The sequence below is a fragment of the Lolium perenne genome, chromosome 3 (assembly GCF_019359855.2).
Source record: "Lolium perenne isolate Kyuss_39 chromosome 3, Kyuss_2.0, whole genome shotgun sequence".
Classification (NCBI taxonomy): Eukaryota; Viridiplantae; Streptophyta; class Magnoliopsida; order Poales; family Poaceae; genus Lolium; species Lolium perenne.
In genome coordinates, this window is record NC_067246.2 from 159,359,544 (window position 1) to 159,431,632 (window position 72,089).

The following is a 72,089-nucleotide window of genomic DNA, read 5'->3' on the forward strand; positions in this document are numbered from 1 at the left end:
TCTATGGCATTTTTTATTTCTTTTTTACTTTATTTGGTTTCACCTTGGATTTGGTTTGATAAGTACTAGGTAAGGTTTATTAATGTTTTCCCATCCTCTAAACAAGGTAGAAAGGCCTAGGGTAAAGTTTTGCAAAAATAGCCGTAGGCACATAGGCCCTTTTCTTATTTAAATTCTTTTTATTTTGTTTTAACTTGGATGGTCAAAAGAGGGGTGAGGTTTAGGGTTTAAGATCATTTAAAAATACTTCAACAAGCAATCATGGCAATATCACAAGAATTAAACATGGGTACTATGCATAGCACAAGTTGTAATAAAAGTTTTTGTTGGTTCCAAAATTTGGAAAATAGGGAAATTCATTTTCTTTGTTTTGAAATTTTTGGGATGTTACAAACCCTTCCCCCTTAAACAAATCTCGTCCCGAGATTTTAAGAAAAGTTAGGTTCCTAAGAGAGATTGAGCAATTTGATTAATAGGAAACATATTTGTCATGGCCTGGGGTGCTTCCTGGGCTTCAGTGGCATTCATGTGGTAGAGACGGCCGTTGTGGTTGTTCTGGTTCCTTCTGCCTGCGAAGCGGCGTTGTTGCTGGGCAGGTGCAGCAGTATTGGGGGTAGTCTTGGCAAGTTTCTTTGGGCATTCATTTGAGTAGTGGCCAACAATGCCACATTCATAGCAGGTGATTGTTGCCTTGTCCTTTGGGGTGATGGGGGTAGCATTGATCCCAGTCCTCGGGGCAGTGTTGGTGTGGTTGTTGTTCCCATTGTTGTTGTTGCTGTTGTGGTGGTTGTTGTTGTTGTTGTGGCTGTTGTTGTTGTTGCCTCCGGGCTTCGGGGGTCCTCCGTTGTTGTTGGTGTAGTTGGGGCGATAACTCTGAGCAGTTGGCTTGTTGTGTCTTGGGGTGAATCCTCCAGAGGAGTTGTTGCGGTACTTCTGGGTATGGTGGGGTCCACTCTGGTTCATCATCCTGCGCTTGCGGTTCTCATTGGCCTGATGCAGCTTTCCTTCCATCTGTATGGCTGAGTCCACTAGGGCTCCCAAGTCAGCGAACAGAATGTTCACTAACACAGTTTGCATTTCATCATGCAGTCCATTCAGGAATCTTTCCTTTCTCTTCTCATTGGTGTCGGTCTCGTCCGGGGCGTACCTTGACAGAGTGAGAAACCTGTTGCGGTATTCCACCACGGACATCCTTCCTTGTTTGAGTTCGCGGAACTCGTCTCTCATCTTCTTGATCAGTCCTTGGGGCACATGGTACTTGCTAAACTTCAGCTTGAAATCTTCCTAGGTCATCATCTGTCCCGCATTCATTGCACGGGTGCTTGTCCACCAGGCTCTGGCAGGTCCTGACAGGTAGTGGGTGGCGAATAGTACTTTTTCTGCGGCTTCAACTCCCGCAACTTCGAGGTTGTTCTCCATTGTCTGGAGCCAGTCATCAGCGTCAAGTGGCTCTTCGGTCTTGCTGAACATGGGTGGGTTGGTGTTCTAAAAATTCTTCAGCTTCGATCCAGGGTGATCGTGGTTTCCATGGCCTTGATTGTTCTGAGCTATCTGTTGCAGTGCAGAAATCTTGGCTTGTCGTTCAGCTCTCTCGGCTTCTCGGTCTGCCATCATCATCTGGAGCATCTGCATCATTGTGTCCTTGTTGGTGCTGCGGGTTGGTGGGGCCATCTGAACATTGAGGTAGATGATAAGATAAGAGGGAACTTTCTATGGTTTGTTTTGTTAAAGTTTTAAAAAGTTCATAACTTGAAAAAAAAAATGAGTAGTGCTGCGGGGGTAAAAACCAACAACACTTTTTCATTCATACCAAGCATCACACATTACAAATCTAACACACCGTTGGTTGGAAGAACCATTCATTCGTTCTACGATACAAGGGGTTCCTGATACAAACTCACACCTACGAAAGTGCTTTAACGATACTACTCTTCAGGGTGGATTCTTCGTCTTCACGGGTAATGTGCTTGGCGAAAGGCGAGGGCGTTGTCCAACTCCTTGCGGGTCTTGTACATCATGAAGTCTAGGTAGGCAACATAGTGGTTCATCTCCGGGTGCGGGGGCATAGTGATTGGTCTTCCCATGGGATCATGTCTTGGGTAGTAAATGAAGCGGGTATTCTTGAGTTTGTTCACATTCTGTCCGCACAGACGGGTAATTGCTTCTTGCATAGCTCTGACTAGTCCTTCCTTCCAAGTGTTTCCCGTTACAGAAAACCAGATGGTTTCCCACATTGGGGCTCCAAGGCTTCCTCTCAGATCTGCAGTAACTTCCCACCGAGGTTGTCCTCCCGATGGATTGTTGAGGGGTATTCCAAAGAACTCGGGATACGGGCGTCCTAAATACTCAACTAGTTGCTTCAAATCCTTCTCGAACATGAGGTTCCCTCCGTGGCCAAGCTGATAGGACTTGCAGGTGTACTCCATCTGTGAAGAATTATGATGAGTAAGTTAGAGAGGTGAGTAGTGTGTCAAAATTTTATGTAGTAGTATAAGAAGAACAGAGCATAACTTTCTTATTTTGAAGAAGATCTCAAGGATGAGAGTGAGAATAAGTTTTCATAAATAATCGCTTCATTTGTTTTGAAACTAAGTTTTTCAGACGTCCATTCTAACTAGGGTCTCCTAAGTTCAACAATGGCTCTGATACCAACTTGTCAACACCCAGATTTTTAAGTCCAGATGCCTATTATGCCATTCCTCGCAATCCCAGGAATATTGTTTTTGCGAGACATAATAGATTGATATCACAACACATCATTCATTACATACCATAATTGTCTTACAAATAAAGGATCACATGATCCAGTCTCATTACAATAATAGATGATCTATTGATCAATTACAAAACACATAGCGGAAGCGAAGTAGCGTAGTAGTAGTCCGTTTATTCCACAGGCAACTGTTGACGTTAGGAGTGATCCTAGTTGTCGTAGACGTCCTGCTGTCCTTCTTCTTGGTTCTGGTACTCCTCTTCATAGTCTGGCCATTTGAATAGCCAGGGACACAGCCATGAGTACTTTAAAGTACTCGCAAACTAATACTAAGGTAAATACTATCAACTATAGTAAGGGGGTTCTAAGCTCTAGTTTCATTTGCATCAAGCCAGTTTTATTTCATAAGCACTTTAATAATCAAAACCTCTTCATTTGCCTAACTCAGGTGGGAACATTAGTGTCATCCCCACAACTCAGTTGTGATTTAAGTCAAAATCACCTTTCAATTCAAGTCACAAGTCACCATTCATATTTTTAGAAAATTCTGATGATGGAACAGTATGGCCTTTCCAACTGTCCATGACCGCGGACGTGGCTATTCGAATAGATTAAACTCTGTAGAGGTTGTACACTTGTGCCACAACAATTGCCATAGTTCGTCAGGGGTAACTGGCCCTGATTTATCGTACGCAGTACGCGAACTACCAATCCTAACCTTTCATTTAAATACCCTAGTATAGGCACCTCTCCCCATGAGCTTGGCCTCCCGGTGAAAACAAACCGTCAACCCGGGAACTGCACAGGGCTTGGGTAGGACATTCACCTCATTTCACGTCATTTCACTTTCAATGGAGGCAGCCTCGGCATAACCCCTATGACGCTTGTTCAGAGGGAACCCATACTAAAATACATAAGTTTCCAGTCAAGCCTTACCCAGATTCAGGTATTGTGGGGGTACTTAAGAATTGGAAAGGTATCACATCCGAACCCAACCATGAGTTTTGTAAAATTCACCAAGTCATGTTCACCTTCAAAATCTTTCAATAGAATGACTCATCATTCCAAGGTTTTCAAAGTCATTTCATTTCACAAGTTCCCAACTAGAGTAGTCACTTTTAATGTTTAGCACTAGCAACTAGTTATAAGGGGTGCTAAATAACTTATAGCTTTCTAGGCTAAGTGTGATGCTCTTGTACTACTCCATAACTAAACCAAGTGAATCATAAATCAAAAAGTAACTTTGATAAATAAAATCCAATAAAGCTTGTAAAGTAAAAAACTTGGGATAGGATCATAAAGTAAAAAGTAATGGTGCCTTGCTCTTGTAGAGCTTTGCACTAACCTATATTGCATTGGTAATAGCTTGCCTTGATTGGTGAGGTGATCAAAGTTCTCTTCCCCTTCCTCTGGGTAGAAAACCTCTTCTTCTTGATAGTCTCCGGTACTAGCGTCTATAAATGAATACGAGGATACAATCACCAAACAACACTTAAGTAGACTTAATTGGCCTTAATGGCTCACACAAATGATCTAGCATCACTACTTAATATTTATTCCAAAATTATGCTAGGGTTTCTTACTTAGTGTTAGAGAAAATAATTTCCTCTCATTGAAATGTGAATTAGGGTTTCTATTTAGTTCTTTGGAGAAATAATTTCCTCTCATTGAATCTTCTTAAGATTTAATCTTCTCAAATAACCATGTATGATCACATGTTGACCAAGGTCAACACTTCACACTTATCATTTGAGAAAAATGATTTAAATGAGATTCATCATCTCATGCTATTTAAATAACTATATAATTTAAGATCCTCAAGTGAGAAATTATGAGACCTTGCCACTAAGGTCATAACATTACTTAATACCACTTGGGAAGATGATTTAAATGAGGTGCTACACCTCATAGATTTGAAATCTTAATTTTTGAAAATGAGTCAAATGGGCTAGTATTGACTACATAGCCAATATTTTGCTCTAGCCCATGATCATACAAAGTAACCAAGTGATATTTTTACATAAACAATTAGAGTTTGTGAAATGTGAATTATGAGAGGTGGAATCACCTCAAAATTCAATATGGTTGATTTTCTAGATTTATTTGAATTCTGAAATATCTCTGACTTGTTATTTTTGCTATTCAAATTCTACAATAGTTCTAAGGTTCAAACCAGTGTGGCTGGATAGGAAATTTCATAGGCTTTTCAACAATATAAAGTTTGTCCAAAATGGTTCAGTAGATTTGAAGTTGTTTGAATTTGAATAAAGCATCTGCCAGCAAAATTGATTGAAACATATTTATTCAAATTCAAAATTTGGGCCTAGGCGGGAAATGCTAACGGGCCCGAACGAGTGAGAGGGAAATGGGCCAGCCCAGCTAGCGCTGCTCACGCAGTGGGCCAACTGACACGGTGGGACCTACGCGTCAGCGACTCTAATTCACCGAATCGGTATGGATTAATATGGGACGCACGATTAGATCCAGATCCGACGATCCAGGTGCATCGTCTTCTCCGACGAGAAACAGCACGGACAGCGGCGAGGGTAGGGGGTCGGAGAGCTAATCAGGGGTCGGCAGCCGGCGGTGTTGATGCGAGGTGAGGTTGTGGACGACGGCGAGGTGGCTGGTACCGACGGCAACTCCGATGGTGGCCAGAATCGTCGTCTTCTTCTTCAGCACCGCCGCGGACTCCAGCGAGGAATTGACGAGCTACGGTGCAAATTGGAGAGGAGAAGTGGGTCGAGGAGATCAAGGAGAAGGAGGGGAGCAAATTTGGTGTGGAGAAGGAGGCGCGGGAGTGGCTCTATTTATAGGGTGGAGGGGCTCTGCGGGGCACGCTTGCGGTCGATCATGGCGACGGCGATTGGAACGGCGAAGGGGCAAGATAGGGTGCGCAGGGTGTAGGCGACGTCTAGGCAAAGCTAATGAGCTTGATGGCACAGAGAGAGGTGGTCTGAGGCGTGCTGGCGACGGTGGAGTGCTCGCAGTACCGTGGCGGCAGGGGTTTGATCATGGCGACAGCGACGGTGCACGCGCGGCCAATGGCGTTTGTCTGGGATGGTTCTGGTGTGGTGTTGAGTGAGCGTGCGCGAGGAGAGAGGGAGGGAAGGACAGACGCGACCAGGCGAGGCATGGTACTGGCGTGTCCAGTGACATGCCAGTGCGCGCGCTGGCGTGCCCTGGCGCGGCGATCACACTCGAGCCAGGGTGTTGTCGTGCATGGTTTGGATGGGCATCATGTCTGGCAGGTGCAGTACTTCCTGGTGAGTCTAGATGACAAGGTTGGATGGACCAGAGAGAGGTGGTGAGGTAGGGTGGCATGGTGGTGTCTCTCATGGCCGGCATGGGGTTGTTCTTCATCATTCCACCACTTTAATCAGTGCAAAAGGGCTTGGTCTGATGCAGAGGAGGTACATGAGGTTGATGATCACAAATAGAAAGGGGTTTAGCCCAAAATCCATTGGATTATAGTATGTGTCCACTTTTTAGATTTTTGCACACAATGTGTTTGATGAAATGGCCGCATGAAACTTTTTGTTGAATTCTGAAATTCTTTTTGGTGGAGTTGATTTGAATATTCAATGGAGTAGAATGGTGGTGGTGGTGGTCAAAATGGTGCTGGTTTGCAAGATTTCAAAATGGGGCTAATCTTCTCTTTGTTTCAAAGTCTCCACTTGACATCTCTATTCTGGTCAACCTAGCCAGAGTCAACCTTGATGGTCAACATCAAACTTGTTCACCTTGACATGGTCTTGGATGAGGTGGAAAGGGTAGTCCAAGTTTGGTTTAAGAATAATCCAAACCAGGGGTGCAAAGTGGGTAACATTTTATAAAAGGGCAAAGTGACCATTATCACATGTAATTGAATTCTGATTTTTTCCTTTGATTTGAATTGTGTTTCTTTGATGCAAAAGTGTTTGTTTTTGATATATAAGTGTTTCACAAGCAATGGCACAAGCAAAGGTGGCCTTGGTTGAAGATTTGCAAAGTTGGCCAAAGTGTATGTGAGTGAAAGTGGGTATTTCTCCATTTCTTTTCTTTCTCTTTTATTTATTTGGTTTTCTCTTGAATCAAAAGTGATTCTTATTAGTTTAGGAACATTTCCAAACAATTGAATCAATTCCAAAAGGTCTAGTTCAAAGATTTGCAAAAATGGCCATAAACACATAAGAGGTGAAATTCCAATTTTTCTTAATCTTCTAATTTGTTCCCCTTGCTTTACTTGGGCATGGGTTAGGGTCAATTTAGTGTGGCTATGTGCCACATATGCCTCTATGCATATGTTGCATTTGATTTTTTTACTTTGACTTTTCTTGACCCAATTGATGTTGTTGAGTGTTGAAATGGTATAGAGGAGTGATCCCACCATTCACAACAAGTCTTAGGGTTAAGATTCTCAAATTCACAAATTTGCTATTTACTCCCATATGCCTCTATGGCATTTTTAATTTCTTTTTATTTTCTTTGGTTTCACCTTTGGATTTGGTTTGATAAGTACTAGGTAAAGTTTATTAAGGTTTTCCCATCCTCTAAACAAGGTAGAAAGTCCTGGGGTAAAGTTTTGCAAAAATAGCCATAGGCACATATGCCCTTTTCTTATTTAAATTCTTTTTATTTTGTTTTAACTTGGATGGTCAAAAGAGGGGTGAGGTTTAGGGTTTAAGATCATTTCAAAATACTTCAACAAGCAATCATGGCAATATCACAAGAATTAAACATGGGTACTATGCATAGCACAAGTTGTAATAAAAGTTTTTGTTGGTTCCAAAATTTGGAAAATAGGGAAATTCATTTTCTTTGTTTTGAAATTTTTGGGATGTTACAACCGTTCTCACTCGATACGACTACATGAGAATGAGGAGTTAGAATAGTGAGTTTGTCGCAAATTTATTTGGGTGTGGACTAATTTTCAGTCACAACTGTAAAAATCTCAATTACAAACTACGTTGCCAACTAATGACTAGCACGAATCACGACACAATCTGGAGTGAGAACTAGGATAATTGTTGTGGCAAAAACGAATTTATTTAGTATTAGGGCATCTCCAGCGGCGCGACGCAAACGGTCGCCGAGCGACCATTTTCGTCCGTCGTGACCGGAAATGCGTCTGGCACCACCTCCAGCGGGGCGACGTAAAGTGACCGGGCCGTCCACGGAGACGCAAACCTGGCCCAAATATGCGCCTCGGATGCGTCTCCGCGGACGTCCGGAAAGTGTCCGCTCGCGTCTGGCGGACGTTTCGTCGGGCCCGCCTGGCAGCGACTCTGCGTCGATGCGTCTTCTCAAACGCGCTAGTGACTGCGCCGTTCCGTCGCTTCGGCAGTCTGCGCCACGTTAATGGCGATGCCTCGGCTGCCGAGCGGTAGCAGCCCACCTCCGCCAACCACGTTAATGGCGACGCCACGCGTCCCGTGGCCACCGCATGCCTCCGGCCTATATAAAGGGGGCGCGCGTTCTTCTTCCTCATCCACTCCTCCAAAGAAACCCTAGCCGCCACAAAGCTCGACCGTAGCGCCGCCTAGGTGTTCCTGACGCATCCAGACCCGCGAGGAAGTCGATGGCCGGTCCTGGTGGCCAGCGAGGCGGTCGAGGCCGCGGCCCTGGGCGCCCTTGGGGCCGGGGAAGGGGCCGTCGTGGTGGAGCAGCTACGGCCCCACGCTCGCCGTCGCCTGCGCCCTCCTCGTCTTCGCAGGACGACCGCTGTTTCGAGTTCCTCCTCCGCATCGACGACGACCCACTCGGCATCAAGCGGCTCCCGGACAAGTTCGCCGAGTTCGTCGATGGCGTCGAGCCGGCGTATTTGCAGCTACGGGAGGCCAGCTGTAACTTCTGCCGTTGGACCGTGGAAGTCCTGTTCGCACACGGGGTGGGACAAGTTCACCCGTGACCTCGCGCTTGAGACCGACTGCCAGCTCACCTTCTTGTACGAGGGGGACGACGAGATGATCGTCAATGTGTTCGTCGACACAACCTACCGCAGGCACTACCACACCGACGAATCCGGCTCGGACACCGATTAGAACTTAGAATGTTCTTTCTTTACAGCGAATCTGGCTACGGGCCAGACGAAGCCAGTAATATTTGGAACTATGTTTAAATGGAGAAGAGAAAAAAAACAATAAAAAAATAAATACGTCGCCCCGCTGGAGCAGCCCCAGACGCAAACGGACGTGGACAAAAACGATTATTTTAGCGTCCGCAGCGCGACGCAACGAATGCTCACGAATATTAAAATGCGTCTTGCCCTTAGAAAGACATATTAGCCATTCCATGAGTTGGGCATTTTTGATTCCTTGCCGAGACGACACGACATACGACGGGCATTCTAGCTAAATTTCAGCACTACACCCTACACATTCTACCCTAGTCAAAAGCAATCATCACCACGGAACAGTCCGTCGCGTTCAAGCAAAATCCAACGCAAATTCCCCACCCCATTGGGGCGGCACACACGGTCGCTTGCTGCGGTGCCAAATCCCATCAATTCATCAATGGCGCTGTCGAGCTGAGCACTTAGTTGTTGAGCTCGAGCTCCCCGTAGTACGACTCTGCTTTTTTTGTTTTGAATCCTCCGCGAGTCGCCCACCGACTAACATCGAGCCCAACCTGAGAGGATGGTTGGAGGAGGGGGAGGAGGAGGGCCGCTGCGGCGGGTTGGGAAGTACGAAGTGGGGCGGACCATCGGGGAGGGGACGTTCGCCAAGGTCAAGTTCGCGCAGAACACGGAGACCGGGGAGAGCGTCGCCATGAAGGTGCTCGACCGCTCCTCCATCCTCAAGCACAAGATGGTGGATCAGGTGAGGAGGGTTTTGGTCTCCTACTGCGACTGGAGTCGGATCGATTCCCTCTAATTCCCCAGTTGTTGGCTGGATTGGGTTTCCTGATCGACAACTGGGAGCTCTCTGCCTCACTCCCAAGTGCTCTTGGAGTGGCTCGTGGACGCGTCATCTATTTAACTTCTATAATCCCCGGATCAGTAGATACCACGAATTGGTTGCTGTTTGGAGGAGTTCTGTTTTGTTGCAAGAAAACTGTGTATGAAGATATGCTTAATCTGAATATAGCTGATCTATTTTAAGCCCGACCCTTCTATTCTATGGCCGAGGAGTTACTTGTCCAGGTTTGAGACATTTCATTTAACTGGCTTCCCAGGGTTTATTGTAGGCACAATTGTGAATTGGATTAAAACCTTTGAAGCATTTTTAGTCTGCCCATCCATTTTGGTGTCCACAAGTGCATGAAACATCCCTTTTGGTTGTAATGGTCCTAGGCAGCTCCATTTCACTACTATTTCCTATAAATGGTGGTAAGCTTATGATCGTGAGGAAAACAGTATTAGCTTTACTGCCCTTTTTGGGCGCGGAAGCTGTACCGCCTTTGCGATGTACAACTGCACAAGTTAATTGAGTGAGCACTTTTCAGAGTGATGGATTTGATCTTACATGATTATTTTATGCAGATCAAGAGAGAGATATCCATAATGAAGCTTGTGAGGCATCCCAATGTGGTCAGGTTACACGAGGTAATGTGTCTACTTTCTTATAGAGATGTTGGTATTGTTAATATTTATTCTCACTTGTCTTCTTTAAGTACCAGTAGGATCATTACCACCCATTCTATTATGTGCAGGTTTTGGCCAGCCGAAAGAAGATATTTATAATCTTGGAGTTCATCACTGGTGGTGAACTATTTGACAAAATTGTAAGACCCCACTCTTCTTAGTGATGTCTGTCATGGTCAGTCTTGACTTCAAGATTTACAGTTAGAACTAATTCTTCTGTTTGTAGCTTGGATGTCTGGCTTATTCCTCCTAGGATGTATAAACATAATTTTCAAACTTTATTCTGTTGATTCTGAGTGTTTTGCTTAAGTAAAAATATATGTAGAATTGGGGTAAATACCTTGAATCATGTAACACTAGCAAGACGGCATATATTTTCTCCAGGCTGTTCACATTTTATACATCTGTGAAATATGCTGCTCTTGGTCTACATTCTCTGGATGGTGGGTACTGCTATTACTTAAATTTGAATTGGCCCACCTGTCTTTACTTGGATCTCCTTACTGAGGTTCAAGTTCAAGTATATGTTGATGTGAAACGGGAACCTAACATTGCTGTAAAAACAACCAATTTCAGATTCGTCATGGGAGACTTGGTGAAGCCGATGCACGTAAATACTTTCAGCAGCTTATTGATGGTGTTGATTTTTGCCACAGCAAAGGAGTCTACCATAGAGATTTAAAGGTGATTATTTAAAATGAAACATGAGTTCTGAGGTTCACAACTTGTGGGTTTGTTGGGCTTATTCTGCATGCTGTTTGCAGCCTGAAAATCTTCTCCTTGACTCCCAAGGAAATCTTAAAATTTCAGACTTCGGACTCAGTGCATGGCCTGCACAGGTGCATACCTTTCTCAAGCTTTGTTGATGCCTTGCTAATTTTATTTCACTTATCGATTTGCTTATTTTGTCCCATGTAGGGAGCTACCCTTCTACGTACTACGTGTGGAACCCCAAACTATGTTGCCCCAGAGGTATATCATCTGAATAACATATATTTAGTTCTTCTAGTTAGGCATCACTATACCTGTCCACTGCAAGGAATTGGTGGATTTTAGATTTACATTCCATTTGAATACGTTATTTTTGTTGGCAGTATTTGGATATCAAATTGTAGCAGGTACTTATGGTGAAGTCCCTATCATGGATTTGCTGTATTCTTTTTTCAAGCTTCGAGTCTTGATATATTGATAGATAGGAAAAAATATTTACGAGTGTACAAGTAACATGCGCCCTACCTTAAGTGCTAAGCTCTGCTGTAGTGACTCCTGGTGGCTGTCCGCCCTGCTTTAGCCCACAAGTCTGCCTCCGCTTGGATGGTGTCGAGCAGTAAAATGCTGTTGGGCCTCTCACTGTTGAAGATGGTGGCATTTCTCTGCTTTCAAGTCCACCACATTGTTATGAATGAGGAGAAGCCCTTAGTGATGGTGGAATGGAGTCAACGGCTGACTGTCACCAGTCGATGAAGTTGCCACCAGTAATGAATTTGCCAGAGTTAATCTGAAAACTAAAGCAATCACTATAGAATGCAAATACTTCAAGATTTAACTGTCAGGCCGGTTGATTAATGCCATTCTATCACGTGACATGTGATGATTACAACAACAACAACAACAACAACAACAACAACAACATCAAAGCCTTTTTCCCAAGCAAGTTGACATGGGATGATTGTTATATAGATAATGTTTCATTGTCCAATTTTCATATTATGGTAGAGAGTTTATACCATCGCACAGTTATCTAGTTATACTTAAGTTCATAACTAGCAAAGGGCTGGGCTACTGCTCTTGTAGGAAAATGCAACCAGCAGCTATTGATTATTTTCTCTGTAAAATCAGTCTTCTTATTCTTGGTCAGGTATATAGAACTGATGTGTTTTACCTGCCAAATATTTGTTAACTGTGAAATTTGTGTTATGAAACAGGTCCTCAGTCATAAAGGATATGATGGGGCACTTGCTGATACATGGTCATGTGGAGTTATTCTATATGTCCTGTTGGCAGGTTATCTTCCATTCGATGAAGTGGATTTGACTACACTTTATGGGAAGGTCTGTTTCTTATAAGCATATGACCACTTTACTACAAGTCAACCTCCGTCCCCATGGTATTTGAATATAGGTCGTTCTGGGATCCGTGTGGTCAACCAATTGAAACTTTGATTGTTAGAGAGTGGATTTTGTGACCGCGTGTATACGTGAGCACGCATCCATTACCGTCCGATTTGCTTTTAGATTCTTCCTGCAAGCTCGGAGATGCTCACGGCGACGACACGGCGTCTATCAACTTTTTCTCACCGACTCTTGTGGACCACGCAGGGTGGGTTTTGATTTTTGCGCTGTTCTCGCTAGTGGACAGAAGCATCAACCACAGATTCGGCATTTCAACATAGCACTCTGCTTTGCACTCATTAACACCCAACACAGTCGTACAATATACATATTAAACAATTAATTAGCCCAGATATCCAGCCATTAGCCAAACGGTAGTTCTTCCCCAGCCACGGACGGCGCCGCGCCAGTTGCATCGATGTACTCTGTACATGCTCAGCAGCTCTAGCACCGCCGTGCGCGCTCGGCCGTGGCGTCCGCCGATCCGGACCAGCAGCTACAGCGTTGCCCGTGCGCTTGGCCATGGTGCCCGCTGGACCGGCTCAGTGTCGTATGTGCACTGCAGCTCCAGCCCTGCCCGCGCGCTCCGGCGAGGCGTCCGCCGGCCGGACCAACGCCGTACATGAACAGCAGCTCCAGCATCGCCCGCACGCTTGGCCATGGCGTCCGCGGGACCGGACCAACGCCGTACGTGCACTGCAGCTCCAGGGCCGCCCACGCCCTCGGCCGTGGCGGCGGCGTCCGTCGGCTTGACCAAGACCGTGCGTGCGGCCGTGTGCCGCGTCCTCGGCCGTGGCATCCACTGCCGCTCTCCTCCTCGGGAGGCCCTCACTGCGCGTGGCCCTGCCGAAGAGCTGCGTATGGGCGCCTAGACGGGGGGTGGTGGCTTGACCTGCATCGAGCTCTGCCCAATCTCCACCATCTAGCCGGCGGCCACCCCCTGCTCCAGCGACGTAGCCGCCGCCTCCACGCCTTCCTCCGGTTCGAGAGCCGCCTCCACGTCGCCCTACTTCGCGCCGCCACCTCGCGCGGCCGCACGGCCCAGCCTCGAGTCCTCCGCCGCGCGCGCGCCGTGGTTGGAAGGGGCTGCCAATCCGCGGCTTCCTCCGGCGCCGGCGCAGGAGAGCAGGAGCCACGGTCAGGGGCGCCGTCCTCGACCTTGATGGCCGCCCTGCGGGCGCATCACAGCGACGGCCTCACCGACCGAGAGCAGCATCCACCAGGTCGTTCGGATTTTTGGGTTCGTTGGGGAATTGGGGAATTGAAGGTGAGAGCACGAAACGGTATAAGGAATCTTGTGAAATAATTTTTTAGTAGTACATCACCTGACGGAGAGAACGGATGCCGTTAGACACATGTCACTCAACGGAGACGTGCTCACGTATACACCCGGTCACCAAGCTTCTTTTGTTGATTGTTAATTATGCAAAATTATAATATTTGACTACCTAAGAGTAATGTCATGTGTTTTATCTTGCAAATTTGTGTGATCCAGCTACCACAAAATATCCAAACATCCTACTTGGGCTGTTGATTGTTAAATAGTTGACTTAAGCCCTATCTATGCTGGTAGGCTAGTTTGATCGTGGTCAAACATGATAGAAATAGAGTGTGGCATTGTACCTGCTACCGTAATGTAATTACCTAGAATCCACTTCTCCGAGAACATATCCAACACTCCCATCCATCGAGCAACACCGGTGCACCTGCATAATGTACCTATTTAAAAGTTTCAAAATCTTGTGAATAAAATTCATGATACTAATATTGTATTTATATCTATTATGCTATGCAGTTTCAGAACCAAACTTAATGTGTAGTTTGATAACAGAAAAGACAAATTTAGCGTGGGTCAAATTATTAGCCCATGTTGAATTAGCTACTCTTCATAGCTATATTTGAATTTTTGTGACATGATAGATGCATATTGTTATTTTTATTGTAATTTTCTGTTGGACAGTATATGGGCTGCATTCTATCTAGCAGTCTGTCTTTCTATTCTGGCCCATGTGGCCCATTAGCCCAAGTGACCTGGGATGGTATATAAGTGAGGCTGGTCTGTTAGAAACCCTAAGACATCACATAGCAACTGCTGGCTGCTGCCTCAAGGTTAGCCACGCTTCCTCTTCTACATGGTATCAGCGGCGGTGGTGGTGGCGGCGCCAGCGACAACCAGGGCGATGATGATGGTGTTCCTCTGGTGGCTTCTCTGAGGGGCAAGCGTGGGATGGTGCGGGATTTCGTGGCAGCAGATCCAAAGGAGGTTGAAGGCAGTGGTGCTTGTGGTGAAGTTGTGTTGCTGTGATTGGAGATGGCGGAGGAGGATCTGGCTATGGCCAAGGTGCTTGACAAGCTGGCCAACTTGCTGGCTGCAAAGACAGCAGATGGGCCATCTTCTGCTACTTCTGGGGAAGGCAGGAAGGCTGCCCCACATGGGGAGATGCATTATAAGCTTGAACTCATGCGAGATGAGATCAAGCTCGATGGGGTTGGAAGTTATCTGAGTTGGTCCAGGAGGGGGATGTTGATTCTAAGGACAAAGTCGACGGAAGGGTACGTGTTAGGAAAGGTTCTTGAGCCTGAAGAAAAGGAGGGGCAGGAGTGGAAGAGATGGAGTGCTACAGATTCACTAGTTCTCACTTGGTTGCTGAATTCTTTGACACCTGTTGTTGCAGCTTCAGTGGAAGCTCTTTCCACATCAACAGAGGTATGGGATGCCCTGTCAAAGATGTACTCAGGCAAGGGAAATCTCATGCTGATCTCTCAAATGGAAGACACAATAGACAATACACGATTTGACTCAAGGTGAAAAGTCAGTCATGACATATGTGGGAGAGTTGAGACGTGCATGGGCAGATCTGGATCACCTTGCCCCCTTGGTGCTGCCTCATCCAGAATGTGTTGCAGCAGTGAAGAAGTGGATTGAGGACAGAAGGGTGATGAAATTTTTGAAGGGACTGAATCTTGCATTTGAGGGCAGGAGGGCTGCGCTGATGCATCTTCCTCAGCTGCCTACACTGGAAGAGGCTATTGCAGCTATGGCACAAGAAGAAACTAGGCGAAACAAATGGAGAAAGTGGAGGTTGTTCCTAAACCAGCGTACTATGTGTCAAATAGGCAAGAGACATGTGATTGCCACAATTGTGGCATAAAAGGGCATCTAAGTCATAATTGTTTTGCTCCAAGACGTGGCCATTGAAGGGGGTATGGCCGAGGAAATTTCAGGGGAGTTAGAGGCAGGAATGCAGGGTATTCCAACCATCAAGTGAGTGCTAGAGCAAACACATCAGCCATGAATGAAGGGCAAGGACAACCTAGTTCAAGCCAGAGTAAAGTGAAGATGGGAGAGCAGCAAGCTGATGCAAGTTTTGGGCACTTTGCCCACTTTGTTACTTGGGTGAAGGTAAGACTGAAAGTGCCTCTATAGCTATGCATAGACTAAATTCAGAATGGATACTAGACTCTGGAGCCTCCAAACATGTTGCTGGTAGCATTGGAGAGTTCGAATCATATAGGCCAGCCACTCCAATGCATCAAGAAACAATTCAGACTGCTGATGGTACAACTCAAGCAATCAAAGGAACTAGAGTTGTTCAGTGCACAAGAAATATTGGGCTATCATCAGTCCTACATGTTCCTGCATTTCCTATGAATTTACTCTCTCTAAGTGCACTGGTTGATCAAATAGACTGTCGTGTAATTGTATAGATACGTATTCTTTATACAGGAGAGACTGAGTGGAAGGAAGATTGGAACCGGAACCAGGCGTAGAGGCCTTTGGTACATGGACCGTGATGAATCATCCAAGCTAGAAGGTTCAGCGCTTGTTACTGCTGGAGAAGGAGAAAATTGCTATGATGCACCATTGTAGAATGGGACATGTTGCTTTTGATAAAATGACTAAAGTCTTTCCAGATGTAATGAGTGAAGTTGATAAGAACAATCTTAAGTGTGAAGCATGTGAGTATGCTAAACATACTAGAAACACCTATGTGAGTAAGGGGCTCAGAAGTATATCCCCGTTTATGCTTGTGCATTCTGATGTGTGGACATGGCCTATTTCCTCTATCAGTGGGATGAAGTATTTTGTGACATTCATTGACTGTTATTCTCGAATGACTTGGGTGTACCTTATGAAGCATAAGGATGAAGTGCTTTCTTGTTTCCAGAATTTCTATAAATATGTTAAAACCCAGTTCATGGTGCATGTCCAAATGCTCAGATCAGATAATGGGACAGAATATATGATGAGGTATCTCTGGCTCTGATACCATATGATGAGGTCTAAGACCCCGTTTGTGGCCCGATCTTGCGAATTGACCCGGAAACGAAAGGGGAAAAGAGGAAGAACACGAAGAACACGACGAACGCGATGAACACGATGAACACGGGGACACACGCACGCACACCAACCCGATACAACGATGCTTACCCTCGTGGCTCGATGGACCACGCCGAATAGAATCACCCACGGAAGAGACCGCGGTAGAATTCCGAGGTGAGAGATACGGTGTTGGAGACGGAATCGGTGAGGGAGAGAGAGTGCACACACTAGAATCTCACTCACAAACTCAATCAACAACAAGGGTGGCCTTGATTACAGAGGGATGATACCCTAGGGAGACATAGCTCAAATCCTATTCTAAGCCAAATCTTGTCTAACCCTAGCAAATGGGGAGTACGGGGATACATATAGCTCAGATTTAGGCAGGGGTACTTTAGGCATTACAAGGGATGAAAGCGTAGACGTTCAGATGAAAAGGAACGGCTCAGATTGAAGTAATTCGCGCACGGGCGGTACCTCGGGCGGAGGTACCGGCCATGGTACCGGAAACAGCCTCAAATTGGTTGAAAGTATCCAGTATGGTTGGGCGCATGGGCGGTACCTCGGCCGGTACCATGGCCGGAGGTACCGGCCTGCCCTTTCCTTCCCGCGGGGTCGACGTGGCCTGCTCGGAGGGCGCTGTGGCGGCCGGTGAGTACCGGCCGAGGTGGCGGTAGTACCGGGCCCAGCCCGGGCCCCGCGCGTGGCCATCTCCTTGAGGAGGTACCGGCCAAGGAGGCCCTGGAGGCTCCGGCCTGATCTCCCTGGAGGCTCCGGCCTGGTAGGAGGCTCCGGCCACTCCATGGTGGAGGCTCCGGCCTCCACTCCTCTTCTTCCCTTCTCTCTTCCTCTTTCTCTTCTTCCTTCTTTCTTCTTCTTCTCTTCTTCTTCCTTCTCTCTTCTTCTTCTCTTCTTCTTCCTTCTCCCTTGTACAATGGTGTGTCCTCCTCCTCCTCATGTCCTTGATGAGACTTGCACCTAATGACACATAATTGGCATGAGGTAGCATTCCATTCAAGTGGGCGTTGGGGTCGAGTATCGAGAGGAAAGAGTTCACCTTGTCGCGTGTAGCGTGGGTTAGGGTTGAAGGTCCACTTGGGGGACTCTTTGGCCATGGTGTAGCATTGACGATAGGCGGGGCTACATCATCTCCCCCCCCTTGGGGAAGAGTCGTCCTCGACTCTTGTTCTTTCTCACCGACGGTGTAGTCCATGACGACTCTCCCATGTTGTGGTAGAGGGATAAAGTTGCGGTCGAAGAAGAACTTGGGGAAAAACGAGTTGCAAATGGAAAGCTCGTGGATGCCAATTTCGTGATCGGCGAACAAGAGGCTCTCAATCCAATACGAAGCATCAAGTCGTTTCTCCAAGAGGCATTTGGCAAAAATGGGAAACAAAAGTGTGTCGATGTATCCAAAATTTGGAAGGGCAAAAATTTGTGCATGTAAGAGTTGTAAGGTGTCAAAAATGTGTGGTGTAGCATTGTCCCAAACAAGTGGAACAAACAAAAGGCAAGTGTCGGCAGCAAAATTGTTATGTGCAATGGCAAAGCGGTGGAAACTTCTAGCTTGGGAAAGTATGGTTGGCGTGAGCCTAGTATGGGTATCCTCAAGTGTCAAAGAATCCAATGCAAATGCCAAAGGTGAAATGAAAAATCGAAAGAAGGGCAACTTTTTGTGTGACATGGGGCACAAGATGCATAAGGTATCTCTCACATGTACGACATGGTCCTTGAGAATCTCGGAGTGTATGATGAAAGCATCAAGACATACAACAATCATTGTGCCAACAAGATGTGTCAAGATATGTTGCATAAGAAGCAAAAGAGGTGACGAGGCATTGGTCCAAACCGGAAGCTCGACAAGACAAGCCGGAAACACACGAGGGCGAAGGCGTTTGGGAACATACCCTTTGGCGTGAATCCCATGGGTTGGATCATATATCTCGTCCGTGTTGGGGTAGCTCTCAATTGCGCGTTTTGTGAGCTCATGCTCCGTAGCGGTGGAAGTTGATGGTCGGGTACCTACACATGGAATGAGCAAAACAAAGAGCGTATGTGCATGGTAGAGGAACACATCATCCATCATGATGTTCCAAGACTTGTGCACATCACCATGAGTGTCAAGCAAGATAGTATGAAATGCATGGCGATAGTGCAAGTGGTAAGAAGGTGCATTCATGGCATGTGGCAACTCATGATCATCAAAAATAGAGAAGGCTATGGGGGCCATCTCATGGACAATGAAATAAGCATTCTTGCATACCAAGCATAAGAAAGAGCAATTGTTCGCAATCTTGGATGCAAGGATCATGGAAGAGTGTAAACATTTGGGGCAAAGCATGCGGAAGCTAATGTCATCCTTGTCATTATCATTGCAAGCAATACATGGTAAAGAGCAAGTGGTCGGCATATTGCAAGCAATGGTGGAAAAATTGAAGCTCTCATAGCATGGCATGGTCATGGTATCACAAACATTCACTTCCACATGATCAACAATGTTATCAAGCAAAGTATCGCATGCGAAAATGAAAGTAGCATGTGACGTAGCAAATGTATCATCAAGAGCATGCATGCACTCATAAGTCATCATGTCCACTAGTGGGATCATGGCATCATCAACACCTATGTTGTTACCTTTGAAGGCCGACTCATGTGAAGTAGGTGTTGTGGAAGTGGGAGGATCCATGTGGTCGACATGTCCATCTTGGAGCAAGCATGGTGAGATATCATCGTCTTCATGCACCATGTACATCTTCTCCATGAGCGGGAACTCATCCTCCGTGGAACCTAGTGCAACATAAGAAGACACAAACGAGGGAGAGGTTAATGTGTTAGCAAATGCGATGTCCTCCATGGACCTATCATCTACCTCTCTCAACTCACTTTGTGTATCACTCATGTCCTCCAAACGGAAGCACTCAAACTCACATATGGGGTGGGAGTCACTCAACTCACTATCACTCTCACTCAAGTGGGCTAAGTGGCTCTCATGCTCACATGGGAATGGTACCAACTCATCGATGAAGCATAGGGGAGTAGGCTCGACTTTCTCATCTCCATGCGCCTCCTTGGTTGAAGGGAAAATCCCATGCTCAACCATCTCAACTCCATTGCCTCCCAAGTCGTCCTCCATCGGTGGCGCCGTAGTGTTGTGGAGAGCTAGGCTCGGATCCACATCATCCTTGCGATGGCCTTGGAGGTCTTCATCTTGAAGTGTGGGCGCCGTAGGCTTCTTGGTGGCTTGGGCTTGTAGCTCGTCGAAGTAGAGCGTCTTGGCGCTTGGCTTTGTGCATTGCCATGCCTCGTGACCCTTGGCCTTGCATACCTCACATAGGAGATTGGGACATTCCCGTGGGCGGTGGCCTTGTTGCTTGCACTTGTAGCATCGGAGTCCATAGGCATGTAATGAGCTAAAGGCCATTGTGGTGGTGGCGCAAGAGGCGGAAGTGGCCATATGAGGCTCTCGTCGTCGTGCTTCATCACCATGACTTGATGAGTGTCGTCGAAGATCCTTGGGGGATGTTGGTCGATGGCGATCATGAAGTGGCTTGTGGCGGAGAAGCTCATGTGGTGACGTATGTCGATGTAGACCATGAGGTGGTAGTGGTCGACGACTATCATGAGATGGTGTGAGTCGATGATGGTCCTTGCCATGCCTAGATGATGGCTCATGCGACTTGGCATGTTGCTTGCGGCGCCTTGTGGAGCTTGGAGAAGAGTGTCGATGACGCTCATGATGGGGACGCTCTTGATGCTCCATATGGTGTACTTGAAGTCGACGATCTTGTGCATAAGCACTCTCATGGTGGCGCCTTGTGGAGCTCGTATTAGTGTGTCGATGACGCTCATGATGGGGACGCTCTTGATGATCCATATGATGGTGCCATCGTGGTTGTCCTTGATCTTCATATGTAGCTCCAATGGCCAAGTGGTGGTACTTGGGAGCATCGTCGTTGCTCCTTGTGGAGACTAGGTGAGGTTCCGCCATGGTGTCGATGTCGTAGGCGTGGCGTTGCTCCACCAAGTCGTCGATGTCGTACTCGTGGTGTTGCTCCACCATGTCGTCGATGTCGTAGTTGTGGTGTTGCTCCACCATGTCGTCCATGCTTGACGAGCCATTGTCGATGTAGAGCTCGTTGAAGTCGTCCTCAAGGTGGTGCTCCACCATGTCGTCCATGTCGATGATGCTTGGGGAGCCATGGTCGTTGTTGAGCTCCTCGATGTCGGACATGTCCGTGATGCTTGGGGAGCTATGGTCGGAGTAGAGCTCCACATGTTCCTCCACATCCGCGGTGCTTGAAGAGGTATCCTCCTCGAAGTGCTCCGTGTACTCCTCCATATCTTCTTCGTCGCTATACATGTTAGCACGACAAGATCTATATGGTGTATGTTAGTGGAAGAACACTACCTCGCATCCTTACCGTGGTATGATAAGATCGGGGTGATCCAACAAAACCGAGAGTTAGAACAATTGTATCGGGTACTCACGCAAAAACACACGCAAAAGCTAGCAAATATGGTGTTAGGTGAGTATGGTGGAAAGCCAAAAGACGAAATCCGAAATCAAGTATGTTGTTAAAAGTGGGTGAGGTCCAAAAATCCAAATGTCAATGTGAAGATCACTATAAACACGGAAAAGATGTGGAACGCACACACGAGATGAACGGGGTTAGTGCGACCAAGGAATGAGCGAAAAAGTGTATGAAGCCCTTAAGCAAGGGTGCTCGGTGTCACACTAACACAAGAAGAGATCAAAGCTTTGGTTGCAAACGAAGAGACAACAAGATTCACACGTGGCCTCTCTTCTCTTATTTCTCTTTTGCTTAAAAGCTTTTTCTCTTTTGTATATGGTGGCACTTGCACTCGTTTGTATCTTTGGTGGCACTTGCACACTTTTGTATGTATGGGTATATGGATGTATGGATGTATGGTGCTACTCGCACTCTTTTTGTGTTTTTGGGGCTTTTTCACGCACTATGTTAGCGTTAGCCTCGCTTTTGCTATCTTGCCACACGAGTGTTTGCTTGGATGCTTTACTCAACACGACACACACACCTCACAATGCGGGGCCACGTGCAATGTCTCGCAACACTCAATAAGCAATGCTCGATAGGATAGATCGCAAAAGAAGAGGGGTTACAAGGTGGGGAGCAAGTTATACCTAGATGAAAATGTTAGGCGGTGTCGGAACACACAACTTGCGATGATGGCGGTGATGTCAAGAGTACGGTTGCAAGTCCGGGGTGCCGAGGATGTTGTCGCTTGCTTCGGAGCTGCGGGTTAGTTTCACAAACAAGGCACTCAAACCTAACAAGCAAACACAAGTTAGCGGAAGAAAAGGGTCAAAGTAGCTTGGCGTCGATGGCGGTGGTATGCGGTGGTGATATCGGTGAGCTAGCGGCGGCGGTGGTGATGGTGGGGGCGGCGCGATGCTTGCCGGTGGTATGCCGATGGCGGTATCGGTGAGCTAGCGGTGGCGGTGGTGATGGTGGGGCAGCGGCGATGCTTGCCGGTGGTATGCCGATGGCGGTATCGGTGAGCTTGCGGTGGCGGCGGCGGTGGTGGTGGTGCCGCGGCGGTGTTTCCCGATGGTTTGGGGGGGTGGCGGTGTTTGCCGGTGGTGAAGGGGGTGGCGGTGCTTGCCGGCGGTGGAGAGGAGTGGTGGTGGTCGGCGGTGGTGGGGCATACACGGTGGTGGTGGCCGGCGGTGGGAGCTGCGGGTGTTTAGTGCGAGCGGTAGTGGAGGGTGGAGCCTCCACCCGGAGGTACCGCTCGTGCACGGGTGGAGCCTCCACCCGGAGGTACCGCTCGTGCCTCTTCTTCCTTGGCAGCTCACGCGTGCACAGCTTTCTCTCTCCTGTTCTTCCCCAAAACCAAACCAAATTGATCCAAACTCGAAAATTGATGGAATTGGAGGCTAAAAAGTGGGGGAAATAGTAGATCAACACTAGAGACACCAAATCCATGGACCAAAACCACTCAAAACGCAACGAAATCGCAGATCCATCAAAAGGCAAATTGGGGCTATTTTTTGGGGATTTTTTGGGAATATTTTTAGAAACGAAATTGGGTGGGTGGGGGGTCAAATTCGCGGAAACCAAAGGCTGCTGATACCATATGATGAGGTATCTCTGGCTCTGATACCATATGATGAGGTCTAAGACCCCGTTTGTGGCCCGATCTTGCGAATTGACCCGGAAACGAAAGGGGAAAAGAGGAAGAACACGAAGAACACGACGAACGCGATGAACACGGGGACACACGCACGCACACCAACCCGATACAACGATGCTTACCCTCGTGGCTCGATGGACCACGCCGAATAGAATCACCCACGGAAGAGACCGTGGTAGAATTCCGAGGTGAGAGATACGGTGTTGGAGACGGAATCGGTGAGGGAGAGAGAGTGCACACACTAGAATCTCACTCACAAACTCAATCAACAACAAGGGTGGCCTTGATTACAGAGGGATGATACCCTAGGGAGACATAGCTCAAATCCTATTCTAAGCCAAATCTTGTCTAACCCTAGTAAATGGGGAGTACGGGGATACATATAGCTCAGATTTAGGCAGGGGTACTTTAGGCATTACAAGGGATGAAAGTGTAGACGTTCAGATGAAAAGGAACGGCTCAGATTGAAGTAATTCGCGCACGGGCGGTACCTCGGGCGGAGGTACCGGCCATGGTACCGGAAACAGCCTCAAATTGGTTGAAAGTATCCAGTATGGTTGGGCGCATGGGCGGTACCTCGGCCGGTACCATGGCCGGAGGTACCGGCCTGCCCTTTCCTTCCCGCGGGGTCGACGTGGCTCGCCCGGAGGGCGCCAGGGTCGGCCGGTAGTACCGCCGAGGTGGCCGGTAGTACCGGGCCTAGCCCGCCCCGCGTGGCCATCTCCTTGAGGAGGTACCGGCCAAGGAGGCCCTAGAGGCTCCGCCCGATCTCCCCGGAGGCTCGGCCCGGTAGGAGGCTCCGGCCACTTCCATGGTGGAGGCTCCGGCCTCCACTCCTCTTCTTCTCTTCTCTCTTCCTCTTCTTCTTCTTCTTCTTCTTCTTCTTCTCTTCTTCTTCCTTCTCTCTTCTTCTTCTCTTCTTCTTCCTTCTCCCTTGTACAATGGTGTGTCCTCCTCCTCCTCATGTCCTTGATGAGACTTGCACCTAATGACACATAATTGGCATGAGGTAGCATTCCATTCAAGTGGGCGTTGGGGTCGAGTATCGAGAGGAAAGAGTTCACCTTGTCGCGTGTAGCGTGGGTTAGGGTTGAAGGTCCACTTGGGGGACTCTTTGGCCATGGTGTAGCATTGACGATAGGCGGGGCTACATCAATATATTAACAAGAAGTTTGGTGGATTCCTATCTAATCATGGTATTCCAGACACTCCACCTCAAAATGGAGTGGTAGAGAGAAAGAATCGCCACATTTTAGAAGTGGCTCGATCATTGATGTATACCATGGATGTTCCACAATTCCTCTGGAGTGAGGCAGTGATGACTGCTACGTTTCTTATCAATCGCATGCCCTCAAGAATACTAGATATGAAATCTCCTTGTGAACTATTGCTAGGAGAGAACAAGTTTGTGGTTCCTTCAAAGGTGTTTGGCTGCACTTGCTTTGTTCGTGATCACAGCCCTCGGTGACAAAACTTTACCCTAGAGCTATTAAGTGCATCTTCATTGGCTATCCTGCTGGACAACGAGGATATAAATGTTGGAGTCCCTCTGAGCGACCCACATTTGTAAGTATTGATGTTACTTTCTGGGAATCTAACCCCTTTTATGGTGAAAAAACAGATTTGAGTGCTATATTTGAAGGGCTTGACCAACCACTGAATATTGCTGGTCAAGAGGGGGAGAGTGCAAGTGGCAGCAGTGCAAGTAACAACAGCTCTCCTCATGTGAAGCAACAACCACCACAACATCCTATGATTGTTGGGTCTATACCACTTGTTGTACCAGAATTGCCACATGCTAGAAGTTGGCCAAAACCAAATGAAGAGCAGGATCTTCGTGTGTACTCACGGAGACCAAGGATTGAAGAACAGGGGGAGCACCATGCAGAGGAATAGGGGGAGCAACAGCCGCAGGGGGAGTTACAGTTTGTTGAGGCTGATGTGCCTGAAGAAAGGTCAACGGGCAATACAATGGAATCGTTGGATTTGCCTATTGCTTTAAGGAAGGGGACAAGAGGAGCTACCTTAAAAGAAATCGATAGATATGGCTTGGTACACAACATCAATAACTATTTATCATATGAAGCTTTATCCTTGTCATACAAGGCATTTGTAGTGTTTCTCCAGTCTATTGCAATTCCAACAGATTGGAGGGCAGCCAAGCGGGATCAGAAGTGGTTTGCAGCTATGAACGAAGAATCGGAGGCATTGAGGAAGAGCAGGACTTGGGAATTGACTACTCTTCCTAGAGGAAAGAATGCAGTCAGCTGTAACTGGGTATATACCGTAAAACAGAGCCTGAAGGAAAGATAGAGAGGTACAAAGCGAGATTGGTAGCTAGAGGGTATAGTCAAACATATGGAATTGACTATGATGAAACATTTGCACCTGTGGCAAAGATGAATACAGTAAGGGTCCTGATCTGAGGTGCAACAAACTTTGGATGGCCCTTACACCAGCTGGATGTGAAAAATGCATTCCTACATGGTAATCTACAAGAAGAAGTTTACATGGAGATTCCCCCGGGCTTGGCTTCAGCTGAAACTGAAGGTAAAGTGTGCAAGCTAAAGAAGTCGTTTTATGGTTTAAAGCAATCTCCTAGAGCTTGGTTCGATCGATTTAGAAGAGCTGTGTGCGAGATGGGATATGGATAGTGTAACGGAGACCACACTGTATTCTATAGACATTCAAATCAGAAAATAACAATTCTAGCAGTCCACGTGGATGACATTATAATCACAGGAGATGATGTAGCAGAAATAACTAGGGTAAAGAGTTGTTTAAACAAAGCCTTTGAAGTCAAAGATCTGGGGCAACTTAGATACTTTCTTGTAATAGAGGTTGCAAGGTCAAAGAAGGGAATAGTTCTATCACAGCGCAAGTACATCTTAGACCTTCTCAGTGATATGGGGATGATGGATTGTTGTGCAGCTCCCAACACCCATGGATCAAAATCAAAAGGTAACAACTCAATGCGGCGAACTTGTAGACAAGGAGAAATATCAGAAAGTGGTGGGAAGATTGTTATACTTGTGTCACACAAGACCAGATATTGCATATACAGTTGGTGTAGCCAGCAGATATATGCATGAGCCAAGAAGTGGACACATGGATGTTGTTCATCGAATCCTAAGATACTTAAAAGGAACTCCAGGAAAAGGGTTATGGTTTAAAGCAAATGGACATCTAACAGTTGATGGTTACAGTGATGCTGATTGGGCAAGTTGTTTAGATGATAGAAGGTCAACTTCTGGTTATTGTGTATTTGTTGGGGGGAACTTGGTAGCATGGAGAAGCAAAAAACAACTAGTAGTATCAGCCATGTCTCTAGGATTAAGTGAGATGCTATGGGTAAGAAACCTTCTGAGTGAGTTGAAGATCTTAAAGGCTGGACACTTGAACGTGTGGTGTGTGGCGACCCCGGAGGTCGTAGGCTAGACAAACCCAGATCTCCATCTGGCATAAGCCTAACCTAGATCTCTAGGGCCTACAGGGTGAGAATCGGTAACACAACAGTGACTTTACGACTCAAAGAGTAATACAAGCTCATAACTGAGAGAAGAACCAAAGTATTACAAGCAGAGGTCACTGACCTGACATTTCATCAATCAACGGAAGCGAAGTTATGCTATTCAAAAGGCCTAAGAGGCCAGGAGCATAACGACGACGTCCCAGCCCATAGATTCCAGGCTGCCACCTGGGAATCCCAAGCTACTCGTCGATGTCGAACTAGAAACCTTCATTTGTTGGAGCGACTTCGTCTGAAACAAAGCATGCAAAGCTGAGTACAGGGACTCAGCAAGACTTAGTACAACCTTTTAGCAAAGCTGGTATGCGAGGCTTTATGTGGAGCTTATTTTGCGGAAAGCTAGTTTTCATTTATAAACAAGAGGGAGCAGAAGCTCGTCTATTCAGATCATTTTCAAAAGGGGATAAGAGAGCGATATCACTAGCTCTACTGATCATCATATTGAATCCACCGAATCTTCATCATCGGCTGAACCTATCAACTAGGAGCACCCCCTCGATACCCTGAAGAGGGATCCTTATCACACATTGATTTCAAGTTTTACGATTGGGTTAAAGTTCTCTATGATCAACACGTTCTTCCCCAAGTCGTCCGTAACCGTGGACACGGCTTTTCGAAAAGATTTACCCTGCAGGGGTGTACAACTTTACCCACACGTGCCGACCGACTCTTAGCGCCGTACGTTACACACTTCCTTGGTGTGCCGGCAGAGGGTGATCGACCAAAACCTTTCCCTTACTTCGCCTATTCCATGAGTCAATCTAACTGGGGAACTCCGTCATCGTAGGTAGCCATTCTCCGAGGCGGTCCCGATCATTGTGCGCAGGGGATCCAGTTCAATGCCTCCAGCATCCTTCACCCTAGCCATGTCCCTGTATGATGCACCTTTGAAAATCTTTTTCACGCCTTCGCCATGCAGAATGCCAAATGGAACTCGCAAACTAATTGACTCATGGGTAAGCTAGGCAAGTTCGGGCCAAGGGGTTCCCATGGGCCCCGTGTGGCTCTACGCTCAGTCTTGGTTCCGAAGGCGAGAGCCTCAGGTCCTAGTATCGGCGAGAACGAGTCAAATCACCACATACCCATGTGGCGGCCCATCCAAGCCTTTAAACATGTTTATTAACATAACTGATCTTACCACGCCATCCTGCCATACTAGGTTCATTCGCAGTTCTAATTCATCAACCAGATGGATCAGAATTCATCAACTAAGCATGGCTAAGCATAATCGATATAACGGCTCTAGCGGTGCACACATAGCTCAAACCTAGTCTTGCTGGGAGCAGTGGATCAGAGTATTTAGGCTACAAGGATGGTAAATGCAACACACATAGGACAACTATATCTGCCGATAAAACATATTGGAAACGAATGCAATATGTAGGAACCAGAAGTAAAAACATTTCAAAATCATAATATGAACCAGGCTAGGGCTTGCCTTTGTCCCTGACAAACCAATATGGATCTTCGGAGATCCCATGCTTGACTTGTTCATTGAGTTGCGTCGTTGTTGATCTTCATCATCTCGGGCAGTTGCTCTATCGATCGCGAAGAAGCAAATACCGGAAAGGTGAAACAACAATCAACACATGGCATAATGCAATGCGCATACAAGTATGATGACATGATATGTTAATTAGGTACTGATTTGTAATCCCTAAACATGGACAACAATTTAAATGGAGTTCAAATACTGTAGAAAAGGCATTTAAATTAACTCCATGATTACATAAAAGAGTTGTTTTGTTCTTCTATTGTAAACAGTAGTTTAAGTTGTCTAATGATGCATGATTTTGAAACAAACAGATAGAGGACATTTTTATGAACAATTCGATATCTTATTTGCATTTTTCCGATTTTATATGAATTAGTTATGGATTTTGCAAGTTCATATATTTTCTGAAAACGGAAAACAGCAGGACACAAAAGTTACTCTATTATTGTCTGAACATAACTCACGAATTCTGTTTGGAAACACTGAGTTTAGAAGTTAAGTACTCTAGTGTTCAAACCGGAAACATAGGTACAACAACTAGTTCAAACACCAAACTAAACTGATGGTTTCCTGGGCTCTAGATCTTCTCCTAAGAAACCTGGTCAAAGACGTTGAATACAACTAGTACCTTGAACTGATGGCTTTTGGTGAATTGGGAGATAGTATGGTTCAGTTTGGCTGCTATTTTCACAACCGAAAACGGGATTTCAGTAGGAGATAAACAAGGCAGTAGTAAATGTATTCAGGAAGTGGTCATTTTGGTTCTTTGCTACCAGAATGAGGACATCAGACTAGCTGAAGATCAGAAATCCGTGTACGTAGATGAATTAAACCAGGAGACCACTCACGTAGTGGCTACCTCCAACCAAAGAGAAGGATTCCAAACTGAAACGAACTCTGTACTGTACTGTACTGCAGTTCTCTCTGGTCGACCATGGACTCGGTGATTGAATTGAAATAGCTGATGCTCCTTTGCTGTATGTTTTGTTAAACTGAACTTTGCTGTAGCTCTCTCTCTCCGATCACTCACGGACAAAAATGAAAGAGGCCGTGCGGGGCAGCGCGAGCGTGTGTGTTGGATGCGGAAGATCAGCGCGTACCAAACGGAGGGCGGCATCACTAGCAAATGGTCGACTGGACATGGCCGGCGGCAAGGCGGCGCGGCGGCGGTCACAGACGTGTGGCGTGGCGGCGTTACAGGCTAGAAGGAGGAGAGGCGAGTGGTGCATGGGCACCAGTAGCTCACCAGGAGCGCGAGGAGCTTGTTGGGGAGGCCTGGGGCGGCCGGAATCGATGGCGACGGCGGCAATCGACGTCAGGGTCCGAGGTCTCGATTGGCTCGGCTCTGGGCTTCTCAGCTTGTGTGTGTCGGCGACGAGATGCAGGGCGCCAAGGCGAAGCTTCTCGGATGCTCGGCGAGGGTCGGCGAGGCGCGGACCGACGGCGCGAAGCGGCGGCCAAACTAGGGTTTCAACAAGCTTCGGGGAGAACGAGAGAGAGAGTAGGAATGAGAGAGGAGGATGACTGCGGCATCGAGGCGGTCTCATCCACTCGTAAGGGCGGCAGCAGGAGGTGGCACGCGAGGCTCGGGCGCTGGACAGGCAGCTGCTTGCCTCCTTCGTGTCTCAATAAGGAAGAAGACAAAGAGATCTTTGCAAGCCCTCATGCTTTTAGAGTTTTCCTGGAAATCTTAAAACAACATCATTTTGTTTGCAAGATTTGGTGATTCAAACCTGGTTTGAAACTTTGTAAAAGTTTAGGGAGCTTGTAAAAGAAGCAAGTAAGCTCCATATACTTCTCTTTTGCAAATTGGAGACATTTTTAAAGTATTAATACAAATTTGCATACATTAGGATTTTCAAATTATCTCTTTTGTGCAATTTTCTTAGGAAAATAACATGATGCTCATGATGCACAAACAACCCTAATATAGGTTTAGCAAAACAGGGATGTTACAGATCTATCCCCCTTAAAAGAATCTCGTCCCGAGATTCCAAGGTAGGAATAGAAAAAGTAACAAGGACTACACCGGTCTTCAACGATCTTGTCGATACCACTACAATCTTCTTTGTTGAAGAGATTGATCCACGATGTCATGAAGAAGTTGATCCACAACACCATGAAGACCTCTTCATTTTGCTTTCTTCACCCTAAAGGAAAGAGGGAATGACACTGGACGGTGGATCTTCACAAAGATCGAGTATTTCATGGTCAACTCGTGCAAGGGGTGTTTAAAAACAGCTCTTGAGCTAACAAACATGAAACACGTCAAGGTAACAGATGAGACTGAAGAAGTTTCAAATTTTGGTAGGCAATTGCTCCACGCTTGACAAGAATACGAAGGAACAAGGTAGTGAGGAGTTAGAATGCCTTTGATACCATGACGAGGCACTCTTAGAGAGGGTGACTCGTAGAAGCATGAATGATTATCCAACGAGAGCAACTTTGGATTTCAAAATCATAGTTACTCTTCTGGCACGAATACATGAAACGATTGTTGTCTACTCAAAAGGCTGGGGCCTAGATAACTGATGAATTCATTAGAACTTCAGGTACAAACCAAAGGAAGGGGAAGAGCACTGGCTACTGAAGGGTCAAGGTTTGTGACATTACTTCATGCTACTTGAACGAATAGACAACAGATATGTGGCAACCTAGGAAAAGATACTTCTCCCAGGCTTTGAACTTTGAATATGACAAGAGGAGTGCCAGTCGTTTAAAGCCTACTCAAAAGTACTGAGGTCACATATGGCTGACGAATTCACACAACGTGTGAATTAAAGAGAACTTCAAGTAAAAACCAAAAGAAGGGGAAAGTATTGTCTAACGACGTAGTAGTATCACCGGGAAGTGAATTTTCTCCTAACGGAGTTGTTATCGCCGGAGAAATGGTTTCGAGGGATTGACCGAGAGATATTTAGCAACTATGCTTCTAATGTTCTCCTTGATATTCTAGACACCAATATCAGGCTTCTGACTAGCCTTCAATAGGTCATCAGGTGAAGGTCAGACTTCGGAATTGAAAAGCATCATAAGGGCAACTTCTAGAATAAGTCGCACAAGATCCTTATGGAGAGTGGTTATTCTTGTTGTTTCAGGATATTATGGCATTAGACCTTCCGACTGATTGTGTTAACCATGACATCAATCTTACCGGATTTACAAAGAGACCTATGTCAAAAATCCTTGGGAAACACTAACCATCATTGCCGCTTGAGATTCGGCTTAGGTTAGGTGTAAAGATATTTCATACGTAGCAAGTCCAAATAGAAATTTGCAATAGTTACCACATAGGTAAAGTCTCTAGATTCTCAAGTTATGGACTATAATATCAAGCTCAAAAGTTTAAGCTAGATTGCGTAATCCATATGGTTGCGACTGCCAAAGGCAATTTCGTGCACATGAGCTTGCAATGTAACATAATTGAGTCCTAGTGGGGACATCAAAGAAGATAATGAAGTCATTGAGCTTCTTCTGTTTCTTAAACAAACCAGTCAGTGGCTTAGTGTGCATAGATGAACGTTTCAAGGAAGGGAGGTAACAACCTTCCTCTCGAGAATATTCCGCACATGCATGACTGACTTGCGATGATTCCCTAGGGAAAACAAAGGGAACCCTTCTCGGATCCACGGCGACATCTTTCAGCAAATGCACATGAACCAAAGAAGGTCACTTCCAGCATCCAGAACACATACTTCGTGGTAACACAAAGATGGTTTTTAAAAGTTTCCAACATTACTGCCAGTTGTTCAATATGAACCTCTTTAGACATGGACAAAATAAGAATGTCATCGATGGGCTCAACAACAAACTTATCAAGATACTCCAATGAGGGATTCACATGTTGTATGAACGAGGCAAAAGTATTGGTCAGACCAAAGGACATGAAGATGTATTCAGGCGAAATGCCATGAGTATAAACATCATCAAGACAGTCCTCAGAACTAAATTTGATTTGACGATAGCCCAAGCTCAAATCAAAGATAGGGAAGATAGCATATCCATAAAGGAGATACTTCCTGACTTCAACACAAATAAAACTAGAGATCCCTTTAAGAAGGACCAAAGTCAGATAGAGCATTTGTCTTTCAACTCTCCAAGTTGTTGTTTAAGCTCAACCAACTAGTCTAGGATGTCATGTAGGGTTTCTTGGAGAATCAATGATTCCTCACGAACTTGACAACATGGTCATGTGTCAACATGGCGATACGTTTAGAAAGACATCCAGAATATCACGAACCACCGATATATCACTGAGTTCGAGAGAGAAGCTTGCTTTTCAAAGCAGCTGATGTGGTCTTGAGAGCTTAGGCACAAACCTAACTCTTTGATCGAAGAAGGTGTGCCTAGCTAGATAACATACTAGGGATCACAGTCAAACTTTGCTTAGTGATCGGTTAACAATCATGCTAAGGATGACACAAACGTCCTTGGATTTCAAAGCAATGAGAATTGCTAAGAATCTCGGATGGACACATCAATACATACACCCCAACATTCCCAAGCACGGATAGTTCGGAGGAAGGGAGAGTAAAGATATGTAAGAGCATCACTTCATCGATAAGGCCATGAGACTTAGCATGACCTATAGATATGAAAGAGTGTGATACTCTAAGGTAGAACAGAATAGAAGCTACATAAGCCTTTTAATCTGCGGATTACAACACTTTGACCGGGTCCTAGAAATGGATGAGGTACTGGAGTTTGTTTCTCCTGACATCTCGAAGTAAAATGTCTTGAAAGACCACAAGAGTAACATGCACTAGGAGATTCCAATGCACAATTACAACTTGGCTGCTAACTAGCAGACAAAGGTCAGAAAGCAACTAAGAGGAGGGTCAGAAAGCAACTAAGAGGAGGGACATGAACAGGATCGGAAATCCTGAGATGTAGATGCACAAGATAACACTCTTCCAAAACTCATGCTGAAAAGGGAGATGCGGCAGAGTCACGGACATAGATGTGAGACTCATAAAGAGCACTCTTGTTGTGATCCTTCTGGTTCAATCAAAGAACCTCTGCCAAAGCTAATGGTAGGAAAGATCTTTTGTTGCCGCAATTCAATCACGACTACAACAAAAGACTTGAGGGCTAGGTGGATTTGAAGTTAGCCATCCTGATGTATGGTTTGACCATGGACAACAGGGGTCAACGGAATGGATCGTGGGTTAAAGGTCAGCATCATGTACTGAGATTCACACTAAGAGAACCCAGCACAATCCGGGACCTTCGGTTCAAGTCCAAGGGTTAAACACACAGAGAAAGGAGTAACTACTAACTAAGTGACACAAAGGGCACTACGAGGTAGTAATCATGGTGTAGCTTCAAGAAGCCATAGCTTCAGAAGTGCCCAATCAAATAGAAAGGAGACATCCAAGGTGAAAGGAAACCTCGAATCCTAGAACAGAATAATGTGGAACCCACAAAATAGAGAGATCATGATGGAAGGAGATCGCACTGTTGAAACGAAACAAAGAGATAACAAAGAACACACAAGACTTCAGAGAACTCAACATTAGGTCAACTGGTTAAGAAACGACCTGCTACTGAAGCACCTAAGTTTTGAAAGACCAGACGAGATTGTAAAACTTTTTCAAATCAACACAAGGTAAGGTGTGACTTTGAATTAGAGCGATACCAGATAAGGAGAAAAAAGAATCCTAATCAGATTTTTGCAAATAGTTTTAGCTTTCAAATAGTTTTCACAACCACTAGACTCAACATCGACCAATGGAAAGGGTTTCCTACAGTCAGTCCTGCTCTGATACCAAAACCTGTGACGACCCCGGAGGTCGTAGGCTAGACAAACCCAGATCTCCATCTGGCATAAGCCTAACCTAGATCTCTAGGGCCTACAGGGTGAGAATCGGTAACACAACAGTGACTCTACGACTCAAAAAGTAATACAAGCTCATAACTGAGCGAAGAACCAAAGTATTACAAGCAGAGGACACTGACCTGACATTTCATCAATCAATGGAAGCGAAGTTATGCTATTCTAAATAGCAAGATAGCAAAAGGCCTAAGAGGCCAGGAGCATAACGACGACGTCCCAGCCCATAGATTCCAGGCTGCCACCTGGGAATCCCAAGCTACTCGTCGATGTCGAACTAGAAACCTTCATTTGTTGGAGCGACTTCGTCTGAAACAAAGCATGCAAAGCTGAGTACAGGGACTCAGCAAGACTTAGTACAACCTTTTAGCAAAGCTGGTATGCGAGGCTTTATATGGAGCTTATTTTGCGGAAAGCCAGTTTTCATTTATAAACAAGAGGGAGCAGAAGCTCGTCTATTCAGATCATTTTCAAAAGGGGATAAGAGAGCGATATCACTAGCTCTACTGATCATCATATTGAATCCACCGAATCTTCATCATCAGCTGAGCCTATCAACTAGGAGCACCCCCTCGATACCCTGAAGAGGGATCCTTATCACACATTGATTTCAAGTTTTACGATTAGGTTAAAGTTCTCTATGATCAACACGTTCTTCCCCAAGTCGTCTGTAACCGTGGACACGGCTTTTCGAAAAGATTTACCCTGTAGGGGTGTACAACTTTACCCACACGCGCCGACCGACTCTTAGCGCCGTACGTTACACACTTCCTTGGTGTGCCGGCAGAGGGTGATCGACCAAAACCTTTCCCTTACTTCGCCTATTCCATGAGTCAATCTAACTGGGGAACTCCGTCATCGTAGGTAGCCATTCTCCGAGGCGGTCCCGGTCATTGTGCGCAGGGGATCCAGTTCAATGCCTCCAGCATCCTTCACCCTAGCCACGTCCCTGTATGATGCACCTTTGAAAACCTTTTCCACGCCTTCGCCATGCAGAATGCCAAATGGAACTTGCAAACTAATTGACTCATGGGTAAGCTAGGCAAGTTCGGGCCAAGGGGTTCCCATGGGCCCCGTGTGGCTGTACGCTCAGTCTTGGTTCCGAAGGCGAGAACCTCAGGTCCTAGTATCGGCGAGAACGAGTCAAATCACCACATACCCATGTGGCGGCCCATCCAAGCCTTTAAACATGTTTATTAACATAACTGATCTTACCACGCCATCCTGCCATACTAGGTTCATTCGCAGTTCTAATTCATCAACTAGATGGATCAGAATTCATCAACTAAGCGTGGCTAAGCATAATCGATATAACGGCTCTAGCGGTGCACACATAGCTCAAACCTAGTCTTGCTGGGAGCAGTGGATCAGAGTATTTAGGCTACAAGGATGGTAAATGCAACGCACATAGGACAACTATATCTGCCGATAAAACATATTGGAAACGAATGCAATATGTAGGAACCAGAAGTAAAAGCATTTCAAAATCATAATATGAACCAGGCTAGGGCTTGCCTTTGTCCCTGACAAACCAATATGGATCTTCGGAGATCCCATGCTTGACTTGTTCATTGAGTTGCGTCGTTGTTGATCTTCATCATCTCGGGCAGTTGCTCTATCAATCGCGAAGAAGCAAATACCGGAAAGGTGAAACAACAATCAACACATGGCATAATGCAATGCGCATACAAGTATGATGACATGATATGTTAATTAGGTACTGATTTGTAATCCCTAAACATGGACAACAATTTAAATGGAGTTCAAATACTGTAGAAAGGGCATTTAAATTAACTCCATGATTACATAAAAGAGTTGTTTTGTTCTTCTATTGTAAACAGTAGTTTAAGTTGTCTAATGATGCATGATTTTGAAACAAACAGATAGAGGACATTTTTATGAACAATTCGATATCTTATTTGCATTTTTCCGATTTTATATGAATTAGTTATGGATTTTGCAAGTTCATATATTTTCTGAAAACGGAAAACAGCAGGACACAAAAGTTACTCTATTATTGTCTGAACATAACTCACGAATTCTGTTTGGAAACACTGAGTTTAGAAGTTAAGTACTCTAGTGTTCAAACCGGAAACATAGGTACAACAACTAGTTCAAACACCAAACTAAACTGATGGTTTCCTGGGCTCTAGATCTTCTCCTAAGAAACCTGGTCAAAGACGTTGAATACAACTAGTACCTTGAACTGATGGCTTTTGGTGAATTGGGAGATAGTATGGTTCAGTTTGGCTGCTATTTTCACAACCGAAAACGGGATTTCTGTAGGAGATAAACAAGGCAGTAGTAAATGTATTCATGAAGTGGTCATTTTGGTTCTTTGCTACCAGAATGAGGACATCAGACTAGCTGAAGATCAGAAATCCGTGTACGTAGATGAATTAAACCAGGAGACCACTCACGTAGTGGCTACCTCCAACCAAAGAGAAGGATTCCAAACTGAAACGAACTCTGTACTGTACTGCAGTTCTCTCTGGTCGACCATGGACTCGGTGATTGAATTGAAATAGCTGATGCTCCTTTGCTGTATGTTTTGTTAAACTGAACTTTGCTATTAGCTCTCTCTCTCCGATCACTCACGGACAAAAATGAAAGAGGCCGCGCGGGGCAGCGCGAGCGTGTGTGTTGGATGCGGAAGATCAGCGCGCACCAAACGGAGGGCGGCATCACTAGCAAATGGTCGACTGGACATGGCCGGCGGCAAGGCGGCGCGGCGGCGGTCGCAGACGTGTGGCGTGGCGGCGTTACAGGCTAGAAGGAGGAGAGGTGAGTGGTGCATGGGCACCAGTAGCTCACCAGGAGCGCGAGGAGCTTGTTGGGGAGGCCTGGGGCGGCCGGAATCGATGGCGACGGCGGCAACCGACGTCAGGGACCGAGGTCTCGATTGCTCGGCTCCGGGCTTCTCAGCTTGTGTGTGTCGGCGACGAGATGCAGGGCGCCAAGGCGAAGCTTCTCGGATGCTCGGCGAGGGTTGGCGAGGCGCGGACTAACGGCGCGAAGCGGCGGCCAAACTAGGGTTTCAACAAGCTTCGGGGAGAACGAGAGAGAGAGAGTAGGAATGAGAGAGGAGGATGACTGCGGCATCGAGGCGGTCTCATCCACTCGTAAGGGCGGCAGCAGGAGGTGGCACGCGAGGCTCGGGCGCTGGACAGGCAACTGCTTGCCTCCTTCGTGTCTCAACAAGGAAGAAGACAAAGAGATCTTTGCAAATTAGCCCTCATGCTTTTAGAGTTTTCCTGGAAATCTTAAAACAACATCATTTTGTTTGCAAGATTTGGTGATTCAAACCTGGTTTGAAACTTTGTAAAAGTTTAGGGAGCTTGTAAAAGAAGCAAGTAAGCTCCATATACTTCTCTTTTGCAAATTGGAGACATTTTTAAAGTATTAATACAAATTTGCATACATTAGGATTTTCAAATTATCTCTTTTGTGCAATTTTCTTAGGAAAATAACATGATGCTCATGATGCACAAACAACCCTAATATAGGTTTAGCAAAACAGGGATGTTACATGGTGTGATAACAAGTCAGCAATATGCATAGCAAACAATCCAGTCCAGCATGATAGGACGAAGCACATTGGGATTGACAGATTCTTCATTAAAGAGAAACTAGATGCTAGAATTATCAAGATCAACTATGTGAGCACAGGGGAGCAGATTGCTGATTGTCTGACAAAAGGTTTGGCTGCCAAGGAGTGTGATCGAGCTTGTGACAAGATGGGGATGATAGATATCTATCACCCATCTTGAGGGGGAGTGTTGGACAGTATATGGGCTGCATTCTATCTAGCAGTCTGTCTTCCTATTCGGGCCCATGTGGCCCATTAGCCCAAGTGACCTAGGATGGTATATAAGTGAGGCTGGTCTGTTAGAAACCCATAGCAGCTGCTGGCTGCTGCCTCAAGGTTAGCCACTCTTCCTCTTCTACATTTTCTGTGATTTCTATGATGTGTTCTTTTTAATTTGGGAGTACAGGAGTATGTGGACACTATTCCAACTAGTGAAAACGTAGGCGAAATAAATGAGCTTCAACAGCCTTAGGGACAAACTACAGAACTATAAATTTAATAGAGGATGTGTCATTTGATTGGGGAGAGGCGGGGCAGGCACAACTACAACAGGGCAGGCTGCAGGAATGACCTAGAAACCTCAATAATTTATTAGCTGCAAGGGAAGTATAACATTTTGGATCTACTGTTGATGCCACAGACGTACCTGTTTGTATATAAGATCTTTTTCTATCACCTGTGGGGGTCCTGTGGCTGAGCTGTATATAGATATTTTTCAATGGCAATATGTGTTCTTGGTGTCCAGATTTTTTTTTCTTAGACACAACATTTTTGTTGAAAGTATAGTTTCTATATCCTGGTCTTTTCTCCTTAACGCAGATTGAGAGCGCAGAATATTCATTTCCAGCTGTGTTTCCAAACGGTGCCAAGTCACTGATACGTAGAATTCTTGATCCTAAACCAGATACAGTAAGTGAAGTTTCTACAATTACTTATTTCAAACATTGTCATGATTTCTTAAATAGTTTATATTTTCTTTTAGGATTTAATTAGGCAGCATCTCATTATTATCTCTTATGTTTATAGGAATTGGATGAGGTACTAATAGTCCAAAATATGAGAAATCTACTCAAAGATACTACTATATATTGCCGCAACCCGTAGTTCATTCTGTAGGGCTTATAATTTTTTTTAGATAGTAGGGCTTAGGATTTTTTCGCGAAAACGCAAAAGCCTTGCGTATCGATCCATTGATAGAAAAAGAAGGTTACATGTATGAGCCCAAGAAAGAAGCAACATCATGCTGTACAACTCAACCCAAAAGACCTAATCTAGGGGAGTAGCTGGCGATACTTGCTGAATGATATGATTCTAGCTTTGTGACAATATTCATGCTCAGTAGATCAGTTTAACAGATGTGTTCAAAAGCAAACAGGGTGGGTTCTCCAATCACCTTGACTTTGTTAATTCATACCTCCTCATAGTTTCCTTCTGCAGGATAAAAAACTTTATTGGATCTTGTAGTAGCTTTGATGAGGCGTACAGAGAACAAATATAATGTCAGAGAATATTATTTATCATATTATAACATGCAAAGATGCTATATACTATATGATTAGTTGCTATTGTCATTAGTGTTTTATTGACTTGCTATGCTTTCTGAATTGGAACAGCGAATCAGGATAGAAGAGGTCAGAAATGACGAATGGTTTAAGGAGAACTATGAACCTATCAGAGAAGTCGACAATGAAGAAGTCAATCTCGATGATGTTAATGCAGCTTTTGATGATCCCGAGGTACATAGTTATATTCACCATTTTCCAAGAGTTCATTTGGAATGAAGACATTGCATATATTTTGTTGAAAGTGTGGTACAATGCTGAAAATTTGGTTTCTACTAATCGCAAAAACTAATCCAGTAATGTGACCTTAAGTTTTAGGGAATAAGGACAATTTATGTGTGCAAATCCTTAGTTGTAGCAAAATGTTCTGGTGTTATGGATATTTGAAATTAGTTTTGCTTTGCTCACTTGTGATTTGTATGAGTTTTTTCTACATAGTTATTGTACTTACAAAAGCTTTACTCTTTCTACTTTGGCATGTTCACCGTTTTTGATACTTCAGTTCTTTGGCAACCTAATAATCATACTTATTAGTTCTTTCACAGTGATCGAGATATAGGCCAAAAAAACATAAACTTTTCTCTGTTTAACCTAACACGACATATTGATTATTGTTACAAAAAGTAAACCATTCACCTTCAATTTAGGTTTTTGTACCAGAGAATTTATTTTAAGCCAGTTGAGCATTCCGACTTGCACATGTTGTTTTGCTCAATCTTAGATAAGTAACTAAGCAACCATAAAACCACTTAAATTCTCCATTATTCATAAGTACTAGCATGTTATATGCCATCATTCACATGCTAGTGATAAGTATGAGGTAACCTTTTAATCAGTGATATGTTTTTGCCATGGAAACTGTCAGGGTTTCCACCTGTTTATGTTATTCTGGGGTTAGAAAATGAGATATATACAATTTCCATATATTAGTTGTATAATATCCCCATTGTATAAGGGTTTCTTACATCATTTACCACTCCTCTGCATGTATATATAGTTTGTACTGGCCTATGGCCTCATGGGAATGCAATTTGCCTTCATCATAACTTGTTATCAAGAACTGAGGTTTAGCGTCAATTATTATTTTTCCATTCTTCCTATCTCTTCTTGATCAACGAAAATTCTTGTTGATCATACCACTTGATGCTTTTATGAAACTTTATTCCTTTTAATGTTTTAAGAATCATCAACCTTTCGAAGTATTTCTTGGTCTACACATTTTTTTCCTCACTTACTTCTTTTGATAAACTTTGGTGTAATTTGTACTTGCAAAGTTGCAATTCTTCTAACTTCTTTTTGTACTCATATTTATGATTTCAGGGGGACACTGAACATACTTTTGATGATGAAGCAGGCCCTTTGACGCTCAATGCATTCGATTTAATTATTCTATCTCAAGGATTGAACCTTGCAGCCCTATTTGATCGCCGACAGGTATTTATGCAAGCCACTTGTGATGCAGAATGTTTTCGCAAAGAAATTATCTGAGTTGCAAACTGTACTTTGGTTTATCAAAACTGAAATGGAATCCTGATAGCTAATCGTCAGTGAAAGTGAATATGGAGTTTTGATATGCAAAGAGTGAATAGTTTATTTGTTTGTTTAGAAGCTGAGTGAAGATTTGATCTATTAGCGTAGTTTGTAAGCTTTTAACCTACCCATATTCTCTGCGTAGTACAATTTATAACCCATTTGTTTTGAATTATCTTTAACTGTAGAGCGAAAAGTGTTAGCCAATCCCATTTGATGAAGCGCAGGAAATAGGAGTTCAACATTCGCTTGAAGTTATAGGTCATCCACTCTAGGACTGGCTGTTATTTTAAGGGGCACCTACATACGATAGCAGGTATAAGAAATCACAATGAAATTTGTAGGCTCACTTTAATAGCACTGAGAGTTTCCAATCAGTAATCTCTTTCCATTCTGCTAATTCATACTAACAGGGGCATCAGTTCTTACCATTGTGCCCCATAGACCATAGAGACAGTGCCTTATTCTCAAAGCTAGACCGCATGCTTTCTTATCCAACTGCCCATCATCTGTGGTAACCCAAAGTTGTCATAATACTGCATTCCAGAGTCCACCCGGAGTCCAATATATGGCTGCAGTTTTTCATGAACAAAGTTGTTCACTGCCATTTTGGTTGTTGCAGACTTGCAGCAGAGAATTGTAAAATTTTGACGAAGAGAAAAAAATCCTCGTAAAGTTCGAAATGCACAGTCCTGTCAATCTTCCGATCTCTCTTGATGAAAACACTTCTATCCCACATTGAAGAAAAAAGATGTGAGAAACAAAATCAGGCCATAGTAGCAGTGCAGCACAATCATGGATCCGAGCAGGGAAAGTGGGCAACTCTACTTGGCTTTGGAGTTCCGGGCATGAAACAGAGGCCATCCTCTGCGCTGTGTCTCCTCTCCATGACCGCGCCATGAGCATCTGGCGATGACCTGGCATGAGGATTGGTATGGATTTTGTTCGAGTTGTACACACTTCCGTGTATTTTCCCTGCTGTGTAAGGGTTTTCCTGCATATTCACAACACCTGTGCGTGCATATATACCAGCCTAGCCTCATGGAAATACAAGTTGCATATTTCATCATGGTATTAGAGCCATCTAGGTTTTTTTTTCTCTCTTCACCACTGCATGTGCAACTTGTGCATTCCCTCCATAGAGCGACTGTTGTTGGCATCCCCCTGCCGTTCCGTCAGCTTCCTCCCTCCACTGCCCCGACGTGATCCACGCATCTCATGACACGTCAGCCTCATCTCGCTTTTCCCTGCGCTGATGTCCTGATTATTTAATTGCTCCATTGTCCATGGAATCATTGAATCAAGGTTGCTCCAGAATTCGCTGATCACGCCGCTCCAAGGAACTTTGCAGAAGCCTCCGATATGTCCGCAATTTCCCGGCGTGTGAAGACGTGCAATGCCGACTTGTTGTGGCAGCTGGCCCATCTGCGCTGCTTCCACATGAAGTGCTGCGCTTCTGCTTGTCCACCAGCGCTGTCGCTCCAGATTGATTGCTGCTGCTGCCGATTGGTGTATTCCACTAGCGCTGATGCTCTGGATTGAATACAGCTTCTGCCTACTTGTCTGTTGTTACCTAGCTCCTGATTGATTGTATATTTGCTGATTCAAGCTGGGATAAATTTTGGTGCATGCCAGTTTCCCCAATTAGTTGAGGATGCTTTTGTATTTTCAAGTACTCGGTTTCTGGAGAATGACAGAACAACAGAAGCCAATGGAATGTAAAAGAACAGAGGTCTCCGTCAGGGCCTTCCTTCAGGATTTTTCCCTTCAAAAATGTGTTAGTACAGAACTTTGCAGCCTTTCAATGGTATTGAAGTGTACAAAAAAATCGGTGTTGTTTAGGTGTGACAGAATCAAAACTTCATGTTCCTACTCGTGAAATCTCTGAAAAAAGCAAGAAATTCCTAAAAAAGCAAGAAACTTCCTGTTCGCTCGCCAAGCCTGTCACAACCTTCCTCCTCTACCCAGGTTTGGGACCGGCTATTCCTAAAAGGCATAGGCGGAGTTTCTGTTGGGTTTCGTATCTAGCCTACCCCAACTTGCTTGGGAAAAAGGCTTTGATGCTTGGGAAAAAATATATTCTGCAATATATTTTGCAGAATAGGGCGTAACTGACATACTCATGATTACTATCTGCAGTGATATTCAAACATTTTTGTATATTATGGACCTTAGTAGTGTTTGCAGTTTTACTAGAAGAAACATTAAATAATTAAGATATTAGTCCAAATAAAATTAATTAAGTGTGCTGATAGTACCAATAGTATTCGGCGATTCCTTATTTAAGTTTTGTTCTTATATTTATGAATTTTATAGATTAATAAATATTTCTCAAACCTAATAACTGTTTTATCTGTAGGACAATGGCAAGCTTCAAAATAGATTTTTGTCACGCAAACCGGCAAATGTTATATTGTCAAGCATGGAGGTTGTTGCTCAATCCATGGGGTTTAAGACACATATTCGTAATTATAAGGTAAATTTTGCTTAATCTGTCATAGGACGTTACAAACCTTCTAACTTGAGATCGTAACAGACAAGTGGATTTTGTTATTCCTTTTATAATGGTTAGCATATACTTCATCTGCAAACATATTGCTCATTTTGACTCTTCAATATTTACTTTTGACCATAAATTATATTCCTATAATGTTCCATCAATAGTTACAAAGGTTCCTTCGAATACGATTCCAATGGTATATATGTCATAGCTCACATATTCTTGGATTGATTATTAGTCAAAGGATAAAGTTGGATAGTCAAAATATGCCTTATATTTTGAAACAGAGGAACTTGCTTTTATCAGTATGAATATACAGACTTGGTTCATTTTTATTTCATCACGAAATGCTTACTGTCTTCTTTAGCCCTACTGTTATTATTTGGATTTCAATTTGATTGAAGAGTTCTTAAATCCCAATAACTCTAACACTGGGTTAAAGTAGTATTGAATTGCATTGTCAGTGATGAGTGAGACAACTCTTTGTTTTGCTGTTTGATCCATTGCATTGTAAGACTTTTGCTTAATGTTCAGTTACATAATACAAATTATTGTCATCTAATCGTAATGCTATGCACTCCATTTTTTTGGTGGTCTTCTTTTTCTCTGGATTAATAATATACATATACTCTTTTACTGCTAATGAGATTGCTTTACTATTGGCATATTTTTATTATTTCTTATAAATAGTTTCGCTTTTAATATATACAGATGAGGGTGGAAGGTCCAAATGCAAACAAGACTAGTCATCTCACAGTTATGCTTCAAGTGAGTCTTGCTCTCTCTGTACTCATGTACATCCCTTGTTCTAGCTTTATAGTTTGCTCCTCCTTTTACTTCTTCTGATTTTTCTCTGGTTTCAGATTTTTGAAGTTGCACCATCAATCTTCATGGTGGAGCTACAGAGATCTGTTGGAGATACTTCAGAGTATAATAAGGTTAGAGCTGTTTTCTCGCTACCATTCTTTTCTGCATATATACTTGTAACTGGTACGCTATATGCCACGCCGCATATCCTGCAATGCAACTAGCTATATTAATTTTGTGGCAATCAGTGCACTAGTTCCGGAGTTTCGCGGGATGGCTCGATGCAACTGGTTGTCTGGGCTGTTTTTTGTCATATAGTACTCCCTCTGTCCCATAGGAGGTGGCGTATAGTCAAAAATTCAATGTTTACAAACTTTGACCAAATATATTGAAGAAAATATCAGCAACTATAACATTAAATAAGTATATTATGAAAATATATCTTATGATGACTATTGATATTGATTTGGTATTATGGATCTTCATATTTTGGTATATATTCTCGGTCAACTTTTTTTTAATTGACTTTTTAAATCTAAGTTTATGCCCAATCTATTTGGGGACTGAGCGAGTAAGAAAATAATTTAGAATGTGCTAACTTCAAAGAGCATTCAGAGGGTGTAAATTTTGCATATAGAACAAAGGTGATATGATGGACTGATTATTAGGTGTTGTTTTACTTCCACATTATGCACGTGGTTCACAGCTTGAAGATGATACTATATGAGACAGTTTTCTAGATGAAGATTCTAATGAACAGTATTTAATTAAGATAAATTTATTAAGATAGTAATGCTTGTACTTGTTACATGTAGCTGCTTGTTTGACAGATTGTCTTTTTCTCAAAATTTAAAACTGTAAAATACAATTTACTATATTCAATTGCTTTTGGTTTTTCCAGGGCATGCACGCCTAACTATGGAAATCATTGTTTTGTTGTTGCAGTTTGTAAATAACTACTGCTGCAAATTAGATGATATCATTTGGAAAGTTCCTGCTGAGAAGAGAAAATCGAGGACGCCTCGGCCATCGAAGCGTTAATTTTTCCTCGACGTTTATGTATTGCATGACACTATCGAGATCTACTTTTTTAATTCTCTTGGCCAGAATTTAGCACCTAAACCACATCGGTTTGTTGCAGGTACCATGTATAATGTTGCGTGGTTTGAATTATGTACATCATGGGTTTGATTAGTGGATGTACGTAATTGATCAGTGTTGTTTTAAATATATAGGCGTAAATCTTTGTCTAGTATCATGACTGTATACTACGAGTCTGCTTGTACAAAGAGGAGCACCTATTAGTGGTTTTGACAACTCAGTTTTTCTGTACAGAATTCCAGCGATGTGTTGAAGCAATTGTAACTCGCATATCTCCTAGCTTGTGGGGGAAGAGTTCAGATCAATTGTGTGTGTTGCCAACTGCTACAAGATTTGTTGATTTCGTTCCATTTGTGTTGTCCGGTTTGTTATAGCAACTCTGGCAGACTGCTTATGTATGGGGGTCGCTGGCACAACATCCTCTATTTGGAGAGGTTGCTCCCACACCGGTGTCGCCTCGCCCCGTAGTGTAGACCCAATAGAAATTTAAATTTAAATTGATATTTAAACACCGAATTTAAACGAAATTCATATGAAATTTATACAAAAGTACGTTGAATTGATACAAAACAAAATTAAAACGACATTTAAAACCGAATTTAAAAACTTAAACTTAATCAATCTACTGGCCGTCGATTGGGGCGCGTGATGGGCCTGCCTCGTCGGCGTTCTTCGCCTTTGCCGCTTGCATCTGTGCCCGCCTCTCAGCCCTTGCTTCGCGCATCTGGCGGCTGGTGTCGCAGGAGCTTGCCGGCGGCGCCGTCCCGTGCTTCCCGCCTTTGCTCGTTGTCGGCGCGCCTCGCTTACTCGCGGGCGAACACGTCGTAGTGGCGATGAGTGTTGAGGGAGGCGAACTTCTGTCGCTTCGCCTCCATCAGTAGGCGTCCCCCTCCTTCGTGGCCGCTCGCTGGCGCGAGATCTCGAGGGCGTGCTCGAGATTAGCGTCGTTGATGAACTCCCGCTACTCCCCCTTCAACGTCCGGAACCGCTGCGCGTTCAACGACGTCAGGATCGCCGCCTGCTCCGGGTCGGGGGTGCTTGCGGCTGCTCACCCCACTATGCCGCCTCCTCCGCCACCTCAGCTTCCGCATCGGCAAAGTAGGCCTCGCGCCACACCGCGAACGTTGGGTCTACGTCGGAGCTGTTGTCCGCGTCGGGCTCCGGCTCCGGTTGCGGTGGTGGTGGTGGTGGCAGCGCACGGCCGTTGATGCCCAGCATTGAGTACGTCGTCTTTAGACGGCGCGACATTTTGAGGTGGAGAGAATGGCGCGGCGGCGGTGGTGGAGATGAGAGGATAGCACCACGGTGGTGGACGGCGTCCGTACTATATAGCGGCCACAGCTGCCCGCATTAACGGCGACGTACGCGAATGGACGCCGCGTGGCTAGTCGCTACCCTCGTGGCCGCTTCGTTTTGCGCGCGATAGACCATTAAACGCCAACGACCAACCTTCCCGTGTCGCGGCCGATGCGAACCGCCGCGTCCTGTCGCTGACAAAGCTCCCCCACCCGCGAAAACCGTCGTTCCGCGAGGCGCCGGCGCGCCCGATTCGCGCCCTTGGTTAAGGGGCCGACACAGGGTTTCCGGCGATTCTATTGGGTTCGAAAATTGTCCGGCGCCGTTTGGGACGTGCCGGTACGAGCCCATATCCGCCCCCGGCCCCTAAAAAGCTATCGGGGCCGCCGGTGGAGATGCTCTAAAGGTTTTGCAAGTTTCTCTTAATAATTCCTCACAGTTTCTGAAATTGTGTGTGAAGTTGGAGCCTTAAACTGGGCTTGTATATTTTAGTTTTTATTTAGTTCTGGAATATTTGATCATACAAGCACCATTTGACACCTTTGTGAAACTCGAATACATTTAAGAACTATTCAAAATCCAAACATAATAAATAATTCATGATAAATTAAACATAAATAAATGTTCCAAACATAAATAATTCATGATATAAACAAACATAACATAGGATAAACCAAAACTAGTCCATCTAGAGTTGGTGAGGCAGAAGCTGGGCATGGCCAGCCTTGTCTTCGATCTGTCAGTAGATGGCAAGGAATTTCTCAATTGGATGAGGAACATGCCTAGGTTTCAGGAGTCATACTGGCAGTTCACCTTCTGTTGTACGATCTTGTGAAGAATGATGTCTACTAGACTTTGGTCCCAAAATCAGAGCAGGTCAATACACAATTGCAAACTTGAGCATCTCTAGCCGCGTCCCTCAAAGAGATTTGGGGCGCGCCGGACAAAAAATCGTTCCCAGCCGCGCGCCCCAAAGCCTCATTCCGTCCGGCGTGACCCAATAAGGTTCTGGCGCCCTGATGACCCACAAGTATAGAGGGTGTATCGCAGTACTTTCGATAAATAAGAGTGTCGAACCCAACGAGGAGCAGAAGGTGTTGACAAGCAGTTTCGATGAAGGATTCTGTAAGGGTACATTGCCCCTATGTGTGGTTTCGGTAATTAATGACAACCCCTATGGACTAATGTTTTCATTAAGTTTATATGAAGGAATATTCCATAGGTACTACTTGCTCTCCATGGGTTGGATTCAAGTATGGATGCCATGAAGATAAAGATATACCTTGTGTATTGGCATCAAGATCATCGGTATGAAGATATATATGTGATATGATCAAGAAGAAGAAATGAAGATGGAGTTCTTATGTGGAACTCAATATTAGCCATGCTCTATCTCAAGTGAGTATGAGAAGATACAAGGTTGAGTTGGGCAAGTTCAAGATGAGCATCTTGAGTGGATCACATGCTTGAAGCTTGCCGTCCATTTGGTGATAGTGGACATGTGATGATGTGCATCAATGAAGCTTTCCCATCATAGTGTATGGGGGAGCATTTGTGAGTATACACGAAGCGACAATGATCAAGTGATGGGATGCGCAAGGCAAAGGTATGACCTTGATAGGCTTTCCTTTTACCGGTCTCGAGGTGGTTGATGGGAGACCGGATTATAGGATAGATAGCCGCACTATCAAGAGGGGCTTTCGGTTGGTTAACTTGATCACATCGTCTTAGGGAGCTCAATCCTTGCATGCGTTGCATATTCTTATTGCTTCTTGGTATTTCTCGGTGTGAGGTTCTTGAGCTTGTTGCTAGCTTTACAACAAGCCCAAGTTCATCGAAAACGGAGTTCACATGCATCTTCTATTGCGTTTTCGAGGTTGGGTGATTTTACCGGTTATTCATGATATAAGGTTCTACCTTTTATATTCATGATAAAATCCCCTCCTACAGATTCTTGGGTTTTCACTTTCCATAAGATAGCATTTGTTGTTATCTTCCAAACAAAATTGGTTTCATGCGATTCGGAGTTCGGGAGCATTTGTTATTAAAGAAAAGGGAAAAAGATAAAAGGATAAAAAGAAAAGAAAAGAAAAAAAACAGAGGCGTGGCAGCCGGCCGTCCGCCGATCAAGCTGGGCCGCGCCGGCCCACGGTCACCGACCGGCCTGGTGACCGGTGCCTTCCGGGTGGCATCCGGTGGGCTTGGCCACCCCATCCGGCCCAAGACCCGGTTACCAACCGGGCCGCCCGTGGAGGCCCCGGCCGGACCGGCCTCTCCGCCGTGGGCTTCAAGCCCCACGCGGCCCACCTGCTCGCCCGCGCGGCCGCGGCCTATCCGCCGCTTTGTGGCGCCTCCGGCCGCTCCCGGTCCCTGGGCCGGACCGACCGGGCCCCCGAGCGGGCTCCGCAGTGCCCAGGCCGGTCGGCCGGCCTGGTGACCGGCTGGGCCGAGTCTAGGGCTGTTTTTTTGCCCGTTTTTCTTGTCTTTTTCCCCCAACAGTTTTATTTGCTCCCATGCTATAAATAGCTCTTCTTCCACCTTGAGCAAGGCAGTTCTTCCCATTCTCTCTCCTCCATTGCTACTATTTGAAGAACTTGCTCTCCCCCTTGAATCCTCCAACCATTCTTGCTCATATTTGAGGATTTGGGAGAGGGGATCTAGATCTACACTTCCACCGATCGATTTCTTCTCTAAGTGAGGGAAACTCTTGGGATCTAGATCTTGGAGTCTTTGGTTGACTTTCCCCTTGTTCATCCTCTCCAATCTCATCCTAGCATTCGTTGCTTTGGTGGGATTTGAGTGTGAAGGACTTGAACACCTCCGGTGTTCTTGCTTTGCATCATTGCATAGTGTTGAGCTCTCCACCACGATTTGTTCAAGTGAGAGACCGTGAGCTTGTTACTCTTGGAGGGTGACCTCCTAGTTGGCTTGGTGATTGGTGCTCCGGTGATCTCTTCAAGAAGATTGTGAAGAGGCCGGGCTTCTCCTTCGTGGAGCTTGTGAAGTGGTTGTGGAGCTTGCCATCTCCGGAGCGGAGGAAAAGCTAACCATAAGGAAGGGGCCATTATCCTTCGTGGGTGTGGTTCGGAGAATAGGGTGAGCCTTCGTGGCGCGGGGAATCCTTCGTGGGACCTCCACTCCTCCAAACGTGACGTACCTTGTTGCAAAGCAAGGGAACACGGGAATACATCCTCGTCTCCGCGTGCCTCGGTTATTTCTATACCCGAGCTCTCTTTCCTTGTGATAGCCATCGTGCTTGAAGTACATATATCTTGCTATCACTTGTGCTACATATATCTTGTGCCTATCTTGCTTAGCTCTAGTTGCTATTGTTACACTCAGTTGAGCTTAGCATATTTAGGGTTTGTGCTTGCAAACTAAACGATAGTTTAATTCCGCATTCATACAAGACAAATCCGCAAGAGTTTGTAATTGCCTATTCACCCCCCCCCCCCTCTAGGCGACATCTCGATCTTTCAATTGGTATCAGAGCAAGGTCTCTCCTTGTTTTAGGCTTCACCGCCTTGAGAGTAAAGATGTCGGCTAGTAATTTAGTGCACAATGACACAATTATCTTTGTTGGCACAAATTATCATTTGTGGCGAAATTGCTTGCTTTGTAAACTTCGGACCTTGTGTCCAAACATTGAGCAATTTCTAGATGTAGGCTTTTCTCCTCCGATGGATCCTCAAAATCTATCTTTAGAGGATGAGAAAAACTTACATCTTGAAGCTCAAGTATCTAATGAGCTTTTATTCTCCTTGAGACCCGATTTTCGTAGGTTCTTGATATATATAAAGCGAAAGTCGTCTCATGAGATGTGGATCAAGCTTAAAGAAATGTTTGGTGGATCCACTTCTCAATTGGTCGGTGGTGACTCCGAGGAGCTCTCTTCCCCTTCACATCATGAAGAGCTCCAAGTTGCTTCTACCTCCGGTCGTGATGAGTCATCATCTTCTTCCACTTCACCAACGTGTTGCAAGACACAAGGTAATGATATGGTGAGTGGTGAGGGAAATTGCAATGTTGATATTGTGATCAATAGTGATGACTCTTCATCTCTATCTCATTGCAATGTTTCCTCTTTGGACTTAAACACATCTAGCATTGAGAATGACCTACATGCTTGTGTTGTTAGTCCTTGCATATCATGTGTAAATTGCTTACATAAATCTCATGAAGATATGCTTACCTTGTCTTGCCCCCATAATCGAAATGCTTATATTTCCTCTAGTTGTTTGTTGACTAACAATGTAGAGGAAACCGAACACTATATGGATCAAGACATGTTTTCAAATGAGGATTCAAGAATATCTTCATCTTCATTCTCCGGTATGCACATGTGCCTTATGGCAAATGGATCAAAGGTATCTCCTACTTTGACTCCTAACACTTCCTCTAATGATGAGAGTGATGATGATGATAATGATGAAGAATATAATACCTTGGTGCATAATATGGCAATGATATATGCTTCTCTTCATGGTAATAAAGAAGCTCGTGCTAATCTCGAATACTCTATGGATATCTTGAATAAATATAAGGAAACCATAGTGAAGTTGGAATCCCATGTTGAAAATGAGGAAATGAGATTCACTCTCCTCAAGCATGAGCTAAAAGATGAGAAGCATGCTAATTTCATGCTTACACAAAAAGTTGAATCCTATATGCATGAAAATGAGAAAACTATTGTTGATGCTTGTGCTACTAACTCTAATTCTTGTGAAGCATCGACCTTAAAGGAGAATGTTGAGCTAAGGGCTCAACTTGAGTTGCTAACTAGCAATTATAGGGAATTGGAAGAAAGTCATAAAAAGCTCTCAAGCTCTCATGATGAACTTCTAATTTCCTATGATGGGCTAAAGATAGCTCATGAGGCTAGTATCACTAAGGTAACATCTTGTGAGCCTCATGTGGACATTAGCACAATCTCTACTACAAAAGCTATATCTTCATGTGCTAGTCCTTGTAATCCATCTAGTCAAACTAGTGATACACCTTGTGTTGGATTACTCACTTTGCCTTGTTGCTCTAACAATGAAGTTTCTACTTCCTCTAGTACTTGTATTTCTACTAACCATGTAGAGGAAATAAAAGAGCTCGAGGCCCAAGTCCTTTCTTTGAAGAAAGACTTGGAAAAGCGTCATGAAGGGAAATCCGCACTTGACAAGATGCTAAGTGTGCAACAATCCCCCAATGACAAGAGTGGACTTGGATTCAACTCCAATAACAAGAACAAGTCCAAGAGCAAGAGCAACAAGAAGAAGGGCCAAGACAAAGTCAAGGATTCGGCCAAGTTGGTTTGTTTCAAGTGCAAGGTTGAAGGGCATCATGTTAGATCATGCCCATTGAAGAAGAAGAAGAAGCACTTGAGTGAGAAACAACAAGGAAAGCGGCCACAAGGTAAAGGTCAAGCTCATGCTCGACCTCAAGTTGAAGATAGGCCACTTCCCAAGAAGAATCAAGATATTGTTCCCCAAGAGAAGAAATCAATAAAGAAGAGAAAGGGGAACACTTGCTACTTATGCCGTGAGAAGGGGCACTTTGCTTCTTCTTGCTTAGGTGGTACCTTATCTAACCCTATAATTGTTGATAATGATTATTCTCTAGGGAAGGATAAGGATGGCAATGTGTTTGCCAAGTTTGTTGGAACTCAAAGTGGTTTCAAGAAAAGAACCATTTGGGTTGCCAAGCCTATTGTGACTAACCTCTTAGGACCCAACTTGGTTGGGGACCAACAATCTCAAACTTGATCAATAGGTACAAGTGGAGGGCATTGGAGATTTGGCTACTTCATGAAGAATTAAGGGATCTTCATATATTATATTTTGACCAAGCCAAGTCGTATGGATTATCATCTATATCTCATAATCCAATGTTCCTCCTTGCGGTAACTTATACTTCAACTCTTCATGTTTATTGTAAGTTACTTGCCCCTTTGCATGTTTGGTTTTGTACCAAATATGTGTATGTATGTGTTGTGTCTTACTTGCTTATTTGTGTATTCAAGTATGTTTGTTTGACTCACCATATACTTGTGTATTGCTTTGAGCCTAATGCATCTTGATGATATCTTATTTGGCTCTCTTTAAAGTGATTAATGGAACATCCCATTTTGGGGGAGTGATATGCTTTGTGCATCTCTCTTTCTTTAAAATGTGTGTACATGGGTACCACCACTTAGTATTGATATTGCAAGATTATCTAGTCACTATGTGGTGTGCCTTACTCATGAGAAATTCAAATTCTAAATATCCATTAATCATCTCTAGTTGAATTTTAGTTGCCTCTTATTTAGAAGAAATGTTTTATCACATTATGGGGGAGTAATATGTTTTGTACATATCACAAGCCTAGAAAATGTGAACATATGAGGTTATGCCACTTAGAGTTGATGCTCTTAATTATCTTGTTCCTAGGTGGCATGTTTGCTCAAACAAGCTCCATTCATAATAAAAATATTTTATTACTCATCTTGTGGGCTCTTGTTTGAATATGAAATTCTTGGTGCGGTTTTTCCTCAAATACATATCTCTATATCTTATTTGGGACACCGTTTGCTTCAAGTTATTCTAATCATTGCCGTGCGTGATTGTGTGACTAGTTGAAGTTATCAAGAATCTTCATCCTTGCATAGTGCTTAATTCTATATACTTATCCTATGCCTTTTATTGTGAAGTTGATCCTTTCTATCTTTGTCAATTCACCACCGGAAATTATTTCCAATATACTCTTTGTCTTTGACAATTGATAACCTTATATGTGGTTGAATTTATGAATCACCTTCACCTTGGATTGTTTCTTACCTCCTTATTTTATTTCCAAGAAATCTTTATTGTTCCCATATGTCTTCCTTGTCCCTTTGAAAAATCTTTTGATAAATCCTCTTGATTCATATCAAGTGTTTATTTTGGAATACATACCTTTTCCTTACGGTACATTGTGCCATTGTGAAAAGTGAGGGTTTGGTTTATTTGTTCGAACCTTGCTCTTTTGGGGAGTTTGCTATCTCATTCCTTCTTGCATATTTTATTAGCTTGAATGAGATAAATCTTTGAGCATGTTTGCTTTATTTCATCCTCTATGCTCAATGGTTTCTTCTTAGTTCACTTGTTGAACTTTGTTGAACAAATCTTTTGTGATTTGCTTCTTAGATATAACTTGGACAACAAATTTGTTTTGTGGCACCTCTATGCCTTATCTAATTCTTTTGGTGTTTTGTCCAAAGTATATCCTTCTTGGATTGTTAAAGGTTTTGGTGCATGCTTATATGTAATTTGTTTATACTTGTAGTATGCTTGCCTTCTTTTGATCCATTATGTAGGATATACTCCATCAAATCCTAAATGGCTAAGATGTGCATGAAATTCAAACTTCATCTAAATATGCACATGTTTATATGGAGTGTGTCCTATATATTGTGGTTAGTCTAACCATGTTGGACCCAATAAGTTTGGGGACCAAGATGTACTTGAATGATGTTTTAGGTACATTGGAGATGCAATGGAGGCTTGTCTCATCTATAAGGAAGGTGTTGTCACCATATGAGGATTGGAGTCAAGCTAGGATGATCGATGAACTCTTATCTACTACATCAAGCCATTGCCATCTCGGTAACAAGTATCTTATTCATGCACTCTCATATAGCATCCAACCTCTTGTAGGTTGTATCTTGGCATGAAATTATTTATTTCGAAAATATTGCGGTTCTTGAAAAACCCATTTAAAGTAAAACTTCTTATTGAACATTTGAGTAATTTGAGAAGATGCATATGATAGGTTATATATATATATCATATTTTATGATTCACCTATCACAAATATGCCCTCTAGCAATTTATTGCGTATCAATTCCTCAAAGAGCTCTTGTGTGCAATATTGATGAATTTGTGAAATAAATCCGTATTTGTGATACTTGTTGCCTTTCTCAAAACACTCCAACTAGCCCTACTTCCTTTATTGTTAGTTGTAATGTTTTTGAGGTTTAACTTAGTTGAAGTTCATTCATATATACCATAAGTGAAAATTGGAGCCATAGGCTATATATGCTTCTTAAGCAAACATCCTTTGGTATATTTTATGACTTCATATTGGATATCTTGTTTTCATCTATTTTGTTAACCTCTTGTGTGTGCATGTTTCTTTATGGATCACTTTGTCCACTTTAGAAACTTATATACATAAGAGTGTTAATCCATCACCTTGATATTCTTGATCTTTGCCGACCATCTTTTATCCCTTTTGTTTTTAGTGGGTTGGTAAAGAAAACTTATGAGTGATTGGTTTATTTATTCTCTTCATGCACTCATATCTCGTAATTGTTGGATTAAAGTTGTTCTTGATAAGCATACTCTCTTTATCCTAGTTGTGTTCTAAATGATATATAGGGAGTGAGGATTCCATGTTTGTGCATATTGTATTCAAATGCAAACATGATAAATTGTGCACGAACCTTGGGGAGCTTTCTTATTTTTAGAGCACTATATTTCTCTTATCATGATATCTTTGTTTGTCCAATTGGATCTTTGATTGCTTGCTTTATTTGTTGAAGCTCACTTCACCATGTTATCTTTATGCAATCTTTGATCCTCAATATAGTTTGACTTCCTTCAAGTATTCATCATTGGATATGTGCACTTGATTTCACTCAAATTATGAGAAGTGCACACTTTGGGGAGGAACTCACATTATATTGGCCTTCTAAATTTTTCACCCATTTTGACAATCGATGCCAATGGGGGAGAAGTTTAGAGGGTTTAAGGGAATGGTTTTATACTTAAGTTTGGTTTGTGCTTAAGTGTTTTGCCTCTCATGCATTCCATATTTATATGTCTTGCATGGTTGTATATATACAGTGGAAACTATCCCAAAGGTTAATCTTGACAATGTATGCAATGAATTCATGTTCATCACACGTGCATACATTGTGGGGGAGTTTTCTCTATATATATTGGTTCTACTCACATCCATTGCATTTGTTGTAGTTGTGTGAGTAGAGCCGGTTTTGATATGGACTAGTAGCTTTGTGTTACTTGACCATATCAAATACAACCTCTTGTATACAACTTATTCTCGGATAAGTTGCGTACTTGTCACTAATATTCATTATATAAACCCTCTTATTGTGGTTGTCATCAATTACCAAAATGGGGGAGATTGTAAGGGTACATTGCCCCTATGTGTGGTTTCGGTAATTAATGACAACCCCTATGGACTAATGTTTTCATTAAGTTTATATGAAGGAATATTCCATAGGTACTACTTGCTCTCCATGGGTTGGATTCAAGTATGGATGCCATGAAGATAAAGATATACCTTGTGTATTGGCATCAAGATCATCGGTATGAAGATATATATGTGATATGATCAAGAAGAAGAAATGAAGATGGAGTTCTTATGTGGAACTCAATATTAGCCATGCTCTATCTCAAGTGAGTATGAGAAGATACAAGGTTGAGTTGGGCAAGTTCAAGATGAGCATCTTGAGTGGATCACATGCTTGAAGCTTGCCGTCCATTTGGTGATAGTGGACATGTGATGATGTGCATCAATGAAGCTTTCCCATCATAGTGTATGGGGGAGCATTTGTGAGTATACACGAAGCGACAATGATCAAGTGATGGGATGCGCAAGGCAAAGGTATGACCTTGATAGGCTTTCCTTTTACCGGTCTCGAGGTGGTTGATGGGAGACCGGATTATAGGATAGATAGCCGCACTATCAAGAGGGGCTTTCGGTTGGTTAACTTGATCACATCGTCTTAGGGAGCTCAATCCTTGCATGCGTTGCATATTCTTATTGCTTCTTGGTATTTCTCGGTGTGAGGTTCTTGAGCTTGTTGCTAGCTTTACAACAAGCCCAAGTTCATCGAAAACGGAGTTCACATGCATCTTCTATTGCGTTTTCGAGGTTGGGTGATTTTACCGGTTATTCATGATATAAGGTTCTACCTTTTATATTCATGATAAAATCCCCTCCTACAGATTCTTGGGTTTTCACTTTCCATAAGATAGCATTTGTTGTTATCTTCCAAACAAAATTGGTTTCATGCGATTCGGAGTTCGGGAGCATTTGTTATTAAAGAAAAGGGAAAAAGATAAAAGGATAAAAAGAAAAGAAAAGAAAAAAACAGAGGCGTGGCAGCCGGCCGACCGCCCGGTCAACTGGGCCGCGCGCCGGCCCACCCGGTCACCGACCGGCCTGGTGACCGGTGCCTTCCGGGTGGCATCCAGTGGGCTTGGCCACCCCATCCGGCCCAGCACCCGGTTACCAACCGGGCCGCCGGTGGAGGCCCCGGCCGGACCGGCCTCTCCGCCGTGGGCTTCAAGCCCCACGCGGCCCACCTGCTCGCCCCGCGCGGCCGCGGCCTATCCGCCGCCTGTGAGCGCCTCCGGCCGCTCCCGGTCACTGGGCCGGACCGACCGGGCCACCGACCGGGCTCCTCAGTGCCCAGGCCGGTCGGCCGGCCTGGTGACCGGCTGGGCCGATTCTAGAGCTGTTTTTTTGCCCGTTTTTCTTGTCTTTTTCCCCCCAACAGTTTTATTTGCTCCCATGCTATAAATAGCTCTTCTTCCACCTTGAGCAAGTAGTTCTTCCCATTCTCTCTCCTCCATTGCTACTATTTGAAGAACTTGCTCTCCCCCTTGAATCCTCCAACCATTCTTGCTCATATTTGAGGATTTGGGAGAGGGGATCTAGATCTACACTTCCACCGATCGATTTCTTCTCTAAGTGAGGGAAACTCTTGGGATCTAGATCTTGGAGTCTTTGGTTGACTTTCCCCTTGTTCATCCTCTCCAATCTCATCCTAGCATTCGTTGCTTTGGTGGGATTTGAGTGTGAAGGACTTGAACACCTCCGGTGTTCTTGCTTTGCATCATTGCATAGTGTTGAGCTCTCCACCACGATTTGTTCAAGTGAGAGACCGTGAGCTTGTTACTCTTGGAGGGTGACCTCCTAGTTGGCTTGGTGATTGGTGCTCCGGTGATCTCTTCAAGAAGATTGTGAAGAGGCCCGGGCTTCTCCTTCGTGGAGCTTGTGAAGTGGTTGTGGAGCTTGCCATCTCCGGAGCGGAGGAAAAGCTAACCATAAGGAAGGGGCCATTATCCTTCGTGGGTGTGGTTCGGAGAATAGGGTGAGCCTTCGTGGCGCGGGGAATCCTTCGTGGGACCTCCACTCCTCCAAACGTGACGTACCTTGTTGCAAAGCAAGGGAACACGGGAATACATCCTCGTCTCCGCGTGCCTCGGTTATTTCTATACCCGAGCTCTCTTTCCTTGTGATAGCCATCGTGCTTGAAGTACATATATCTTGCTATCACTTGTGCTACATATATCTTGTGCCTATCTTGCTTAGCTCTAGTTGCTATTGTTACACTCAGTTGAGCTTAGCATATTTAGGGTTTGTGCTTGCAAACTAAACGATAGTTTAATTCCGCATTCATACAAGACAAATCCGCAAGAGTTTGTAATTGCCTATTCACCCCCCCCCCTCTAGGCGACATCTCGATCTTTCAGATTCACTGTAAATGCTCACAAACAAGTATTCATGGGGTTTTGATATAACAGATAAATAAAGTACAAGTAAGTAAAATGCGAGAGTAATAATTGCAGCGAGTGGCACAATCCTTTTTAGCACAAAGGACAAGCCGGTTTGTTTACTTATAATGACCAAACGTTTTTGAGGACACACGGGAATTTAGTCTAGTGCTTTCGCTTCATATAGTTGATTAATCTTCATTGTTTTGATAAGTGTTGTGTGGGTGAACCTATGCTAATGCACCGCCCTTCCTAGGACTAATACATACTTGTGATTATACCCCTTGCAAGCATCCGCAACTACAAGAAAGTAATTAAGATAAATCTAACCACAGCCTTTAACTCCGAGATCCTGCTATCCCTCCTGCATCGATATACCAACGGGGGTTCAGGTTGTTGTCACTCCGGCAACCCCACAATTAGCAAACGAATACAATATGTATTCCCCTAGGCCCATAAAGGTGAAGTATCATGTAGTCAACGTTCACATGACACCACTAGAAGAATAACACCACAACTTAAATATCAAACCATTGAATATTACTCAATCATAGTTCACTACTAACATTTAGACTTCACCCATGTCCTCAAGAACGAAACGAACTACTCACGAGACATCATATGGAACATGATCAGAGGTGATATGATGATGAATAACAATCTGAACATAAACCTTGGTTCAATAGTTTCACTCAATAGCATCAATAACAAGGAGTAATCAATACCGGGAGAGTTTCCCCTATCAAACAATCAAGATTCAACCCTAGATGTTACAGCGGTGACGAGGTGCAGCTGTGGAGATGACGGTGACAGTGGTGGAGATGATGGTGATGATGATCCCAATGAAGTCCAGCTCGATGGCGGTGACGATGGCGTCGATTTCCCCCTCCGGGAGGGAATTTCCCCGGCAGATTTCAGCCTGCCGGAGAGCTCTTTTCTCTCTGATGTTTTTCCGCCCCGTAGAGGCGGCTGTGACTCCTCGCGATTATCCTCTGGAGCTTAGGTTTTTGGGACGAAGAAGTACGCGAAGGAGAGGCGGCCGAAGGGGGTTGTGGGCCCCCTCCCCACAAGGCGGCGCGGCCAAGGTAGGGCCCGCGCCGGCCTATGGGGGGGCCCATGGCGGCCCTCCTTGGCTCCTCCTTTTGGCTGGCTTCATCTTCGGGAAAATAAGATCTTCCGTGTAATTTCCATCAATTGTTGATCTCCAGAAATATTGCATTCCGACGGTGCTTTTTCCAGCAGAATCCTGACTCCGGTGAGTGATCCTCCAATAATCATGAAACATGCAAAATAGATGAAATAACATAAGTATCACCTCTAAATATGAAATATATCGATGAATAACAGTAAATTATGATATAAAATAGTGATGCAAAATGGACGTATCAACTCCCCCCAAGCTTAGACTTCGGTTGTCCCCAAGCGAAACTGAACTCGGTAAACAAGACCACATGTTTATAGAGTGAAGAGTCGATAAATAAAATACGGACAAGAAGCATCATATTAATTCACACAAAACATTCTAGTGAACAACTTCCTCATAAAATTCAACTTGAAACAAGTAAAAGGAAATCACAAATAAAGGTGCATAGGAAATCATAATTGGTGATGGCAAACTTCGTTCTTGGTTAGAGAATAGTTAACAGATTGTACTTATCTATCGAGCAGCGCTCTTATATTAAAGCTTATAGCAAAACTTGCATACTCAATCATAATAATCTCCTCATAATCATTGATAACCTTCAAAGCTATATTCATTCAGATAAAACTTGTACTAAACAAGGAAGAATAAAAGGCATGATTAAGTAGATCACAGTATAAATGGTTTGATCACAACAACTCAATTGCTTGCTTAAGATAGAGGGAAATAGGTTTACTGACTCAACATAAAGTAAAAGACAGGCCATTCGCAGAGGGAAGCAGGGATTAAATCATGTGCTAGAGCTTTTTCAGTTTTGAAATCATATAGAGAGCATAAAAGTAAAGTTTGAGAGGTGTTTGTTGTTGTCAACGAATGGTAGTGGGTACTCTAACCCCCTTGCCAAACAGACTTCCAAAGAGCGGCTCCCATGAAGGACGTTATCTCTACCAGCAAGGTAGATCATCCCCCTTCTCTTTTGTTTACACATGTACTTTAGTTTATTTAAGGGTGACACTCCTCCCAACCTTTGCTTTCTCAAGCCATACCTAACCGAATCCTCGGGTGCCTTCCAACATTTCACATTCCATGGAGGAGTGTCTATTGCAAAATTAAGTTGCTTACTGATGAATCAGGGCAAAACACGTGAAGAGAATTATTAATGAAAGTTAATTAATTGGGGCTGGGAACCCCGTTGCCAGCTCTTTTCGCAAAGTTATAGGATAAGCGGATGAAGCCACTAGTCCATTGGTGAAAATCTGCCCAACAAGATTGAAAAATAAAACACCACATACTTCCTCATGAGCTATAAAACATTAACACAAATAAGAGGTAATAACTTTTGAATTGTTTAAAGGTAGCACATGAAGCATTTACTTGGAATGGCAGGGAAATACCACATAGTAGGTAGTTATGGTGGACACTGATGGCATAGGTTTGGTTTAAGGGTTTGGATGCACGAGAAGTATTCCCTCTCAGTACAGGTCTTTGGCTAGCAAGGTTGATTAGCAAGCATAAGAGTTGAGGGAAACAAACAAATATACATGTGATAGAAACAATCATGCATATTCCTTGTAAGCACAAACAATTTTAGCTTCAGAATACTAAGCTAGGAGCTAACAAGAAAGAAAGATAATGAAATAACATATCTACATGTATTTCCTCTTTTCTACTTAAACTCAAAGTGTTGTTGCTATTGACCAATGCTAAGTTTGCCAAAACCAAATAGATTTACTCAATGCTCCCAAAGTGATACCAATACTAACAACAAGATCAATCATATAATAGGGATTGCAAACTAAAATAAGATGTGCAATATGTAAATGATAAAACTTCTCATTAATATTCCATAACGATAACTCACACCAAGGGATACATAGCAACTAAAAGAGAGATACTTCCATACTGCAACCCCCATCTTATATGATAACTTCCCTACTCATGATATGACACTACTTGATAGTAAAAAGGTAAAAGATAGTGATGATGTGATACCGCGGCACTCCCCCCAAGCTTGGAATAAACCAAGGGGTGCCAATACCAATGATGAATTACTCCTTCGGCGGTGGTGGTGATGAATTCTTGATAAGCTTCTTAACAAGCTCCTTTAGCTCATCAATCTCATACATGAGGTTGCGGATCATCTCCGAATTGTGCTCGACGCGGTTAAGAAGTATGTCCGACGGCGAGTCCCAACTCTTAGAGTTGTTTCCCCACTCTTCAGCTTCAGGCTCCATCCTTCCTGCAGTGTTAGAACGATCTATATCCCAATTGCTAGGCAATATTGCCTTGGAAATCCTTTCAATTTGACTATTATAAATCAGAGTATGGAAGGGGTTGTAGGTGCCTGGTGGAGATGTCTTTGGAGCTAAGAAGTGACGTGGAACTTTTCCTTCGGTGTTAATTCTTGCACTCTTCTTGGACCTGAAAGGATTTTCCACCACCTCGATGGTTGCGACGGTGGCATGCGGGTATACACGAGAGTCTTCCTTCACTTCTTCTTCATCTTCTTCCTTGACACTCTCGTCCACCTCTTTCCACTCGGGATCTTGAATATCTTCCTCCGCAAGCCCCTTGCCCTTGTTGTTGGAAACCATGGTGCTTCTAGATCAAAACAGATCCTGGCAGAAAACAGCTCGAAACAAAACACGACGAGAAAACGATATACAGACCTCCAGGGGTCCGGGGGATTATATAGCAGGAATTTTCACGGCGGAAGGAAAGTACCAGGTCGAACCAGAGTCGGAGAGGGGCAACGAGGGGCCGACCACATAGGGCGGCGCGGCCAGGCTGGGGCCCGCACCTGCCTATGGGGGCACGCCCTTGTCAACACCCGGATTTTTAAGTCCAGATGCCTATTATGTCATTCATCGCAATCCCAGGAATATTGTTTTTGCGAGACATAATAGATTAATATCACAACCCATCATTTATTACAACGCATAATTGTCTTACAACAAAGGATCACATGATCCAGTCTCATTACAATACTAGATGATCCATTGATCAATTACAAAACACATAGCGGAAGCGAAGTAGCGTAGTAGTAGTCCATCTATTCCACAGGCAACTGTTGACGTCAGGAGTGATCCTAGTTGTCGTAGACGTCCTGCTGTCCTTCTTAGGGTTACGGTACTCCTCTTCATAGTCTGGCCATTTGAATAGCCAGGGACAAAGCCATGAGTACTTTAAAGTACTCGCAAACTAATACTAAGGTAAACACTATCAACTATAGTAAGGGGGTGCTAAGCTCTAAGTTTCATTTGCATAAAGCTAGTTTTATTTTCATAAACACTTTAATAATCAAAAACCTTCACTTGCTCAACTAACTCAAGCGGGAACATTAGTGTCATTCCCACAACTCAGTTGTGATTCAAAGTCAAAGTCACCTTTCAATTCAAATCACAAGTCACCATTCACCTTTTCAAGTTCAAAAATCACCCTTCACATGTCACATTTTGAAAATAGTCTGATGACGGAACAGTATGGCCTTTCCAACCGTCCATAACCGTGGACGCGGCTATTCGAATAGATCTACACTCTGCAGAGGTCGTACACTTGTGCCACAACATTTGCAATAATCCGTCAGGGTTAACTGGCCCTGATTTACCACACTCCGTGTGCGGACTACCAACCATAACCTTTCACTTACATATCCTAGTATAGGCATCTCTCCCCATGAGCTTGGCCTCCCAGTGAAGACAAACTGTCAGCCTGGGAACTGCACAGGGCTTGGGCCGGACATTCACCTCATTTCACGTCATTTCATATCATTTCACTTTTGTAGAGGCAGCCTCCAGCATAACCCCGATGACGCTTGTTTAGAGGGAACCCATACTAAGATACATAAACTTCTAGTTAAGCCCTACCCATATCAGGTATTGTGGGGGTACTTGCAAAATTGGAATGGTATCGCATCCAAACCCAACCATCAGTTTTTGTAAAATTCACCAAGTCATTCACCAGTCATATTCACCTTCAAAATCTTTCAATAGAATGACTCATCATTCCAAGGTTTTCAAAGTCTTTTCATTTCACAAGTTCCCATCTAGAGTAGTCAATTCTGATATTGAGCACTAGCAACTAGTCCTGAGGGATGCTAAATATCTTGGAGCTTGCTAGGCTAATTTTGATACTCTTGTAGTACTCTATTTCTAGACCAAAGTTAACTATAAAAGCAAGTTATAAATAATCAAAAACCAAAGCTTGTAAGAATAAAACTGGGAAATAGGATCATAAGCATAAAGTAAAAAGTAGTGGTGGGTGTGCCTTGCTCTAGTAGAGCTTTGCACTTTGCAAGACTATTAGCTTGCAAGGGTGTTAGCTTGCATTGGTAATAGCTTTCAAAATAACATAGCTTGCATTGGTAATAGCATGCAAGAATACTAGCTTGCAATAGTCTAGCTTGTATTGGTAATAGCTTGCCTTGAGTGGTGTACTGATCAAAGTGGTCTTCCTCTTCCTGGAAGTAGACTTCCTCCTCCTCTTGATACTCCTCGGTACTAGCGTCTAAAATACGAATACGAGGATACAATCACCAAACAATTCATTGGCTCTTCCCAACATCACATATATTCACACAAACTATTCTATTCACATAATTAATACAATTTGGTGCATTGGTGGTATTGTTTTGGAGGAAGAATAGTTTCCTCTCATTGAATCTTCTTTAAGATTTAATCTCTCAAATCATCACACATGAATTTATGTTGACCTAGGTCAACCATTCATCATCATCACTTGAGAAAATGATTTAAATGAGGTAGGGATACCTCATACCATTTAATAGTGACTATTATGATTTAAATCTCCAAGTATTTCATGTGAGAGTTTTTGACCCGGGGTTCAAACTTCATATGAAAGTACTTGGGACAAGATTTAAATGAAGTAAAACACCTCATATAATTTACACAAGTAAACTAGCATCACTTATTACTATTAAGTGGGTAAAAGTGTTGTTATCTTATTTAGGAAAAATAATTTCCTCTCATACTAAATAAAGTGTTACTTTTAATTACTTAGAGAAATGGCTTCTCCTCATTGCCTTATTAAGATTTAATTTCTCTTATACATAATAGGTGACCTAGGTTGACCAAAGTCAACCTCTTCACACTTATTATTTGAGAAAGTGATTTAAATGAGGTGAACACCTCATACCTTTTAATCCTAACAAGGTAAAGATTTAATATCATCAACAATTCATATGAGACCTAAATGCCCAGAGTCTCAACCTCATTTTGAATGGTTCAAGACAAGATTTAAATGAGAGAAAAACTCCCATAAGATTTAATAATTTGTTGGAACAATTTTAATGCTACTATGGCAATATTTAATATTAAGTGAACAAAAGTGAGGCCAAGCAACCAGGGTTATCACACTACTTCTTACAACTTGGGAAGATGATTTAAATGAGGTGCTACACCTCATAGATTTAAAATCTTAAATTTGGAAAATTTTAAATGGGCTAGTAATGGCTACATAGCCATTATTTGATTCTAACCCATGATCATATACAGTACCCATATCATATTTTTACATAATTAATTAGAGTATTTGAAATGTGAATTTTGAGAGGTGGAATCACTTCAAAATTCAAAAGGGTTGATTTTTAATAATTATTCTAAAGCAGAAAATTCCCTGTCTTGTTTATTTTCTCATTGTAATTCTACAACAAATCTAGGTTTGAATCCAGTGGCATTGGATAGAGTTTTTGATGAGCTTTCCAAATATATAAAATTTGTTGAATTTGGCTTAGTAGATTTTTATCCATTAAATTTTTAAGCCAGCATCAGATTGCAAAATAAATGAAAAAGAAAATAAACTAGTTTGAATTCAAACGGGGGCGGGAAACTAAATGGGCCGGCCCAGCTTCGCTGGCGATGCGGGCGGGCCGCCTGACAGTGGGGTCCACTGTCAGTTTGTTTTAAAAAAAAAAAACACCGAACCGGTATGTGAATGGGGGCCGTGGGATTAAAAGAGATCGGACGGCCAGGGTTTGTCCTCATCGTCGACGAGCTCCGGCGAGGGCTAACCCTACCGGCGGCCAGGAGGGTGGCGAGGGGCGGCTTACCGACGTCCAGCGAGGTCGGCGAGGCGGGCAAACGAACTGGTCGACGAAGGCGAGTCGAAGGAGGTTGCGGCGGCTCCAGGGGTGCTCGGAATTGTCGGCTTCGTTGAGCTGCTGCAGCGGCGGGCTCCGGCCAAATTCCGGCGACGGTGAGCTCAATCGAGGTGGAGAAAGGGTCTAGGAGATCGAGGAGAAGGAGGGGAAGCTACTGAGGTGCTGAACTCGTCTAGGGGGAGCCGGTATTTATAGGGGCGAGGGTCGGCTGAGGGTGCGGAGCAAGTCGATGGCGAGGACGTCGTTCCACGGCGACGAAGGGGTAAGGAATGGGCGTAGCGTGTTCCTTGTGTCACGGTGAGCACGACGGGCATCCAGGCGAGGTCAGGGGAGGAAAGGTCGCATCGTCATCGTCCTCGAGTCCTGGCAGTATGGTGGCGGAAAGTCGTGGAAGGTGACGACGGCGACAGTGCTCGAGCTGGGAGATGGGGGTGTCTGGGGGCTTACTGGTACCGTGGCGATGCTCCGTGCAGAAGCTGAGGTCAGGGGGAGGTTGGAGGCGACGAGGCATGGCGATGCTCTGGCGCGTCCAGTGGACGTCACCATGCGCACCGTGGCGCGCGTGGGCGTTCCCTGGGCGTGTCTGGGCGCGCTGGTCCTGGCCAATGTCGACGTCCTCTCGAGTCAGCAGGTGTATGGTCGTGATCAGCAGAGTGAGGGCAAGCTCAGAGACATGCTGAGGTGATTTGGATGGGAGAGGAGAGGGGGTGAGCATGTGGAGTGACATGGAGCTCGGCATGGTTGTGTTCTGGTCAAAAATGGTCCAAGGCAAGTGGTGGCAAGTGGTGGAACTGGTGCTGCAGGGTAGGGAGGGTCTCCAGAAGTGCAGGGGTGGCCAGAGTTGGACCAAGTCCAACCAAAATTGCAGCATGGGCACAATTCCACACCCTGCCTGCAAGGTGTTCGAGATAATGCCCGCAAGAAAGTTTTTGTCAAATTTTGGAAAATCCTTTGGTGGGTCTCAAACATATATTCATAGAGATGGAATGGTGGTGGTGGGGTTCATTTTGGTGAAGGTTTGCAAGAATTCAAAAAGTGGCTCATCTTCTCTTTAATTCAAAGTCTCCACTTGGCAATTCTCTACTGGTCAACCTGGTCAACTTCAGCAGGGATGGTCAACATGGAAGTTGTTGACCTTGACATGGTCTTGGATGACATGGTCATAGTTGACCAAGTTTGGTTGAAGAAAAGTCAAATGCAGGGGTGTAAAGTAGGGAAGATTTTATAAATGGATCACATGACCATTATCACATGTATGTGAGTTTTGAATTTTCCTTTGATTTGATTCTTGTTTCTTTGATGCAAATGTGTTTGTTTATCATATATAAGTATTCTATAAGCAAGAGATCAAGCAATGGTGGCCTTGGTTGAAGATTTGCAAATTGGGCTAAGTGTATGTGAGGGAATTTTGGGGATTTTCTCACTATGTGATTTCTCTTCATTTGAATTTACTTTGGTTGACTCTAATGTGATTCTTATTGGTTTAGAAACAATTTCAAACCATTGAAACTAATTAAAAGGGTCTTGGTCAAAGATTTGCAAAAATGGCCATAACACATAAGAGGTGATGTGTTAAGTTTTATTATTTTTGAAAAGGGTTCACCTTGCTTCACTTGGGCATGGGTTAGGGTCAATTTAGTGTTATATTAGGTTGAGAGATGGTTTCACACCATTTGGTCAAGGTTTAAAGCCATAGGTCAAAGTTTGGTGAAATGGCTATGTGGCACATATGCTTCTATGCATATGTTTAATTTGATTTTTGATTTGAGTGTTCTTGGCCCATTTGATGTTGTTGAGTGTTGAAATGGTATATGGAAGTGATCCATCCATTTACAACAAGTCTTAGGGTCAAACTTCTCAAATTCACAAATTTGCACTTTTCTTACATATGCCTCTATGGCATTTTTAGTTTCTTTTTATTTTCTTTGGAAACCACTTGGATTTGGTTTGATAGGTACTAGGTAAGGTGTAAGAAGGTTTTCCAAACCTCTAAGCAAAGTAGAAAGGCTTAGGGTAAAATTTTAGAAAAATAGCCATAGGCACATATACCTTTTTCTTATTTAATTCTCTTTTTATTTCATTTTAACTAGGGTGGTGAGAAGAGGGGTGAGGTTTAGGGTTTTGTGGGGTTCTCAAAGGTTCACCACCATTTAGCATAATTAATAAAGATAGGGTTCAAGATTTACCTATTAGGGCTATATGTCCCCATAGGTCTTTTATTTTATTTTGTGTTTCTCAAAATATATCCAAAATGAATTTTGGAGAAGATTAGGGTTTAAGGTTTTTCTTATTTGAATTATTTTTCTTGTATTTTATTTGATTGGTGATCTTCACTTGATCACTTTGGGGTTTTAGGGTTTAGCACATAAGCATAATAACACTCATCATGGCAAAACACAAGATTTAAACAAGGTCTATATGTATCAATCTTATTTTAATAAAAGTTTTTGTTGGTTCCAAAATTTGGAACTAGGGAAAATTCAATTTGTTTGTTTTGAAATTTTTGGGTTGTTACAGCCCTCGTGCATCTCCTCCACTCCGTTTCGATCTCGTAATTTTTCATATTTTCCAAAAGTAGCAAAAACATTGTTCGGAAAGTTAAACGCGGACTTTTTATTACAAGTACTGTTACCTATTCAAAGTCGAACTCTGCGGAGCTGTCAATTTGACCTTTGATGAAAGCTTCCGGAGTCACCACTCGAATAACATCAACATCTTCATTATAAGAATCTCCAGAAATATAATGCTTGATTCTTTGTCCATTCACCACTTGTGTGGCATCGCCTTGCAGAGAACTAATTTCAATTGCCCCTGAACGATGCACCTCCACAATGACATATGGTCCTTCCCATTTTGAGAGCAATTTCCCTGCAAAAAATCTGAGACGAGACCGATACAATAGGACTTTATCTCCAACATTAAATTCTCTTTTGATAATTCTTCTATCATGCCATTTCTTAACTTTCTATTTGAAGAGTTTAGCATTTTCATAAGCTTCACTTTTCCATTCATCTAGAGAACTCAATTGTAGCAATCTCTTCTTACCAGCAAGTTTAGGATCTTTATTTAGTTCTCTTACAGCCCAATAAGCTTTGTGCTCTAGTTCTAAAGGTAAATGACAAGCTTTCCCATAAACCATTTTATAAGGTGACATACCCATGGGATTTTTATAAGAAGTTCTATAAGCCCATAGTGCTTCCTTCAATTTACTAGCCCAATTCTTTCTAGATTTATTAACAGTCTTTTGCAAGATAGATTTAATCTCTCTATTTGATAATTCTACTTGCCCACTAGTTTGAGGATGATAAGCGGAAGCAATTCTATGATTAATACCATATTTAGCAAGAGTTTTTCTAAAACCACCATGAATAAAATGAGAACCTCCATCAGTCATAAGATATCTAGGAACTCCAAATCTAGGAAAAATAATATCTAAAAGCATTCTTAAAGAGGTCTCACCATCATCACTTTTTGTGGGTATGGCTTCCACCCATTTAGTGACATAATCAACAGCGACAAGTATATGAGTGTTACCTTCTGAAGAAGGGAAAGGACCCATGAAGTCGAATCCCCAACAATCGGATGGTTCAATAACAAGAGTATAATTCATAGGTATTTCATTGCGTCTGGAGATATTACCAACCCTTTGACATTCATCACAAGATAAAATAAATTTTCTTGCATCTTTGAAGAGAGTTGGCCAATAGAAACCTGATTGTAGAACCTTTTGCGCGGTTCTATCTCCGGCGTGATGTCCTTCATAAGCACTACCATGACACTTACTCAATATCTCTTATTGTTCATATTCGGGAACACATCTTCGCAGAATACCATCCACTCCTTCTTTATATAAGTGTGGGTCATCCCAAAAATAATGCCTCAAGTCATAAAAGAATTTCCTCCTTCTTTGAAATTTGAAAAGGTTGGAGGCAAGTACTTGGAAACAATAAAGTTAGCATAATCAGCGTACCAAGGACTATCTCGCGAGCTCACCTTTATTACAGCCAATTGTTCATTTGGAAAACTATCATTAACAGGAACAGGATCATAAGCAATATTTTCCAATCTAGACAAATTGTCGGCAACAGGATTATCAGCACCTTTCCTATCTATAATATGTAAATCAAATTCTTGCAAAAGATGCACCCATCTAATAAGCCTTGGCTTAGCATCTTTCTTTTGCATTAGGTACCTAATTGCAGCATGATCAGTATGAATTGTGACTTTTGAATCAACAATATAAGATCTAAACTTGTCACAAGCAAAAACTACAGCTAATAACTCTTTTTCAGTTATAGCATAATTTCTTTGAGCAGCATCAAGAGTTTTACTAGCATAATGAATAACATTCAAATTTTTATCTACTCGTTGTCCAAGAATAGCACCTACAGCAAAATCACTAGCATCACACATAATTCCAAAAGGTAAGTTCCAATCAAGAGGTTCAACTACAGGAGCAGTTGTTAAGGCTTTCTTTAGAGTTTCAAAAGCTTCCTTACAGTCATCATCAAAAACAAAAGGTACATCTTTTTGAAGAAGATTAGTAAGAGGCTTTGAAATCTTGGAGAAATCTTTAATAAATCTCCTATAAAACCCAGCATGACCAAGAACGCTACGAATACCTTTAACATCCCTAGGATAGTGCATCTTCTCAATTGCTTCAACTTTAGCTCTATCAACTTCAATACCTCTCTCGGAAATTTTATGTCCCAATACAATTCCTTCATTAACCATAAAGTGGCATTTCTCCCAATTAAGAACAAGGTTAGTTTCTTCACATCTCTGCAAAACTTTATCAAGGTTTTGCAAGCAATTATCAAAAGAATTCCCATAGACAGAAAAATCATCCATGAATATCTCTACAATATTCTCACAAAAGCCATGAAAAATAGCAGACATGCATCTTTGAAAAGTAGTAGGAGCATTACATAAACCAAAAGGCATACGTCTATAAGCATAAGTTCCATAGGGACAAGTGAAAGTGGTTTTCTCTTGATCTTTAGTTTTAACAGCAATTTGTGAAAACCCAGAATAACCATCAAGAAAGCAAAATTGAGTATTTTTAGACAACCTTTCTAACATTTGATCAATAAAAGGTAAAGGGTAGTGAACTTTCTTAGTAACCTTATTAACTTTTCGATAATCAATGCACATTCTATACCCTACAACTACTCTTTGAGGGATGAGCTCATCATTATCATTAGGCACAACAGTTATTTCTCCTTTCTTAGGAACACAATGCACAGGACTAACCCATCTACTATCAGCAATAGGATATATAATACCAGCTTCAAGAAGTTTTAATACCTCATTCCTTACCACATCCTTCATCTTAGGAATTAGACGACGCTGATGTTCAACAACAGGCTTTGCATCATCTTCCATGTTGATGGCATGTTGGCAAATAGAGGGAGAAATCCCCTTCAAGTCATCAAGAGTGTAGCCAATAGCTCCTTTGTGTTTCTTCAATATTTCCAATAACCTTTCTTCCTCAAAATCTGAAAGCTTAGAACTAATAATAACAGGATATATTTTCTTATCGTCAATATGAGCATACTTAAGATTATTGGGCAACGGTTTTAAATCAAAAGCAGGATCTTCCTTTGGTGGTGGTGTTGTACCTAAATCTTCAACCGGCAAGTCATGTTTAAGAATAGGTTGACGAAGGAAAATTTCATCAAGCTCATTCCTTTCTTCCCTAAAGACTTCACTCTCACTATCCTCCAAATGTTGCTGCAAAGGATTACTAGGAGCAAGAGCAATAGACGCACACTGTTCAACTCTAAAATCATTATTAGGCAAATCAGCTTTATAAGGAGTTTTGGTAAATTTAGAGAAATTAAACTCATAAGATTCACCAGCAAATTTAGTCACAATTTTCTCCTTCCTGCAATATATAACAGCTCCACAAGTATTTAGAAAAGGTCTACCAAAAATAATAGGACGAGACTTACTAGCAGCAGAACCAAGTACCAAAAAGTCAGCAGGATATTTAATCTTACCACATAGAACTTCCACATCTCGAACAATACCAATAGGAGAGATAGTTTCTCTATTAGCTAACCGAATAACCACATCAATATCTTCAAGTTCACAAGAACCAATTTCATGCATGATTTCCGTGTAAAGCTCATAAGGAATGGCACTAATACTTGCACCAATGTCGCATAAAACATAATAACAATGATCACCAATTCTAACAGAGAGCATAGGAACACTGGCTTTCCTAGACTTATTAGGATGCGAAACAATATTAGAAGCATCTTCACAGAAAATAATATGGCCATCTTCTACATTTTCAGTCACAAGATCTTTAACTATTGCAATAGCAGGTTCAACCTTTATTTGCTCCTCTGGTTCTACACGTTTCTTTGCACTTTTATTAACCGCACTAGTTATAACAGAATACTCCTTCATTTTAACAGGGAAATGAGTTTTTTCAATATAAGCTTCAGGGAAAACATGATCAACAGTTTCAATTACAACACATTTATTTATAGATGAATCAGTTTTATCTTTGTACGGTTCATGATACTTATCAAAATTCTTCCTAGGCAATTCAAAATGAGAGGCAAAAGCTTTATAAAAATTTGCAACAACTTGAGGGTCAAGACCATAAGTAGCACTCATATTACGAAATTTATCAGTATCCATAAAAATTTCAATGCATTTGTAATCATAATTTATACTTGACTCTCTATCTTTGTCGTTCTCCCATCCTTCAGTATTCTCCTGAATCCGATCAAGAAGGTCCCTTTTAAACTCTTCTTTGTTGCGTGTAAATGATCCAGAACAAGTAGTATCCAGCAAGGTTTTATCTTGAAAAGAAAGTCTTGCATAGAAATTATCAATGATGATATTACCAGGAAGCTCATGAATGGGGCATTTGAGCATTAAAGACTTCAATCTCCCCATGCTTGGGCAATACTCTCTCCATCATGAGGCCAGAAATTATATATGCGGTCCCGGTCTTTGTGAATTTCACTTGGAGGATAGAATTTAGAATAAAATAGAGGCACAATATCATTCCAATCAAGAGAATCCACATTCTTCAGTAATTTGTACCAATGCGCCGCTTTACCAGACAGCGATATAGAGAATAGTTTCTTCCTAACTTCATCCATAGCAATACCTGCACATTTGAATAACCCACATAATTCATGTA

The 72,089-nt window shown here is 43.4% G+C and overlaps 1 protein-coding gene across 4 annotated transcripts; it reads left to right on the plus strand.

Moving 5' to 3' along the window:
* Positions 1-9,008: 9,008 nt before the first annotated feature.
* On the plus strand, positions 9,009-45,182 carry LOC127323547 (CBL-interacting protein kinase 8). 4 transcript variants are annotated; one of them, XM_051351661.2, is made up of 15 exons: positions 9,010-9,513; positions 10,176-10,238; positions 10,346-10,417; positions 10,854-10,961; positions 11,042-11,116; positions 11,196-11,249; positions 12,203-12,328; positions 38,152-38,241; positions 38,946-39,068; positions 40,215-40,328; positions 42,784-42,900; positions 43,636-43,692; positions 43,788-43,862; positions 44,677-44,790; positions 44,873-45,182. In XM_051351661.2, the coding sequence occupies exons 1-14, from the start codon at positions 9,331-9,333 to the stop codon at positions 44,770-44,772; spliced, it is 1,353 nt and encodes a 450-aa protein (XP_051207621.1). In that variant the 5' UTR covers positions 9,010-9,330; the 3' UTR covers positions 44,773-44,790; positions 44,873-45,182. The 4 variants fall into 4 exon arrangements, with proteins under 4 accessions (XP_051207622.1, XP_051207621.1, XP_051207620.1 ...); XM_051351662.2 differs by lacking the exon at positions 44,873-45,182 and having other exon boundaries at positions 9,009-9,513; positions 44,633-44,704; XM_051351660.2 differs by having other exon boundaries at positions 9,011-9,513; positions 44,677-45,182.
* The last annotated feature ends 26,907 nt before the right edge of the window (positions 45,183-72,089 follow it).

Bases quoted from the DNA above. Each gene is read 5' to 3' on its own strand.
- LOC127323547 (XM_051351661.2), top strand. From the start codon at position 9,331: ATGGTTGGAGGAGGGGGAGGAGGAGGGCCGCTGCGGCGGGTTGGGAAG. The intron at 10,418-10,853 runs GTAAGACCCCAC...AACCAATTTCAG, and splicing joins GTGAACTATTTGACAAAATT to ATTCGTCATGGGAGACTTGG. The intron at 11,250-12,202 runs GTATATCATCTG...GTTATGAAACAG, and splicing joins CAAACTATGTTGCCCCAGAG to GTCCTCAGTCATAAAGGATA.